This window comes from Sinocyclocheilus grahami, unplaced genomic scaffold (assembly GCF_001515645.1).
Source record: "Sinocyclocheilus grahami isolate Dianchi unplaced genomic scaffold, SAMN03320097.WGS_v1.1 scaffold27.1, whole genome shotgun sequence".
In the NCBI taxonomy this organism is placed as follows: domain Eukaryota; kingdom Metazoa; phylum Chordata; class Actinopteri; order Cypriniformes; family Cyprinidae; genus Sinocyclocheilus; species Sinocyclocheilus grahami.
The window spans coordinates 238250-303810 of NW_015505206.1; the positions used below are offsets into that span (position 1 = coordinate 238250).

Consider the following 65561-nt stretch of genomic DNA (forward strand, 5'->3'; position numbering starts at 1 on the left):
GGAGAGAGGGGGGGGGGGGGGGGGGGGGGGGGGGGGGAGGAGGTGTATACTAAGACAAAAAGAGAGATAACTATATAGGAAAAACAGAGAGCTGTCTGTTGTCTGCTGCTGCTGTAGTTCAGAGCTGTGGAAAAGTAGGACACATACACACATCCAAAAACTTCACTCTCAGCTGAACTTCAGAACTTACGCAGTTTCATTCTTGTTTGCACAAACATACACACACACACAAAAGCATAAAAACAGCTCTGCGCTGGCACATATCAGTGTCAACTTTCTGTCAGGAACTCTCCAGAAGCGACTCTCGCAAAGACCACGAAACACAGAGGTGAGAGGAAAGAGAGGGGAGGAATATGTGCTGTTGAGCGTCTGCTTCTGAAAGAGTTTAACAGTTCCGGTTTCAATTAAATTGCCATTCCACCTAATGATTCTGGTTCCTTAACAAATCCGTTGACAATTTCTGATAGTTCTTTTTACACTTTTTTTTTTCAACTGCTTACACACAAAATCTTTACTTGTCACACATTTTCTGAAACCTGACACTCAAACACCAGAACCACACACCAAATCTGCAAAACCACACACTAATTATCAGCCTTTGACTCAGTTTTCAATTTCAGTTTTCAAAAATTTTTGTGTAGAACTGTATTCACAACCACAAATGCTTACAGTAAAAAAAAAGTTTGGTTTCCATCTTGCTTTTGTGTTTGCCATGAATTTTTCAACATCTCTCTGCCAATTGCCTTCAGTCTTGTACAGAAATGTACATAGGAGCTCATGAAAGAAGAGCTTTAGGTTTTGAATAACTGTGTATATATATCCAAAAATATACAATTATGGCAAAAGTGTTTGCAACGTAAGACAAATGTTTGCTTTTGAGATGTGTTTGTGATATTTTGAATGCAGTGCTTCATTTTGCAAGAGATCTGAGGCATTTTGCATTTTTTTGTGTGCAATTCTAGGATTTGAGTGTAAAGTTTTGAGAAAAGAGGCAAAGTTTTGAAAATGTGTGCAAGCAGTTAGCGCAAGCAACTGTAAGCCCCCAATAACTATGTATACTACACAAAAATGCTATCAAAATAACGTTCAGTAAAATATTTTAATATTAATACAATAATTTTGCATAAAATATCATTGTATTCCAATTAAATTGTTATAAATGTGTATAACAATTAATATAATAATATTTTTAATGAAAATGTAATTTTATTGTAACTAAATTCTGTTCTGAATGTGTACAGTATTTAATATAACAATATTCATTACTTTCAGTGGTGAAGAAAATATATTAATGTGTCTAAATACTGTTCTGAATTTGTATATAGATTTAATATAATAGTATTATATTAGTATAATAGTATGAAATAGTATGATAATACTATCATTAATTACTCATCCTCATGTCATTTCAAACCCGTAAAACCTTTGTTCATCTTCAGAACACAAATCCAGATATTTTTGATGAAACCTGAGAGCTTTCTGACCCTCCATTGACAGCAACACAACTGACACCTTCAAGGCTCAGAAAGGTAGTAAGGAAGTCGATAAAATAGTCCATGTGGCATGTCCTTACAAACAACTTCCTTGCTACCTTTCTGGGCCTTGAAGGTGCCAGTTGCTGTCTACGCAGGGTCAGAAAGCTCTCGGATTTCATCAAAAATATCTTACTTTGTGATCCGAAGATGAATGAAGGTCTTACAGGTTTGGAACGACATGAGGGTGAGTAATTAATGACAGAATTTTCATTTTGGGGTGAACTATCCCTTTAAGTCTAAAGTACACATACACCGATAACTCATGAGGTGGAGAAGGATTCATTCAAAAGAATTGGCTCATAAGAGTAATTTGTTCATGAATCGGACTATAGTGGTCTTGCCATATGCTTGTTTTTGCATGCAACTAGTGAAGACAATGCTGTAGAAAGAGGTTGTCGAATTATTGTCTTTTTGTATTATTTTGTGGCACCCGGTATCCCATCACATGTAACGCAATCTCACCACCGAGCCGAAACATCACTTGCATCTAGCATTCAGTAGCATCAAAGCACACCCGCTAAATAACAGTGCAGGAAACACTCTCAAGAGTATTTTTGTACATTGCTCCATCAACATTGGCAGATGAATGCAAACATTCAAGAAACGTTAACATAACCAAACGTCACTAAATTTTTAAAAATGTAATAGATCTTAGCCCACTATAAAACCATTCTAAAACTAGGGTTAGAATGGCCTCCACTCTACCTGTGTTTAAATCTTGTCTAAAAACTCATCTTTTTACTTTGGCGTTTATTAATTGATTTCGTTATAGTCATGTTATGTGTATTTGACATTATGCTATTAATATTTTACTTATTGTATTTGTGCTATTGACAGTGTACAGCACTTTGGTCGGCTTTTAGCTGTTTTTAAATGTGCTTTAGAAATAAACTTGAACTTGAAAACCACAATGTCCATTAGTAATGTTAAATAAATGAAACCTAGTCCTTCTGAAAGAACTTCCGCAGTCTTACAAAAAATCCTCAGTCATTGTGAACTAACTAAACCACAAATGAACTACTTTGGAGCAATGAATGGCTGTGATTTCAGAACTAAATTAGTCACTATGAGACAGATTGCCTGATGGGACTCAGCACTGTATACAAACACTGGCCAGACTTTTTAATTGGCTTCTTTTTTGGTGAGTAACCAATCAGGACAAATTTAGAGTTGCCCTTGGCAAAAAACATCCACACGCGGAAAACCCTAGTCTAAATATCACTGAGGTCCAAAAGACATGCAGCCTAGTTTAAACATCGGACTACCTTCCTTGCCCTTTTTTTATCAATCTTTTCTTGATCCTTTTCTCCTTTCTTCTTTCCATAATCGTTAATTTCTCTATTTTCAATGACACTGCATCAATGAGTAAATGAATAAATAAATATGTGTGACAGCAACAAAAACAAGTGGCAGGACATTTGTTGATTGCTTGGTTTCTTATTGGATCTTATTGGTCCACATAGCTGTACTCTACCCTTCAAAAGTTTTCTTTTTTAAAAATGTATGCTTTTATTCAGCAAAGACTCATTAAATCGATCACAAGAGGCAGTGATCTCATAATAAGACATAATAATGTTACAAAATATTTCAATTTTAAATAAATGCTGCTCTTTTGAACTTTCTAGCCATCATGGAATCCTAAAATAAATGCATCATGGTTTCCACAGAAAAATTAAGCAGCACAACTGTTTTCAATAAACACTGTTTTTGCAATACAGTATTATGACAAAATAATGCAGCGTTGGTGAGCATACAAGACTTCTTTTTCAAAAACATTAAAACATCTTACCAACCCCAAACGTTTGAAAGGTAATGTATATTAAACATCATATAAATGCTGACTGGATGCAATTCCCTTTACACTCTTAAAAATAAAGGTGCTTCACGATGCCATAGAAGAACCTTTTGTCTAAATGGTTCCATAAAGAACCTTTAACATCTGAAGAACCTTTCTGTTTCACAAAAGGTTCTTTGTGGTGAAAAAAGGTTCTTCAGATTATAAAAAGGTAAGAAAGAGATGGTTCTTTAAAGAACCTTTGACTGAATGGTTCTTTGTGGAACCAAAAATGGTTCTTCTATGGCATCGCTTGAAGAACCTTTTGAAGCACCTTTATTTTTAAGAGTGTAGTGTGGATGGACAAATGACTGATATTGTGTAACTGTGAGAAAGAGAGAAAGAAACAACAACTTTGAATGTGCTGACCTCGGTATGACTTGGCGCAAAGGTCTTGATTGTCATAGACTCGCCACAGAGACTTTTGGGAGGGGGATCTTGCAGGCGGGGAGCCGGCGGCCGAGACATTGCCGGTGTTGAGGAGTAATTTAGGGGAGGGCAAGTAATTCTCAAGTATCTCCAAGAACTTGCTGCAGCTCCAGGTCCAGCGCACTCGCGGAGGCTCGTAGTCGCAGCGAAACACGCCCAGTGGTGACTTGTCGCCAAATGTGCTCACGTTGCCCGTGGTGATGCCCAGGCAGAGGGAGGAGCCAATGTTGAAGAGCCGCCCCCTGGTCACCCATTTCCACAGCTGGGTGTCACCCTTGCAGGAAGAAGAGAGGTAGAGCATGTGATCTCGTACCCCCAGGCAGCCCTGCGCTCCCTCGTGGAAAAACGCAAAAGTGTCCGATTCATCGGTACGTGCTGTTGCAGAAAGAGAGAGAGAGAGAGAGAGAGAGAGAGAGAGAGAGAGAGAAGTTATTTATCTGACACAGACATACTGTACAAGAGAAATCTGATAACCCTGAAATCATAAATATGGAAAATCATTAAGGTTTGATTCCAGCCTAAACATTTACAAAGGTTTTTAATGATTTTACACATCATTAAACCAAATGACTGATCATACAGAGACAATTTCCATCAAACTCTCAATGTCATGTGACCAAAACTGTTTTTGACTCAGCTATTTTCATAGTATATTATTACAGCAGTAGAATAAGCAAACCCCTTTTGATTCTCTTTCACCCACTCAAGCAGTTCTTATCCAACACAAGCAAAGCACAAATCCTGTTCAAACAATCCCACAAAACGCTTGTATGTGCTTTGACTTGCCTCCGCTGTAAAACAGTGATTTAATTACAGGTGAAAATTAAATCTGCAGTTTCATGTTATCATATTCTGTATGTGTGGCTTTCATAATGGCTGCTCTCTATGGTATGATATGGCCTGCAACTGGAACTTTTCATCTGTGTTTTTTTTTTTTTTTATCTCTGCATGCTTTGGTTTTGGAACACATCATATGTCTGACTGCAAATAGATAGTAATTTACAAAAACAAAAAAGAAAAGCCCAACAGAAACTGCCCTGAGAGAATGCAGACATTGGCAATATTCCTCTTTTGTGTGAGCACACACATTTATCCCGGTTTCATTATAACTGCACCCATCAGTGGCTTGTGGTGCAGGTCTTCTATGTCTTCTATATACATTATTAATTATAAAATTAATAATTTGTTTTAAGAATTCTCTTGTGCTCATCAAGGCTGCATTTTATTAGCAAAATACCAAAATACAGTAAAACAGTAATATTGTGAATTATTGTTACTATTTCTTTTATTGTTTCTATTTGAATATATTTTAAAATGTAATATATTCCTGTGACGCAAAGCTGAATTTTCAGCATAATTACTCCAGTCTTCAGTGTCACATGATCCTTCAGAAATCATTGATATGATGATTTGCTGCTCTTTTCATTATCAATGTTGAAAACGTGGAAACAGCTGTGCTCCTTAATATGTTCTCATGATTCATTGATGATTATAAAGTTCAAAAGAACTTAATTCCTTTGTAACATTATAAATGTCTCCAATTGCACTTTATCAATTTAATGCATCCTTGCTGAATAAATATATTAATGTCGCATCAAAATCGTATGTTTTATTACTATAAGATATAGCAATAAATAACTACTCAAGAATAATCATTTATAGTACATTTGATTTTAACATGACTGAAAGTGATGATATCTGAATGGATGAGTTATTTGTGTTTACATATTTCATCCATTTTTATTGGTTTAACCTGTTCAGATGATTTTTAGACCGTTTGCAAACATAATAGGCTGCATTAACCTGTTGTCAAGTTAATTACTGGTGCCAAACTTTATTTACTAGTGTCACTGAGTTTAATCTCATATTTCGCAATATTTCTTTTGTTTTTGTACTATCGATTATTTTCTTAGACACTTCCTTTCCTTTCCTTCTTAGAAAAAATACACTATAAAACTGCTACCAGATACTCACAGCACAGTAAGAATAAAAACATATATTGGTATTTGACTAGGTATATGTGGTTTAGTGAGAGAAGGACAGGGAAAAGAGATGGCTAGGAGGAGAATCAAGCAGAAGGCAGAAGAGCCAAACCCAGCAGCGTTCCCAAACACCAGTCTGGTTTCTTTTTATACTTCCATTCTGCTTTTCTCTCTCTTTATCTGTCTCTCTCATACACCCTCTCATTCCTGCAGGGGGGAATGCAAGGTTACAACCACAACGTCAGAGAGAAAGAAAATCTGAGCAAACGAAAGAGACAGAAAAGAGAGCCTGAAGAAAGACCCGAGAGAAACACAGCTGTGTTTCCAAACAGACCAGGGAAATGGGAAATGGGATCAATCCAAAAACACACAGGACCTTCTCTACTTTGAAAACAAAACAGAGACAGAAAGTTGACTGAGACCCTGGGAGACTTTCTGAACATCAATGCTCAAACATATATTTCCATAAGTAAGCATGCTGTCAAAAATGTTAAGAAGTTCTGTAACAATGTAAAATAAAGTAAATCAGTGTTATGTTAAGGTAAATATGCAGTGGCTCCGAAAAAGCATTTAAACAGTTTTTACCAGGATCTGGCAACAGAACATGGAAAATCCAAGATCAAGTTTTTAACTAGTGAGATGTAAAATAACAAGAGTTGAAAATGTGAACAAATGTAACTAGGACAATTCTTTCCATGAGGTCCTGATTCCACTTATTAATGACGCGCAATCCGTGACAAACTGGGATTAAAACAAGTCTTTCCATCTTCCTGCAGAACAGCAGAAGAATTTGAGGGCATCATGTGATCTGAATGAGTCATATAATTGGTGGAGGTAAGGCCCTGGGGAGACATATTTCAGGAGGAAGGATGGTACAGACATGCTTCTTCACACAAACATCAAAGAGTTTCTCTCCACTTCTGATAGATAAAGGGCAAAGCAAGCTCAGGCATTTCATGAGCATCATCTTAATACCTTCATTATAAACCAAGGCTTTACTTAAATGACTAATTGCGGGCGTTTCAGTAAAAACAAAAAGATGAATGACAAGTGTTTCAGTCTAATAATCTATGATCCACCTTCTGATGATGAGGTCAGTTTTTAATTTGATCAGGTCAGGAAGACATTTTCAGATTTTGATATATATATATATATATGCATGTTCAAATAAATATAGGTCAAATTAATTAATTGAAAAAACATTATTATTATTATAATTTGTTTAATAATAATAATAACAATCAAGACACTTACAACTACATATTCATAAAAGGAGAGCTATCATCATCATCATTGTGCCCGTGAGCAAGGTAAGCTACTTAAAACAAGGTTGCTGCAAGAGAATCCTTGCTTTGAATAAAAGCATCTGCTAAATGACGACTTACTTCCAGAACTTCTGCATAACATAAAACAGAACAGAAACCAATCCCATGACAACTGCCATAGGATGTCCGTAAATAATGCATTAAAGAGCATGCTGTGATAAATACAAAAAAAATAGACAGATTGTAATGTATAGTGTCTGCAGGTCAGCAGTGGTTGTGTGATTAAAGAGAAATGAATGGCTATGGGTGATTTGTCTGAAGTGATGTTAGAGCACTGAGAGAAAGAATACCAGCCATTAGAAACTTGCCGGACAGTTATTGAGTAGGCTGACAGCTTACAGGAAGGAACTTTTTTCAGCCTGTGGTTTTGGCACGAATGCTCTTGAACCACCTTCTTCCGGATGGTAGAGATGAGAACATCCCATGGCACGGATGAGGCTGCGCAGCTAAACAAATTGTTTTTGCGATCGCTGATTACATAATGCTGATGATGACATTGATATGACTAGTGTGGGCGAAATTTGTCTCTGCATCGGAGACTGTGGAATGTCTCCGATGAATTGTTTTCTTAAGGTTTAAAGTGGGCCTAGGCACTGTTAAAACAGGCCTGATTCAATACTTGCCGTCTGAAACAGTCACCACACAAACACCAACTCAGAGCTGTAGGCTAACACACACAGGAGAAATTGCTATGATAATGGTATCCCACCCCAGGCAATAACCAATTGTTGTTATCAATTAGCAATGTTCTGATTAGTGTTGTTTGACTTATATTGGTTTTTCTAGCAGCCTATGTGCAGAGTGGCTGATTTAATGCTAATATATACACTTATACAATACAATGCACCGATGCCAAATAAGATGTAGCTACACAAAATTGTGAGAATGCAGAGGACATTTATTTTACATGCTTATTTAACCAAAATGAATGACTGATTTATCAGGACATGGTTGAATTATCAGTCAGATTGTCTATTTTATAGACAAAACTTATTTTGATAAAACAACTATTTAAAACTTTTAAAAACCAAGGTTCTTTAATTGACATATGGTTCCATGAAGAACCTTCAACATCCACAGAACCTTTCTAGAGCACAAAAGCTTCTTTATGGTGGAAAAAAAGTTCTTTAGATTTTTCAAAGGTCCTTCCAAGAGCTGTTCACTGAAAGGCTTTTTAAAGAACCAAAATGGTTCTTCTATAGGATCACTGTAAAAACCCCCTTTTAGAACTTTTATTTTTAGGAGTGCACTTCTGTACGTTTTTCAAATCTACTATCGCCAACATATTACAAACTGGTCGATGGCTTTGGAATTTGGGGTGTAAATCCCCATGAAAAACACAAAGGATACCAGAAAATGGAAAAGGCAGAAGAAACAGGCGCTCAGTGGGGGGGGGACTCCACTCCATGAAAGGATGTGTGAGCTTAGTCATGTGGTGGTATGTGGTTTTCCTGAACCCTGATTACCAAAGCTAAACGTTTATTATTATGACAGATGCATTTTTGTTACTCCCTTCCCCTTTTTGGAGGAGGGTAATGAGTAAGAGATATGAGAGAGAGAGAGAGAGAGAGAGAGAGAGAGAGAGAGAGAGAGAGAGAGAGAGTGAGAAGGAGGGAGGAAAGTAAACTCTAACATTGTGTGTTACTCAGCTGAGGACAGAGCAGGCAAATCTGTCCTCAGTGACACCAGTGCAGCACCAACTGGTTCACACTGTTCATATAGTCTAGACAGCATGTCTTCACCGCAGCAATGTTTGCTACTGTATGCGAAGCAGCTAATTTTCCTACTCCTAGCAATACTGTAGCAAGCTGTTCTCTTCTGTCTATAAATTGGCATGTGACGGCTAAATAAGAATCCATATGGATCGATGTCCACATGTCTGATGTTAAGATCACAGCTGTAGCTCTTAGCACCTGTTCTTTAGCCTTCTCTTTCACCTCTGTAAACTTTGTCTCCACCATTGTCTTCAATGTTTGCCTTGATGGGTGAATGTATGTAGGATCTAAAAGGCTGACAAAATTTCTTAAACCAACATCCTCCACAATGATGAAAGGTTGTGAATCTTGGATAATCATGTTCACAAGAGCCTCATCAATCTTGTCCTCTTTGCTTCCCGCAACACACACACACATATATAGAGAGAGAGAGAGAGAGAGAGAGAGAGAGAGAGAGAGAGAGACTGAGTTAGGGGCAGGAAGGTAACAAGCCAGCTGGGAGACGGAGGAAAAAAAGGAGTGAGGGAGCAAAAAGAACGGTGCAGAGAGAGGTCAGGGTTTTGTATAGATGATCCTTTTATTCTGTAAACACAGAGATTGACCAACACACAGGAAATTCCGGCTGGTATTTGTTTCTCGGCTCCCGTTACTGAGTCCTTAACCTAGCCAGAGCTGTGACCTGAGATCCAACCCCAACTGAGACAGAAACAGATATAATATTGGGTCTGCTCCCAGTTTTTTACTGTGCTGGCGTGTTTGTGACACACAAAATTTTAAAAAGCATCATCAATTAAAAAAAAAAAAAGCTAGAGCTAGAGAAAAAGCTAAAAAGATGCAAAAATAAATAAATGATATTACAACAACAATAATAAATTCAAAATATTAAAACTTATCCCGGGTATCGGGTAGTCATTCAAACTAATTTCTCCAAATATTACTTAATCATATTTTATTTTAAAGTGTCAATGAGCCAAAAAGCACTTATATTAAATATATAATTAAAGCATTGAATGATCAGTAGAAAGGTGCTAAATTGTAATTGTATTGTATTTAATTTCTATGTTACCAAAATGTGCATGCCGATTAAAATATAAAAACGGCAAAATGTATAGAAAAAAAAAAGTTAATGACAAACTGGGTAACCAGATTCTAAATTGAGCATTACATTTTAAATATTAGGCCTACATAATAATACAACATTTTGATGATGAAAATAGCCTATCACATTTTTTGTCACTTAAATTATTTAATCAAAAAAGATTTACTACAAAATTGAAAACCGATTCAGTAGATCATGTTGTTGTGATTAAACAAAACGCTCAAGTCCTGAGGTGACACTGGCAACTACAGCATTTTGCGTCAGGTCTTTGGTGGCGTATTTTTAGCTTGCTCGACAACACTGCTCTGTTCTTCTAAACTTTTTTTCTTTTTAATAAGGCTGTGACAGTCCCTGACACAGAGGTGCAAAAACCTATCAGGTCTCTGCTGGACTGTGAAGTTGAGAGAAGCACTAAAAACTATACAAGACCACCGAGACGTAGACAGCCCTCAGCTGCGGCTCGTTATTGTGTAACCGGATATATTTAGGGCACATCTGCTTACGGGGTGAGAATCAAGCGCTTCAGAACACAGGTTAACAGAACAGTGAGAAACCTAGAACATGCTTCTGCAAACAAGCATAACGACTGGCCCTTTATAACGAAAAATGTCCCTTCGACCACTAAAGTTGCGCTATAAAACATAAAAGCTGTGCTGATGATGCTGCGTCTGTGAACGAGTTTCCTGAACGAATCTTTGAACGAAGCAGTCTCCTTACGTTCATACACCGACTAGTTCACAAACGCTCCCTTTTAAAGCAAGTACTTCTTATCTGTTCTGAATATATACAGTATGAGCAAATATCATTAGAGTGCGAACTATAAATAAGCATATCATTTGGACTTACTGAACTCAATGAAGGAGACCGAAGCAGCATTTAGGCTGAATGAACCAAGAAATGAACCAAGTGTCTTATTTCTATAGTTTGTTGGAAGAAAGTATGCAGCTGACACAGCTGGTAAAATGATGGAACATTTTCATATGGCTTTGCTTTGTTGCGCTTTTGTTTAAACACCATTTTTTTTACCCGAGTTTCGTCTTTTATACTTTAACCAGGTAAGTTAACAAAGCTTCCGGTCATTAAAACATCGTGTTTATAATGAATCATTCAAGTAAACCATTCAATGACTCAAAAATACCACGCAAAAGCTCGCCACCTATTGGCGTAACTAATGTGAGTTCTCTTAGTGAATCGATTCAAATGAACCGAGTCACTGGAACGAATCAATAGCCCCAGCACAGCACCAGCGCTCGCACTCCCCTCCCCCGGTCTCTCTTCCTCTTCTCACATCTGGTTCCACTCAGAGTTTGGACTTTCATGGCATTCCTCCACATCAGTGCAGCCGGAGCCAACTTAACACAACAGCACCCCAAATAAAACCAAGCCTCACATTATTAGTATTATTTTTAAATCGCATAACACGTCTATAAATCATGACAACAAAGCAGTCAGAAAAAGGCATAACGAAGAAAACGTGATAATGAAGCGTAAATGTTTCCTACCTGAGTGCACGGTGCTCCGCTCCAGGCTTAATAGTAGAAATAAATATAAAGTGCATCTGCAAGCGTTTATCCACGCGCGACTCCAACAGCCCTCCCGGTGCCCGCCACCGTGCTGATGCATGCCCGCGGAAAGGTGAAACCGAGAGAAAAAGACGATTTCCCTCTTTCCTGCAGAAAGAGAAGCAGGAACGGTGAAGAACAGACAGGCTTTGAGTGTCAGTGTCGCTGTGTGCGTGGACTGTGATGAGCTCAGAGTGAATGAGAGGGGCAGACCGCTCACTTTCACTGCACACGTCCCAGGAAAGTGAAGCAGAAGAAGGCGGAGAAATGAGTTTGAATGACTACCCGATACCCGGGATTAGTGTCCAGGACTGAGAATTTACCAGAAGTTCGCAACTCTTTGCTCTTGAGGGAAGAGAAGCACGACATTGCTCATTGTTTGTGTAGCCTATATTTCAGCACTAGTAAGCTATACTTGGGGAAAGAAACAGCTGTAGTCTCCTCTGACAAAATCAAGTAAATATTCTACCCTGCCTGTTTTCTGAAGTTGGCGCATGAAGTTAGACTAATAACACATAAAATGTTTTAAAGACCAATAGTTTTCATAAAATGCATATAAACATATGACACTCCACAAATACCTACAATCTATGCTAGGGCCTAAAACCCGAATGGTCAACAAATGGATAGAGGAAGGAAGTGTCAAACTAAATATTTATTTATTAAAAGGTTTTCAATTTATGTGGCCCCAAAGGTTAAAGTATTATTATAATTAATAATAATTATGAATGTTTTTAAATTAATTAATGGCATATATATATATTTTTTTTAAATAATTATATATATATAAATATATACACTGAACAAAATTATAAACGCAACACTTTTATTTTTGCCCCCATTTTTCATGAGCTGAACTCAAAGATCTAAGACTTTTTCTATGTACACAAAAGGCCTATTTCTCTCAAATATTGTTCACAAATCTGTCTAAATCTGTTAGTGAGCACTTCTCCTTTGCCGAGATAATCCATCCACCTCACAGGTGTGGCATATCAAGATGCTGATTAGACAGCATGATTATTGCACAGGTATGCCTTAGGCTGGCCACAATAAAAGGCCACTCTAAAATGTGCAGGTTTATCACACAGCACAATGCCACAGATGTCGCAAGTTTTGAGGAAGTGTGCAATTGGCATGCTGACTGCAGGAATTTCTACCAGAGCTGTTGCCTGTGAATTGAATGTTCATTTCTCTACCATAAGCCGTCTCCAAAGGCATTTCAGAGAATTTGTCAGTACATCCAACCGGCCTCACAACCGCAGACCACGTGTAACCACACCAGCCCAGGACCTCCACATCCAGCATCTTCACCTCCAAGATCGTCTGAGACCAGCCACCTGGACAGCTGCTGCAACAATCGATTTGCATAACCAAAGAATTTCTGCACAAACTGTCAGAAACCGTCTCAGGGAAGCTCATCTGCATGCTCGTCGTCCTCATCGGGGTCTCGACCTGACTGCAGTTCGTCGTCGTAACTGACTTGAAATGCTCACATTCGATGGCGTCTGGCACTTTGGAGAGGTGTTCTCCTCATGGATGAATCCCGGTTTTCACTGTCTCATGTTGCAGCATGATAATGCACGGCCCCATGCTGCAAGGATCTGTACACAATTCCTGGAAGCTGAAAACATCCCAGTTCTTGCATGGCCAGCATACTCACCGGACATGTCATCCATTGAGCATGTTTGGGATGCTCTGGATCGGCTTATATGACAGCGTGTTCCAGTTCCTGCCAATATCAAGCAACTTCTTACAGCCATTGAAGAGGAGTGGACCAACATTCCACAGGCCACAATCAACAACCTGATCAACTCTATGCGAAGGAGATGTGTTGCACTGCGTGAGGCAAATGGTGGTCACACCAGATACTGACTGGTTTTCGGACCCCCCCCGGACCCCCAATACAGTAAAACTGCACATTTTAGAGTGGCCTTTTATTGTGGCCAGCCTAAGGTACATAATGTTTTTTTCCCCAAAAGATTTGCTCCTCTGATGAATTAAAGTCATGCGACCATATTCATTCAGTCATTTGTCTTTGCTCCAAGTTCTCACAGTACCCTCAATATTTATTTAGGTATAAATATTTACACTATAGGTACTAATATGTATCTTAATTGTAGTAATATAATGCCCCAGTGACAGCTTTACTTACTGCCAGTAGAAACACAATTATGTTGGACAAACTTTGTGAGACAGCCTGAGATATACTTTAATTCAAGCTGTGGATGTTTTTAACACTCCTTGCACTGCTTGGCAATCCAGGACAGGTTCTGTAATGTAATCAGGCATGAGATCACTAGGCCAGAGTAAATAAGTGGGTGGAGTGGTCGGGTTGGAATAGTTAGACAGGCCTGGTTTGGTAAAGCAATCATCCACAGGTTCTAGCTGCTACATGTTTGTCCAAAACAATCTCCAAATGGTGAGTCACCGAGACTGGAAGTCTGCTTAAGATGTAAATGAGATTTCTTTTTTGTAACAGTTGTGTAAAACATAAATAAAATAAGAATAACAATTACATATACAGTATAATGCATATTATTAGTGTCTTTGCAGATTGTGGGTGGCTATTCAGTGACTGTTCAAATAGTCAGGTTCAAAATCATTATAATCCCTGTAATTGATTTTGACCATGAAGTCAAACAGCTGTTGAACATTTTTAAACGGTCCAAAAGCATTTGGCTCTTATAGGACAATGATTCATCCAGCATCCAACCAAACTATCCGTTTCTGATTGAATAGAAAATGATAGGGTTTCAGAGATTTCACAACCCATTCCCAAGCACTGCATACTAACAAATCCCCACTTTCTCAAACATGGAAATCACCAGACAGTAAGTCTAATGCCTTGCCTTTCCAGCATTACTCCAGCAGCTTTCACATTGAATTTGACTTCAACGCAGTCAATCTGCAAAGGTCATGCAGTGGGCGCAGTTGCTCATCTTGGCGTAGAACTGATAAATACTGCAAATCCAGCTTTGCTGAGGAGCTGGAAGGAAAACACAGACACAGATACCCTGAGGTGAGATGCAACCTTGATAAGTCTTGTATACGGGTGCATCCTGCCCAGGCGCCCACTGAACGAATGTGTGACAAATAACAGAAAAAACACTGCTCTACCCACATTCGAGAGCATTTAAAAACTGCAAGTGATTTATCAATAAGTCTGTTGTGACTTCGTCAGGTCTAATAATCAACTTGAAAGATCTGTTTAGTTCACATGCAAGTACTGGGACATGAAAACACTGCAGTTTTGCGTTGTTAGTTCTTTGATACAGACCAGATGCAAGTAAACAAAGCCCAAAATGCTTTATGTATGTTTAATAATGGACACGTTTAATGGGACACTGATTTAATAAATTTACTAAAATACACGACTATAATGGCTTATTTTGATAGAATGATCATTCTAACTCAAAAACAAAAATGTACCAATGCCAAATACCTCCTATTAAGTGTAATGAAAACATCTGATCCAGTGCAATGTTATTTCAGTATAATTTACATAGTAATATTTTGAATAAAAAAAAATTATAATTTAATTATGCTTTTGTCATTTAAATATATATACACATACATATACACACGTGTGCATATATATATATTTATATAAATATAATAGTTCTATTTAGCCTTGTTATTTTTTAATAATGATTCCATTTAATAATAATATAATCTAATAATTCTAGTATTTCAGCTTACTTAAATTCATAATTTCTAAATGTTAGGTTTCTCAGCTGTATTTTATTTTACAGTATTATTTATATACTACTATAGTATTTATTAATATTTTGAACTAGCTTTTTATATTTTAACGTTTTGTCCATTTTATTAGTAAATATTTCTATTTCACTTTATTTTTATAATTCAGTAAAAATGTCCAATTCAAATATTTTTAGACAGTATCTGTAAACATCAAGCCATATGCAAGACAAATAAAGCAGACGACACAATGTATTAATAACCAATAGTATTTAATGATCGCTCCAAGTTCTGCCCTGTACCCCTGAACTAGCTCTGTCCCCTCGAGAGAGTTCTTTCCCACAAACAGTAAAACAGGATCAGGCAATCAGCCGTATCACCAGACCTTAACATATATGACTGTGTGTAATTTTTGAACGCATTTGTGTCTGTGTGTTTCTATGTGAGGCACAAGACTTTTAATCAATCAATGAAAAATAAAATCTAACTTCATCTCATTTTTCAACGTTAGATTCTGTCCAAAGACACGATGAGAAACAAGAACATACTTGGGGGACGGGTGGGGGGGATCAGTTAGTGTCGCTAAATCTAAAAGAATATGCTTCCTAAAAACATATTTTCATAACAGCATAAAGCAAAAAGAACAAAAACAGAAAGAAAAAATTAAATAAGAACACTCAAGTCAAACAGCACCACATACTGGTAGAGCTCAGCTTTGGTCATAGAATAGGGGTGAAAGTGAACAGGACATAAAGACAAACACCTCCAGAGACAAACGTCAGGGCTAGACCTGTCCATTACATCTCTCACACAGTACAAACATCTGATTCCCAGCATAGAAGATCAGCTAACCTAGAGGTCCTGATGCCGATTTGGCCTCAGCAATTATTATGTGATCTGACAGCAGTTCAAAAAGGCGTTTAAACTAGGGTTAACTATTGTCGAAATGAACCCACTGACAGTATTGCTTCCAAAAGTTCATAGATCCGTTCCAGAGGCAAAAAACGATAGAGGAGAGAGAGAGAAGATGGGTCGGGACGGGCTTTGTGTTAGCAGGAAGTGTCTCCAGATCTTTAGGAATATTGTACACTTGAATGCACATTAGTATGAGCGGGCTTGTCCCATATAAGAAAAATCAAGCTGACCTCGTTATAACTGTGTGTTTATATGTGTGTGTGTGTGCGCATGTGTTTGTGTGTTGTGGGGTGCAGGGCATATACCAGTCTCTTCCACCGGTCTGAGCAGTTCGGTCCTTCTCACAGGTAACGCACCCTCTCGCTCTGGCTCGCTCGTGGGGTGCTTTTTAGTCCCCTCCCATCCAAAAAAGAAAATAAAACTAAACAAATCAAGCCTCCAGATGCCTGGGAGAGGAAGAAGGGTGGAGGGAGATGCGTTTTGTCTCCAACCCTCTCTTACCCTTTCCTCCTGCTCCCTTGCTCGGCAGGTAAGGGGTATGAGACCCCTTCCAGTGCACTGCAGAGAAGGGCGGGGCAAAATGCCAATGCCCCACACCGCCTGCTCCGGTCCAAACTCGCGAGGATGGGCTGGGCTCTCAATTTGAGGCGCTGCTGTTGGAGGAGCTGGAGGTGGAGGCGACGGCCGTGCTGGAGTTACCGGTGGTGGCCACTGACTTGCGTATGTGCGGGAGGAGGTAGGGATCACTGGCCAGCTGGTGAACATCGATGCGATCCTCCTTACGGTACACCAAACATCTGCGAATGAAGGCCTGAAGTGGACAAGAAACTAATTAGAAAGCGTTCAGTTTATGTTCCAGTAGAAAAGCATCAACAGCCATGTGTGGAAGTAGTTTAGGTGAAGGCAGGTTTGTGCGATTAATCTAAAAATCATACAGAACCTAGGTTTTATATTAAAGGAGGCAGACAATAAACATTATTGTTCCATGAGCAAATATTAGCCAATCTGACTCACTAAGTGAATAGTCATTATTATGACAAGACTCCTAGCAACACAAAACCACATTAATGACAGAATCCAATAACATTTCCTCTGCCACTAAAGTGAGCACAGCATTTAGTGTTGAAAAAGCTGCTTGGTAAAAGGTTAACATGGGACAAACAGCAACAGAACACAGGAAAACACAGAGTAAGACTTGCATTTTTTTTTTTTTACAATTAGCATAAACGCAATTACATTTGATATAATAATTGAAATAATTGACCGATAATTAAAATCAGCTGCAGCCCTAGTTATTACTCTGACATTTACTTTTCCTGAAAATGGTTTAAAGTCAAAAGCAAGCAGCATTTATGACTACCTTATAATAAAATAATAATAATAAATGAATTAAACATGAAACAACATGGTACTGGGAGGTTTTTATTAAACTATCCATGCAGAGATGCCCACACGTGCAAAAGTCTGGGGCTGGAAAGGGTTTTTTTTGTTGTTTTTTTGTTGTTGTTTTTTTTAAGTAGTCTCTTATGCACACCAAGGCTACAATAATATACACAAATACAGTAGAAACCGTAATACTGTGAAATATTATTATAATTTTAAATCACTGATTTCAAGTTCAATTTTATAAAAATATAATTTATTCCTGTGAGGGCAAAGCTGAATTTTTTCAGCAGTCATCTCTCCAGTCTTAAGTGTCACATGATCCTTTCACAAACCTTTCCAATATGCTGATTTGGCACTCAAGAAACATTTCTTATCATCAATGTCAAAAACAGTTGTGCTGTTTAACATTTTTGTGGAAACAGTGATACATTTTTTTTTCTGAATTATTTGGTGAAAAATAGAACAGCATTTATCTCAAATAGAAATTTTGTAACAAATGTCACAACTTTTGATCAATTTAATACATCCTCGGTAAATAAAAGCATTAATTTCTTATATATATATATATATATATATATATATATATATAACTAACCTCAAACATCTGCCTGGTAGTGTAACTAAAATGTTACTATTACAATGAATAAATGTCCATTAAAAAAAAAAAGGATTTACAATTTACACTGTAAAAAAAATGATCGTGATTTTAACAGTAAAAGACCGTAAAAATGCTACAGTAAAAACCTGTTAACTGTTAACAGTAGGTTTCCATACTGTATATGGTGAATAACTAATAACATTTAATGTAATTTTACAGTAAAATACTGTTTAAATTACAATTTTTGGAAGTGAAAAAGAAAGTCATTGTATAATTTACAGTGAAAAACCGTAAGCTGACACTCCCAGAATTCCCTGCAAGACACATCATATTTGATGTTTTTCATTGAAATAACTTCTGACTTTTTCTTATCAGTAGTGTACTGTTCATTAGGGGTTTATCTTACATCTAATGATAAATTAATATTTATTGCGTTATTTTAGTGCCATGCATGTTACCATGATGGTGTTTAGTGTTTGTGTGAATGACACTCTGCACCTTCGAGCTATAAAGTATTTCCCACCTCAGCTTGTGGAAAAGCTGCTGTCTAGCCATTTTGACGCCCTAGGCGAACACCCCCATCCCCCCCCCACCCACCACCACTCATAAAATAACATCATTTAACATTACACACAAAATAAAATAAAACTGATTATGTAAACACTCAAATCTTAAATAACAACATTGATACATTTCCAAAAAAATTTTTTTTAACTAACCTCAAACATCTGCCTGGTAGTGTAACTAAAATGTTACTATTACAATGAATAAATGTCCATTAAAAAAAAAAAGGATTTACAATTTACACTGTAAAAAAAATGATCGTGATTTTAACAGTAAAAGACCGTAAAAATGCTACAGTAAAAACCTGTTAACTGTTAACAGTAGGTTTCCATACTGTATATGGTGAATAACTAATAACATTTAATGTAATTTTACAGTAAAATACTGTTTAAATTACAATTTTTGGAAGTGAAAAAGAAAGTCATTGTATAATTTACAGTGAAAAACCGTAAGCTGACACTCCCAGAATTCCCTGCAAGACACATCATATTTGATGTTTTTCATTGAAATAACTTCTGACTTTTTCTTATCAGTAGTGTACTGTTCATTAGGGGTTTATCTTACATCTAATGATAAATTAATATTTATTGCGTTATTTTAGTGCCATGCATGTTACCATGATGGTGTTTAGTGTTTGTGTGAATGACACTCTGCACCTTCGAGCTATAAAGTATTTCCCACCTCAGCTTGTGGAAAAGCTGCTGTCTAGCCATTTTGACGCCCTAGGCGAACACCCCCATCCCCCCCCCACCCACCACCACTCATAAAATAACATCATTTAACATTACACACAAAATAAAATAAAACTGATTATGTAAACACTCAAATCTTAAATAACAACATTGATACATTTCCAAACAAATTTTGTATTTTCTTGTCACATTCAAATTGGTTGTCATAGTAATGACACTAATTTGTGGAGAGCATTGGGAGTTCCACAAATCTGAACACATTATTTGTAAATTGACTGTTAAGATAAAAAATGTGCACAATTTATTATCTGCAATACCATTATAGCCACTGGATGCCTGTATAGTGTTATGTAACAATCCCTAGTTGCTAAGAAATTGTCATCACACATAAATTAATTTTATTACATGTTTAGATATTATCAATGGCTACTTTTTGTCTTTATCTGTTTTTGTTCAATTGTTTTGTTGTTGTTGTGTCAGTTATTACATTATTATTTCAGTCAAACCTATAAACCCTTTGTTACCCCAAACTACATATAAAAGCTTTATCAGTGGCATAAAAGTAATCAGAATTCAGCTACTTATTCCTTTGTTACTCTTTGAAGCGTGAACTTCTCCTTTAAATAACATGGCATGCTACCCTCTATGCTCCCATTGGGCGCTGTTGGAAGCAAATTCATTGATTCAGCATTTTGACACTTCCGTAAGAATGCGATAAATTCGACAATGCGGTTTAATAAAGTATGTATTTATCTTGTGAATTAGTGAATTTTACTACACCAATATTTTTTAATTGGCTGTTAAAGTTTTATATGGGAATATTAAACGACACACTGAACCTTTAACAATGCATTGGCACAAAAACGCACACCTTTTGGAAAATTTCACAACATGATTTCTCGACTGCCACAAATACTGCCTAAAAAAAATATACTGATTTTGTGCACTTTTTACTGGACCAATATTTTAAATTGGCCTTTGAACTTAGCTTTATTGCATGGCAAAAAAAAAAGCACTGACAGAGCCCATTGACCTAATGGCATTGTTGAGCGCTCCAAATGCAAACTTTGCATGCAACAATCAGAGGCAGCAATTGACAGCGCTCTGATCAAATGGCATACAGGCATCATCAGATTTACAGTACTGTAGCCCGATAATGTAGGGGGATCCAGTGGAGGCGGCAATCTTTATCACAACCCTGCTAAAATGTAGCGCCAGTACATGTGCTCATTGGCGCCCCCTCCAGGTGGTGGTGCCCTAGGCGACCGCCTAGCATGCCTATGCCTAGAAACGGTACTGCTTTGGTTCATTACGTGACTTTCTCATAATCACCTGTTTTTGGTGGTAGTCAGTCTATTACAATGGTACAAAAAATATATTAGTACTTCAATAGGTTGTTATATTACCATCAGTTCATGAAAACCTTTTTTTATTGTGAATTTAAGTCAGTAAAACCTAAAATGTTGCAACCACTTTTTTTCTGAAGGTGAAGTTCTGGCAACCACAGCTGCCGGTATTTTACCGTCAATGTCACAGATTTTTTAAATAGTGTATAGTCAAATGTGGAAGAGAGAAAAAAAATGAACCCAAAATATTCTAGAGATTTACTCATGTGGCAATGTAAAAAGGAGTGATGGGAGCCCCGTAACCCGTTTGCGCTCTGGGATCTCACCATGAAAGAAAAACAGTGAACTGTCTGAAGAAGTACCTTAGCCTCAGGTGAGACTCCTGGTTTGGGAGGAAACTGCACCTCTGCATAAAAGTAATCAGAATTCAGCTACTTATTCCTTTGTTACTCTTTGAAGCGTGAACTTCTCCTTTAAATAACATGGCATGCTACCCTCTATGCTCCCATTGGGCGCTGTTGGAAGCAAATTCATTGATTCAGCATTTTGACACTTCCGTAAGAATGCGATAAATTCGACAATGCGGTTTAATAAAGTATGTATTTATCTTGTGAATTAGTGAATTTTACTACACCAATATTTTTTAATTGGCTGTTAAAGTTTTATATGGGAATATTAAACGACACACTGAACCTTTAACAATGCATTGGCACAAAAACGCACACCTTTTGGAAAATTTCACAACATGATTTCTCGACTGCCACAAATACTGCCTAAAAAAAAATATACTGATTTTGTGCACTTTTTACTGGACCAATATTTTAAATTGGCCTTTGAACTTAGCTTTATTGCATGGCAAAAAAAAAAGCACTGACAGAGCCCATTGACCTAATGGCATTGTTGAGCGCTCCAAATGCAAACTTTGCATGCAACAATCAGAGGCAGCAATTGACAGCGCTCTGATCAAATGGCATACAGGCATCATCAGATTTACAGTACTGTAGCCCGATAATGTAGGGGGATCCAGTGGAGGCGGCAATCTTTATCACAACCCTGCTAAAATGTAGCGCCAGTACATGTGCTCATTGGCGCCCCCTCCAGGTGGTGGTGCCCTAGGCGACCGCCTAGCATGCCTATGCCTAGAAACGGTACTGCTTTGGTTCATTACGTGACTTTCTCATAATCACCTGTTTTTGGTGGTAGTCAGTCTATTACAATGGTACAAAAAATATATTAGTACTTCAATAGGTTGTTATATTACCATCAGTTCATGAAAACCTTTTTTTATTGTGAATTTAAGTCAGTAAAACCTAAAATGTTGCAACCACTTTTTTTCTGAAGGTGAAGTTCTGGCAACCACAGCTGCCGGTATTTTACCGTCAATGTCACAGATTTTTTAAATAGTGTATAGTCAAATGTGGAAGAGAGAAAAAAAATGAACCCAAAATATTCTAGAGATTTACTCATGTGGCAATGTAAAAAGGAGTGATGGGAGCCCCGTAACCCGTTTGCGCTCTGGGATCTCACCATGAAAGAAAAACAGTGAACTGTCTGAAGAAGTACCTTAGCCTCAGGTGAGACTCCTGGTTTGGGAGGAAACTGCACCTCTGTGGCTTTGAGAATAGTGTTCTCCTGGAGGATGTCCTGCTGGGATTGATTATGACCGAACGGCTGTGTGGTGAAGAAAGAGTAAAAAGATGAGAAAAGAAAGCACTAAGATCTCAGCAGACAGTGACAACACAGCCAGTGTTAGAAAATGTACGCGTGCATGTGTGTATTTTACCTTCTTTCCATAGAGGCACTGGTAAAAGATGACCCCAACGGACCAAACATCCACTTTGTTGGAGATCTTAGGTGGCTCTTTTCCAACCACAAAGCATTCTGGGGGAAGATACCTGGAGCACAACAAGGCAAGGGTTTTGCATATCCAGACTTTCAGACCATAAATTACATAACACTTCTGTAAAACAAGAGTCAATTTTGTGTTGAAGGAGATTAGAGTTTATTTGATAAAATTCAAGAAATGTACAAATCCTGTAACGGTAACAGACCCCTCACCAGTATGTCCCCGCCCCCTGTGATGTCAGCTCCATGCCGTCCACCCCGTAGTTGTCGTCGTCCATGATCTTGGACAGCCCAAAGTCTGTGATTTTTATTTCTCCACATGCCGTGCCATTCACCAGCAGGATGTTGCCTAGACAAACACAAGAATCAGTGTTCAACAGTCTCGTCTTGCACCCCTTCTTCATTCAAACGGAGCCAATTCTCATGCTTGGCCCAGTACAGAAGAGTTGAGAGGTCTGTGCATGTCATACCTGGTTTGAGGTCGTAATGGATGATTGGCGGGCGGATCTCATTTAAGTACTTGAGGGCATTGACGACCTGCATTATGATGGATCGGGCCTCTTTCTCTGACATTAACTTGTGCTGCTTCAGATAGAAATCCAGATCGTTCCCCTCACAGTACTCCAGAACAGTGCAGAATCTAGAAACAATCCCACATAAAACATGCCCTCTTTCGTCCCTCCACTTTTAAGGAGTGAAGTAATGGGAAACAAAACTGCACCAAACAAATATGTTGATTGCAATACTTTCCAATTAAAAAGACTACAGGCTTGAAATAGGCTTCAAATTAGAGACAATCATTTGTAAATTGTTCACATTTCAATAAGAGCAAGTTTACTCACGAGTCGGTATCCAGGGAGAAGTAGTCATACAGTTTGACTATTCTAGGATGGTCCAGCTCTTTATGGATCCTATATTCTCGACAGGCATGCCTAGGAAACATTTCATGACCAACCATCTTCATTCAACAAACAGTCCAATAAATAGCACAGAATAAACTATGCATCGACAATCATGTAACTTTCCCCCTAGTTACTTTCAATCTATAGTCAAACCCAAAAATCAGAGGCCTCATGTATAAAAGGTGTGGAACAAATCAGGATTTATAACAGCAAAAACCGATGTGAAAATGCATGCCTACAAACTTTTTGCGCACATATATACCAGAAATTAATCCAACATTGTTTATTGAAATTTAAAGGTAAATTATATGCGCAAATAAGCAAGTTCTCCATCACAATTACATCATTTAGATGTTTTATAAACTGTTAATAGGAATATTTTGAAAACTGATGTACGTTTACAATAAGGATGATTCTAAGCTCATCTTTATGAATGAGGCCCCGATTTCCACAGGCTGGTTCAGGAAGGATAATGCATTCTGGGAAAACAAGCAAACTTGGCACCTAATGTTGAATTGAAACATGCATGTTCTTTAAGAAACAAGGCTGGAAAAGGTGTTTGTGCTCACTTGTGATAGTTCTCTTTCTTCTCATCTCTCCAGTTCTTATTAAGCTGGTGAATCTTCACAGCCACGTACCTCTGCTCCGTCAAATCAAAGGCCTGGAGAAACAGAAAAGATCAGAATTAAACTAACCACATGCCAGAATGGTTGACTAGTCGATTAGTGAAGACGACTTTCTATTTTCATTTTATTTCACTCCCGCCAGCTGTTTTTGAAACAAAGAATACGTCCCATGATTGTACAGGTCTTCCAGTCAACCCACAGGCTACTTGATTATTAAAATATCTCGATTTGTACATCCCTAAATGAAAACATACACTCTTTCCAATCACAGATCTGTTACCTTGTAGACCTCACTGAAGCCTCCTCTGCCCAGCAGATGCAAGAGCAAGTAACGGTCATTTAGCGTGGGATGATCTTTAAACCTGACAATCGGAGAGACAATCGCACAATCATTTAAATCTACCACAGATATTTTTAAATAAACTAAAATAAAAATCTCTAAAAATAAACTCTGTACTAAAACCAAAAAAGGCACAAGTGTGGCACAATAAACTTTGAAAGTGCATACTGGGAGTTATCTTCATTGTGGATTCTTTTGAGCTCTCGGATGTGAAGATTACGCACACGCTCCAACCGTTCCAGCTCCACTTGAATCTCTGCTTCCTCCTGCCACACACACAGACACACATAACACCAAAATATTAAGACCCGTTTCCATGACAACACAAATTTGACCACACGAATGTGACAATATGAATACCTTTTTCAGGTGTCCGAGTCTCAGTTTGAAGATTTCTTCTTGCTCATGGTATTCTGCTAAAGATAACCTGTGCGGACATAAACAAATTAGGACAAAATCCAATGAAGTTGAATTCCTAAACTACTCAAAGCCTGACTTGCCAGAAGAACTTACATCTCGTTCTCGGCGCCGTTGCTCTTGCTCTTGCGTTTGTTGGGTTCTAGGTTGGGAGGAGGGGTCTGACTGGCGTTGGGCGGTTTCTTCTTCATCAGCAGTTTCCTCTGCCTTTCTATGTCTTCTCTCTGCCCATTGACTCTCTCTTGTTGTCTATACAAAAGGACAAAGTCATTTTTATTTTATAACACGTTTCCTAATTTTCTTTCCGCATTGTTTCAAAGTACTGTCATTCAAAATGTTCTACACATTCTCTGTTTGTTTATTAAATACTTCAAAATATTTTCATATACCAATAAAGGCCTGTTCACACAAAGTTAAATGTCTGGTAAATTAAACATTTCAATTGGAATGAATGGCTGTTACTGTGTCAGTGCAGACTGACTAACATTCACATGCCCTAAATGCCACAGGGTTCCAATCTCTTTTCCATCACTGGCCAACTAATAAGATTCATGCTTTTGTTCATGCCCAGAGCTGCCACTGCTGTTACATAAAACTATGACTTGGTGGTCCTCCTAAAGAGAGTATTTTGCTAAGTGAAAGAAAATAGCAGAGGAAGAATCCGGAACAAGCTATCTTGTCTTTGTACTGCTGTTGGTGTTGTCTGATAAACACCACAGATAATACAAATATCTTAAAGACTGTTTGACCAAAAGAAAAAAAATTATAAATAAATTATAAATACACAATATAAAAATGCTACATACTATGAATAAGTTTAAAAACAAACATTTAAAATTGTTTATAATTTTACCTAACATTTCTATGACTATTTTTATTTGAACATTCAAGTATATTGCAATTAAATGTTTTTTGTTTGTTTTTTTTAATCTAGGAAAAAAAATGGGGAAATTTTTTTAGCTGACAGTAACATTGTGTCTACACTGGATGCAAGCGGTGCAACAAAATACAATAGAACCTATTATAATCAGTGATGTTGTAGTGTCTACACTGGATGCGGAGCGGCACGACACAACAAATCCCCGACAGCAAACTGATGCCTCGGTCTATTTTCGACATGCTGACAAAGTTCAGATGATTTTTAACGGTCGCTTTGTTGTGTCCAGTGTAGACAGACATTCTGTCGCGTCTGGTGTAGACACGGTGCAACCGTTTCTATGATTCTGATAAAAATCACACATTTCTGATTGTGAATGCAACCTTTATCCGTCTCCTGGAGGACTTGTCGGTGGACTAGACATACTTATTAGACATGTAGATTATGTAGAGTTAAATCCAGATAGTACTTAAGGTAGCCCTGAGGTAATTTGCTCATTCCAATTGACTGTTTGCCAGCAGCAGAGCAAGTGCTGGTAGGTTTTTAGGTTTGTCTCAAGTGTGTGCATTTTGGTTTAAGTGGAGTGCTTTCACCTTCCGGTGTAAACACCTGGTTTTAAAAGGACAGTGTTTACCAAGTTGTTTGTTAGAGCTTTAACGCCATGTCAGCTTCCCCTGCTATTCTCACAGTGAAGAACAAGTTAAAATACAACAAAAATGTACCTATGTTTTCCATAAAAACTGTAAAAGTGACAGAATAAATCTTGTGTATACCAAGTTCACGTTAGAAGGATCTGAAAGGTCTGAGCACATGTGTGCACCCAGCAAGATCCTGAAAGCAGCACATTCATTCATCATCAGAGCTGAACACAGTCTTGAATGAGTCTTTTATGGCTAGCTCTCCACAAGCACGTGTGTGGAGTGAAACTGAGTGAAACCATATTCTGTCAGCGCGCGTTAAGTGTGTGTGTGTGTGCATGCGACATTTGACTAGGCTCTGAAGTTTGAGAGTGTGGATGTGCAGCTCACGAACTTGACTAGATTCTGAAAGGCGTAGCCATCTGTCCACTGCTCGGTAAATGAGGCTCCGTGCCGTACGGTGGTGAAATGGCCCAGACGTAGCCGGTCCTGCATGCTCTTTTCTCTGCATGCAATCTTCTCCTGCTTGGACTGAAAACATACCCACAATTCAGCAATTATAGAAAACGATACAATGCACATGCAATACACTGTTCAAACTGGATAAAACTACACATCCATCATCATTATAAAAACATAAACGTACATACACACCACCACACATTTACCACTGCATATACTCTGAACATACATTTACCTTTTCAATTAGCAGTTTCTTACTCATGGTCACACATTTATTGAGTCGTTCTTTACATCGTTCCAGCATCTTCTGCTGCTCATCGATCTGTCTGCGCAGGTCACAGTTTACCTGCAGCACACAAAAACACCAACATAAACACTGTAACACACTGTTCTCAGCAGTAAAACATGTAAAACATTTGATAAGTGAAAGTCACAATGCTGGGCATCAAATAATAGGGGTCATTAATTTTTCTTATGTTTATGAACAAAGTCTCTTATGATAAAGTCTCTAGTCTTCAGTGTCACATGATCCTTCAGAAAGCATTCTAATATGTTGATTTGGTGAAACAGGTCTGATTATTATAAATACTGAAAACAGCTGTGCTGCTTAATATTTTTTTATGGAAACAGTGATACATTTTTTTTCAGGATGCTTTATTAAATAGAAAGTTCAAAAGAATTGTGTTTACTTGAACTTTTGATCAGAAGTGCAAATATCACAGGCTCCATTCTCAAAAAGGGTTTGCAAAATCTCAAGATTTTAACATTAATGGTGTGTCTGAACAAAGGCGTACCCTAAGCAGGTCGTCGATACGTCCTTCTTTCTTCTCCAGATCCGAGCTCTTACTGCTCTCCAGCGCTGCCAACTTCTCCATTGTTAACTCAGACTGAGGAGCAAATGAAAGTGGATGTCAAAGTGAGCATCTGAAAGTGTCTGCAAAGTTGCGAGACTGCGAGTGTGTTTTTTGTAGTGCGTTACCTGTGTGGCTCGGTGCTGAGTGTGTGTAGAAGCTGGCTTGTGGGAACAGGAGGAGTGGGAGTGGTCTGCGTTTACAGAGCTAATGGAGGAGGGGCTTTCTTGCTGCACCTGTCAAATCAAAACCAAAAACACATTTCCATCAACACAAAATGCAACCAAAAAGGTCACTGTTAATAAGAGCGCCACTTTGCACTTCTGCCGGTCCTCTGCACTGCTACTCTATAATCATGTTTTATTATAACAATGATTACTTCTACTGCAACAGTAAATTATCTCAAATATAATTATAACTCCTATGATTATAATGCTTGTACTGAACTGCTTATACACAGCTACAGCAATCACTTGTCATCTAAGCATCAGCAATATACAATGCACACTACATGCATCCCTCACCTCTGATCATCCTTATTATTTCATTTTTTTTATTTTTATTATCTTTAGTTTTCATTGCTGTGGAACATCATTCACAGTGCTGTTTTTACTGCCCAATTGCAAGTTGCACAGAACAAGTTGAACATTGCACTGTATATGTATATATATAGCGGAAATTACATAACATCGATCAAGAGATAGTTCACCCAAAAATGAAAATTCTGTCATCATTTACTCACCCCCATGAGACTTAATCTTTAAAACACAAACTTAAATATTCATGAAACCTGAGAATTTTCTGTCTCTACATGGAAAGTCCAGATAACCTTCACAAATGTGTTGTAAAACAAATCCATATGAAACGAGATATTCAATCCAAGTGAAATGATTGCTCTGATGAACAGATATAATTTAGTTTTTTTTAATTTACATCGAAACAATGATCGACACAGATCACTGTTAATTCATCACATCTGGTGAATACATGTGTGTGATGTATGAGAATCAATGAGAATTGTTCTAGCGCATGACGCACGTTCACTACATGTTTCTGCATTTACTTTATGTGATGCACTATGTACATGTGCTAACATGTGAATAAAATCTGTTCTTCATATAAAGCGATCATATCTCTTTTCAAGAGCTTGATTAAGCCACTTGTTACATGAATTAATTTAATGCCTTTATGACATTTCTGGATCTTCTAAGTTTTGGTTACTTGGACTTTCAATGGAGGGACAGAAACCTCAGGTTTCATTAAAAATATTTTAATTTGTGTATAGATGATTAACTTCGGTCTGACGAGTTTGGAACATGACGGTGAGTATATGACAATTCTCATATTTGGGTGAACTATCCCTTTAATAGTCATATCAACAAGAGGAGATTTGGCAGTAAGAAAGAGACTCACAGCAGCAGGAGGGTTTGAGAGAGAGTGCTGTGGAGAGGACCGTGCCACTGGAGGAATGCCACGAGCCGGACTGGTACCAGTACCACTACCCCCTGCAAACTACACACAAACAAATGACTAAGAAGTTAAATCAGAAAAAATGCACTTGAAAACAAAATTTAACCCTGAATGGGGATCAGATGGATTCTAATAACAGAATGAATGAACTACATGCACCTACCTCAAAATAATCACTAATTTTATGTCCTCTCCCTCCTCCTTTGCCTAGGGTAAAAAATAAAAGAAAAAAATCTGAGCCATAGTCATTATGAGAAACAACACTCTACAAGACGTACCATACACCTGCTGAGAACCAGTGCATTCAGCATCATTTACACCACAGTGTTACTCAAACTCACCCTGGTTGTCAAAAGGGTCTCCTTTCCTTTTACGTGTTCTCTGGTCATTAGATTTCTTCTCTGGGGTCTGAGTAGGAAGAGAGAGGGAGGGATAGAAAGAGAGAGAGAGAGAGAGAGTTTGTAAGCTGCCAGGCAAATGCAAGAATTCATGACATCACCTCATTCCACAACCCCATTCATTCCAGAAGTTTCCATTGAAATACGAGCTCATACAACCTGAAAGACTGGACAACAACATCCAAAGACTGCAGAGACACAAACAAACTCTGCATGTCTGCCCGTTTTAAATAAACTGCACCTGATTTAGTTTGCGATGTCTGGTAATGCTGTTTTTGAACAACATGGTTTATTGTTCTTCATATTCTTTTTTATTTCATCAGGTCTAAAAAATAAAAATAAAAGGACTTTTCATAATTGCCATTTACTCCAAGGACAATATCTATACTGTTTTAATAATCTAATTCTATGGGAACTAGGGTGGCCATATGTGCCATTTATATGGGACACGCCTTGGACAGGATTTTTATATTGCCCAAAACATCCAAAGTAGTTTGACCAATAACATGCAGGTATTGTACATAATCGACCAATCGTGGCGCATGAGAAGGTGAGATACAAAGCGATGCAAATATGCGCACGTATTTGTTTCTTCGCTCGACTTGAATCGTCGCTGCGCACCGATCATTGTATGACACCAAAGTACTGCAAGAGCGATTCGAAAGCATAAGGAGCCGTCTGCTCTGCACAGTGCAAACAGCCAAAACCTGGATATTTTAAGCAATATAGAAATTCTGGCAAGGACGTGTCCCGTAAAAATGGCCAGTATGGTCACCCTAATGAGAATAGTAAGTCCACATCACAGCTATAATGATAAAGACAGAGAAACAAGACTGTAAGAATATTTTGAGGATAAAATATATTGACAGCCAATCAGAATTCATCTAACTTAAGCCAGGCATACACCGTGCAATTTTGAATAGTCCTTTACGATTGTTGCTTATCAGACTGTACGAACATGATGATCATGTCACACTGTGGGATCACAGTTGTCATTAATGTCAGACTGTTTCACAGTCAAGACGCGTTAAAAACGGGTGCACGCAAGAAAACTTGTCCAGAGTTTTACATTATCAACCCATACACGTTCAGTGACTGTGAGCTGCATTACAGGTGGGGCTGAAATGTTGGCTATCATGAAAAGTATATTAATGGCGGCAAAAGTGGTGTATTTAAAAATAATAGTGTAAGCAGCACTACACACATCCATGAAAACATCGGCACAACCGGTGCTTATCATAGCAAAGGCAACATATCACATGAAGTTTATAGCAGTTAGAATAAATCTCTACCATTAATTCTGATCATGACTTGTCTTGAAAAATTAAGACAGTTTGATGTTCGCCATAGGAGAAGTCACTGCAAGACTGCAGCAAATCTTCTGACACTTCTAGAATTTTGTCGGAGGTCAAATCTGATCGCAACGGCCATTAATCGGCTGTCGGTGAACATGTCAAACCAGCGATCAAAGACTATAGATTTTAGCCTAGGAATTTTACATTTTGTCTCAGGCGACGAAATCGTGGCCAAAATCACACAGTGTGAGCTGGGCTTTAAAGAGCTGGAACAGATATCATAACTGCAGCACGCGATTAGTATGAACAGAATGTTATCATCTGCTGATGTGGACATTATTAAAGTTATTGTATTATAGATAGGGCCTATATTGTTCTTGGGAGTAAAGAAGCCTTTAGTCTTGCTTACTGACATTACATGCTACCACTCTAAAGTGGACAATAATCAATGTATTACTTTACGTTAAAAATACAGTAATCTATAAACAGGAAAAATGTAAATGCTGTGGTTCTTTCTGTTTGACCTTCATGCCGTACTGTCTGTTTGGCAGACCAATGGCAGACAGGGTCATTCTTCAGAAATTTCATCTGTTGACACTATCAGGCCAGAAATTACAAACGTAACCTTTGTCTGACTGAAACACAAGTAAACAATTACAGATGTGCATTTCACTGATTAACAGCATCCAGATGCCAAATATTAAAGAAAGGAGCAACTAAATCCAGAAGTGGAAAAAAACAACAAAAAAAAACAAGACTTTCCAACCAGACACCTTGGGTGATATCATTGGGTGAAATAAATAAAAATGGTGCCAACAAGTGCATCACCTACTCTAGACAGAAACAGAGATACTTTAGTGACTGAACAACCGTTTGAGCTTCAGATGTGTACTAACCTCCAGCTCTTTGTCACTGAGGGAGCCCACGCTACATAAGCTCTGGTTAGACGACTCGTTGTGTCCAGAACCCTGCAGAGAGGAAGACAACAGATAACAGGATTTGCATTTCCTGAAGGACAGATCAGTGCTAGTGGTCTTCAGTTCTGTGAAAATAAAACTGAGGTGCATAAAAGCCATTTTGTTGTTGTTATTACAGTTTTTTGTGTATGAAGCAGTAAACAGATAAATAATATGCAATAAACACATGCAATACATCTTGAACTATTCACTTGTGCATGTCATTCTAAATCATTTCTTTTTAATTTAGCTTTTTTAGTAAGTTTCGATATCCAATTAAATCGGTTAACTTTGGAAATAGATTTGGAAATAACCTTTTATCATTTAATTTTAGCCACTGCTTTTAGCAAATGGATTTTCACCTACAATCAGCACAAAAAAAAAAAAAAAAAAAATCACAGATTGCAACTTTCTCCAATCAATGTGATGTCTGTCAGTCTCTCCTTCCGATTTCAAACACTAATTCCTTCCTAATTCTCTCCTCTTTGTATGTTGACCTAGAGGTGAATTAATTATCTAAAACTGAAAAGGGTTTCATGGTCTGGGTGAAGAAATTAACAAAAAACACCAACAAATGTAGCTCTAGTTCTGAGAGAAAAGGTTACACATGTGCGCAGAACAGTTTTTGAATCATCATCTCAGTTTTATATGCATGTTATTAATGAGTCTTTGGTAACTCAAATACGCTTGTGTAAAGAAAGCCTTCCTGCTCTGAGCTAAACATGCAATGAGATTCAGAGAGAAAGAGTGACAGATGCTGGTCATTCTGGTCAGGTCAGGTTAAAACCCACAACAATCCAATAACACAGCGATAAACGCCCCCGTGCTGCTTACCTACTGAGAGTATAATTATCATTTTCACCTTGATTAAATGCCTAAAAGGAAAGCTGACAAATGTCATGTTTTTTAAGCAAATATTCAGTCTCCTCCACTGACCAGTTCATAAGTCGTTAAAAAAACACATGCGTATTTGTACAGTAAGAAGTAAAAAGTAGTATGTAAACAAAGATTATTTCAGGTCTACACCACCCATTTCAATCAATCGAAACTTCATCAATCTCAAATCACATTGATTGAGGTGTTTACATTAAGGCTTTTCAATCTGACTGAGCCATCAATCCGATTACTAACAGATTGTTTGGGTGCATTGAAATGTAGCTAATGACGCGTTACTACAATTACGTGTGTCTATTTCGTGCACACATTGTGGATAAGCTACAACAGGTAAACTTGTTAGCTGTGTGGATGCACTTTACAGTGACCAAAAATGGTGTACATTTTTGGATGAAATACCAAGTGGAGGCTTGTTGCCAAAGAACCGTTTTGCATTTTTTTGTAGTCATTAATTTACCGGCTGAGAAAAGTACACCCAATTCAATTGCCAACCTAATTATTCAACATAAATATAACTACTGAAATTGTATTTACGGTTTTGTTTTGTTTTTTTGATAAATGATAAAATTTAATTCTGTTTGCAATCTTTCCATGAAAAATGTATTTCGCTGCATCATTATATGGAACACTACCTTAACCCTGCAGCTAAATCTCCTCTTCTTTTTGTCCAAAAAGCTGTCCTTCTTAGACTAATTGTAATGACAAGCATGAGCTTTTGTGGAAAATGACAGAAACAACAGGTTGATTCAGACAACTGGGCAAAAGCAGGAGGAAAAAATTAACTTAACATGTAACTTAATGCATGAAAGCTGACAGGCCCAGGGCCTAGACAAACACACAAATGCGTGAAGATGACATACCAATGGATGAGGTCTAATGCGAGAATGTATGTGCAGGAATGACTGATTATCATAAACAAATAGAAATGGAGGCAGAAATATATCATTTTGGGACAAGACAGACCTTGGCAACTCCGACTCCTGTGAAACGGGCCTCCAGAAGCTCCTGCCTGCGAGGATCCAAGCTGTGCAATTCCTCCATCATGGCTGTGAGAGAGAGGAAAAGTGAGTGAGCATGACATTATGTAGCCATAGTGACGCTGACAGATTGATGGGACAGTAATGTGCGTGACATGTTGAGCCATGTGTCCCCAATATATGTTTTCCAGGGCATTCTGAGATTCATGACTCAGCCTCCCTACCACCAATTATTCAGTCATTAACTCACTCCCACCTGAAGCCATATCCTATAGATAACCTACGAGAAAAACACCATGATCATGCAAGACCTTCACAGATCAATTCATGTCAAACCACATGCAACACGTGATCTCCAGTGCATTTAACAAAGAAATATTGATTTCTAATCAATCAGCCTGGTTTTTGACCAGAAAACAACTGCAATCAGTGCAAAACCATACGCTATGGTTAACATGACCTGAGAAAGTGGCGGAGGAGAAAGAAAAAAAACATACATGCACAATGTTACCTGAACAACTCTATATACTTCCTAACTAACCAACCAACCAACCAACCAAACTATACAACGTTAGAGCAACCACCGATTTATGTTAGTTAAATCTCATCCGTTGCACGACCAACATGATTTAAACGCTTAATTCAATGGAATATGTAATCACTTATTCCAGCATATTGTATATTATTTCAGAATTACATGATCAACTGGCCTGGTTAATAAGTTATCATTCTGGCTCCATCATTAGATGTATGCGATTGACTAAAATAACGGATAACTTACAGAAAATCGGAAGAAACAACGTTTTAAAGGACGAAAGGTTCGCAAAGGATCAAAACAAACGAAACTGCGTCTAAATACCGTCTCAGTATCTCTTTACCCCTGGGTTTTGCTTCTATTGTCTGTCGTTTCTACACTGCCCTGCAAATTCTTCTGCTGGCCTCCTTAAACTGCCACATTTGTCTTTGTACCTGTTTTATCGCTGTCTTTTCTCCCTTTTGCCGTTTTATTTGATCTCTTTCCTCGACCGTTCTCCTCCTCTGGTCTCCCGTCTCGCCCTTCCCGTCTCAGCCCGACATCTCAACGCTAGGCTCCAGCCCAATCCCCGACCCTCGCCTGCGCTCGGTGCCTACTGTGTTGCTAGGGGACGCCAGCTCCGCGTCCAACCGTAGTCCGAGGACTGCGAGACCTCCGAGGCCTTGATCTCCCGAACCCGCCTTTCTCCGTTGGCCTTCTGCGATATCTATTTTCTACCAGATCTGAGGCATGTGGTAGCTCGCTGCAGATCCGCACCTAACGATTTCCTATCCAAAATGACGCGGTTCGCTTCGAAGTTAGTTAACTGCTGTCTTGTTTCGAGATATTTTGTTTCTCTTGTTTGTCTTCGCAGCTCTGGGTCAGCAGCACCGAACCGGGATCAAGTCCTGGAATGATAAATCGGCTCTTTAAATTCCGTTCCAACCTAAAATCTCCTTTTACAAAGATTAGTCGATGTAGATGAAAAAATTATTTTCCAAATCAGATTAGCGAAATCAGAATCGATTCGGTTCTCATTTTTTGCAATGTAAACAATAATCGGTCAATTAAATCTCATATTTTCTCGTGAGATTGTGCAAGACATTTCTACCTTTCAACCACGCCCATTTCCACTTGCAAACACTTATCAATGAAAGGAAGTCAATTCAATATTTTTTTCTGTGTTTTTATTATAGGGTTTAAAGCAGTGCACATGAAGCTTTATTCAATCAAATATTGCCAACTATACTGTGGATAAGCTTTTTGCCCAGCTTTTGCAGTCAAATATTATGAAATAAAGCCTATAAAACCTGAAAAGGAAAAAAGTGGACAGTGACTCAAATTGTCCTGAATTATTGTGATCGATTAGATGAAAGGATAAAAATGATTATTACTTCTATTTGTACCACATATCAAAGCATGCGCAAAATGTAAATAAAGGTACAATGAAAATGTATTTACTACAATCAAGCGCAAGTCCCTTTTAATAAAATAGTCTGATGACCAAAAAAAATGTGGAAGTTCACATTTGTTTTATTCATTTACAGTTATCCAGTTTGCAGTGATCCCTGATATTTTCAGCTTTTCCATATATGCTGAAATTAAGTTTTATTTAGTGATCCCAAAATGAACAATAATAATTCATTAAAGAGCCATATATTAGCTTTGTAGCTGATAAAGGAGAAAACAGGGGAGAAAACTGATAGTCTGAGAGAGGCTTTGTTTTAATACATCATGTAGTTTATTTATAAGTTTAAAAAAGTCCTTAAAAACATCACTCAGTGTGATACACAGAACGTTTCAAGTCCTCAGGTGCATCATGGGAACTCTTGTCCTCCATCAACATTCCCAAGTAGGCTGCATAAGATTGCGTCTCATACAGGTCAGGGTGTTCAGCATGTTCAATCACACGTGTCAGCACTGCAATCCTCCATTGTTGAAACCTGTCCATCATCTTTAAAACAACCAAATCACAATATTCTCATGGTTCAGCCCAGATGTTCTTGATCCCTCCAAATATGCAGTCTTGAGTCTAAGTGGGCGCCAGGACCTTGCGATACTTGCACTGGACCCAGACTCTGTACATTGTCAGCTGCTTTCCTCTGTTCACCTGTAAGCGCCGGTCCACCATGTTCTGCACCTTCTCCAAGCCGGCATTGCAGAACAGATCATGCAGCTCATCTAGAAGAAAATGACAAAATTCTGACAAAAAAACCCTGCAAATGTGTGGCATCCTTTTACTGTAGTATTATTTCATAATTACTTTTTCATGACATAATGCAACCAAAGTGTATTCATCAATTAGCGTTTTTATAACATAAGTGTACTGTACAATGCAAGTCTAAACGTGCATTTACCTTGTGTGAAAAAGTAGACACGTGTTCCATCCCCTCTAACGTAGAAATTTTCAGACAAGCACCTGCCTGATTAAGAAAAGAGCAAGCAATTAGGTTTTTGTTGTATTTAAGGTTGTTGCCATATCAGCTTCACAGGCTATTTCATGGCAGATAGAGATTAAACATTAAACAAACAATACAATAAATACAAACATTTTAATAAATTTAATGAATTTTTTTTTACTGATTATTAGGCTTTTTTCCACTGTACTTTAGGGCTGTCAAATGATTAACCATGAGTAATCGCATCCAAAATAAAAGTTTGTGCACACATAAAATATGTGTGTGTACTGTGTATATATGAACACACACATGCATGTATATACTTAAGAAAAATTGTATATTTATATAAAATATTTATATTTATATAGAATGTAAATTTAAATAAATAAAAATACATGTATATATATATATATATATATATAAACACACACATATTTATATATATATATATATATATATATACAACAAATATTACACATGTACGTATATACATAATATATATACTAGGGCTGCACGATAAATCGCATGCGATATTTAACGCGCATCTTATCAGTAAAGCCGGTTCTGTAATCAGCGGTAAATCTCCATCACCTGCGGGCTTTCACATTGAGCAGCATCAACTACACAGAGCCATTGTTCACTGACGAGCTGCGCAAAAAATCGCGACGAATATGAACGTGGTTTTGTGCAGCTCATCAGTGAACAACGGCTCTGTGTAGGGTCCAGCTGCTCCAATGCTGCTCAATGTTAAAGCCCGCAGGTGATGGAGATTTACCGCTGATTACAGAACTGGCTTTACTGATATCGTGCAGCCCTAATATATACATATTAAATATCCACAGTACACACACATATTTTATGTGCGCACAAACTTTTATTTTGGATTAGATTACTCACAATTAATCATTTAACAGCCCTAAAGTACATGTGATAATAATTGTTAAAGTTTCTCTGGGTCCATCTTACAAATGAACTCCTCCAAAGTTTGGCATGATAAAAATCATTGTATTATAAGATTAAAAATGCGATATTGACATTTTGGTCTGCAAAATATGTTAACAGACACTTTTACTTTGTGCGTTTTCAAGTGTTTCAAACACAATCCAGACATGACCTACAGATTTTCTTTTGAAAAATTATCTTGAAAGACAGACTTCTCACATGGATGTATCATCAAGCCTACCTTTTTTGAAACGAAGCTGTGCCATGTCATAGCGGCCATAGTCTCTCAATAACAACACTCCTCCAGGTTTCAGCAGTCGTGCTAATCTATTAATAGTGTTCTGCATCCTGAAAGAGACGGATTAAGAAGTTAATAGATTGTTAGTGGTCAAGTGATCAAGAGATCAGATGGATATGCAGACAGATTACTGTTATGTTTATTTTGTGAAAATGTACTATACATTACCCTACATTTATATGTTTACATTTTGAATAAATAGACATCAAATAGTTGCTCGAGTTAAAAAAAGAAGAAAGTTTGATATGAGAGACATGAAATTATCACAGCAGTGTAGGAAAATCTGTTCAAACTGCAACAATAAATATAACAATAAAGATTAAAATGAATAAAAAATTGAATTGAAATTGAAATTAAATTGAAAGTAAAATTTTTTCTAATTATTTGATAATAGGGAAGTCCACATTACAGCTATAATGATAACACAGAAGAACAATATTTTTGGAATCACTTTCAGAACATTTTTCTTTTCCAGTTTATGAACAATAAAAACACTTACAGCCAATCAGAATCCACCTGACTTTAAAGAGCTCAAGCATTTAAAGCGTTAGATGACAAAACTGCAGGTCATGCTTATAATAAACAGAACCTTATCATTTGCTGTGTGGATGCTAATATCTTTATCATTATAGTTATATTTATAGCTACGGTGTGTAAATGGGCCTTAATGGTCACTAAGCAAAAATAAAAAAGGAATGCTGTGACACGTGTCCTGAAGAAGGCTGTTTTGCCGAAACGCGTAGATCTACTTTTAACTAGTTGTAATGATTTAAGCCCAGTTCATTAAAGGTTTTTTATCTTACCACGTGAGTGCCTTGGAAGTATTTTGTCTACATAATTTAATGTTTTGATATATTAAACATAAAAAGTTGAATACTAATATTTGAAATTATTTAAATAATAAAAGATATTTTGAATGTGAAATTAAAACCGCCAGCAGGTGGCAGCAAGTCATTGTTAATAAGTGAGTCATTGCGATTGAACTGAATCATTTAAACGGTTGATTCATTCAGGAACGAAACACCGTCATTTGCTCATAGACCCAAAACAGTGCTGTGGCTGTGTTTGGAATTATTTTTGTTGTCGAAATCGTGCAAAAAAACCAAACTGAAATATGGTGTCTAAAAGGTCTCTTAATTAACTTTGTAAAAAGCTGTTGTAAAAAAAAAATCACATTTGTAATAATGGTAATTTTTGGAGAAAAACGACTTTCTTTGTGTGAAATTAACTAGCCTATATGAAGTGGTTTAAATATAATTTTCTGCCCCCATGTCTTAAATTCATGATCATTCTAAATGCATTTTAATAGACTTAATCATGCAACGCACTCTAAATGCATATCTAGTCTAGACTTAATGTAAGCGTGCACTCTGTAGGGGTCTTTTGAATGGTTTTTGCAAAATACTTAATGTCAAATCGCACATTCGTTAAAACAACAATTACGATATTATCGCAGACGATATATATATATATATTGCACACCCCTACGCCTACAACCAGTTTTGATCACTTTAAAACAGTGGTTTTCATCCTTTTTGACTCCAAAGCTTCCTTTTGTCCAAGACAATATTTAAATACCTTCCTATCCAAGCTGATATGCACTTCTGGTTAGTGTTCGGCTGATATTGTTTTTTTTGACTGCCGATGCCGATATCTTAGAGCAGGGTGCCCAATGGCCGATATAAATCATTTTTATTTATTTTAATTAATATTTTAAAAATTTGAAATAATTTGAAAATGTGTAGTGTTGTGTAACAATGCAGTTTGTGTGCATTGGGGGAATCATTTATTTTATTAAATAATGTCAAGGTGACACTCATTTTGCATTCAGTTCGCACGGACCGACCGTCACGCAGAGAACACACAATCATACAGGATACAAATGCACACTTCACAAGATCCCACAACTAGATTCAACGAAGTCTGCAAGGTTTGTGAAATTAAACGTTCATTAGACATTTAAAAATGTTTAAATTAATGCGTATTTGTTGAATGCTGATGGTAAATGATAAAGTATTATGTTTGCCTTTCTATTACTAATAATATAAAAGCAATCGTTACAATACTTTTTTGTATACATTAATTCCTTTGTTTAACATTCTATCTAAGTCATTTGACAGACTTCTATCCCTATTAGATAGAACTGTGCAGTCATAATAAAAGTCCCGCCTCAAACATCGACCAAACAGAAAAACTTATCGGCTGATGCCAATATTTGAAAAGTGTCATAATTCGGTCAACCATAGTGTCCATATTTCGGTCGACCTCTGCTTCTGGTGTTTGCGTTGTGATAAAAATACATTGAAAAATAAGTCAGTTTATCATTTTGACAGTTTTTTTTTACCATTTTAATTAAGATTATATTAGTATAACTAAATTGAATCATTTTAAGACCACTCCTTTTGGTTGAGAAGCACTCTTATAAAGGTTATGTGCTTGATTTTATTCGTCACTGCTTACCCACAGTGTCATTAACACTCACTTCTGAGGATGCAGGGCAGACAGCACAAATATGAGGACAATGACATCCAGACTCTGGTGTGGTATTGGATAGTCTGCAGACGTATCACTCATATCATGGACGAACGCATGGCAGCGTGATGGGTCATATTCAGGATTTGACTGCCAAAAAAATTTTTTTTATCGAAACATGCATAAAGATCAGCTACAAATGCAGATTTCTTAATTAAAAAAAGATAATGAAGCTTCCTGTAACTTACTTTGACAAGGTCAACAGCCGTGCTGGAAAAATCACAACAGTAAACAAAGAGTCCTGGGTCACTGTAAAGCAAAAATAAAATAAGTTATTTCACCTATGTGAGTGGCAAACACTGGGGACAGGTCTGGTTGGTTTATATCTGGACTCACTTGTTGGTTTTTAAGATGGGAAAGACTGTATTGCCTACTCCACAGCCCACCTAAAGACCCCCAAAAACACACACACACACACACACACGAGAGAGAATGAGCATATTCAGAGGCTGGGGATTGCTACTGACAAGGCTTTCATTTTCATCAAGGGTTTTCATAACAGAATAGTTGAACCAAAAATTAAAACCATCATCCTTTACCTACTCTTTTTCAATATAATTAAAGTGAATGGTGAGTACAGCTGCCACTGGTCACATTTCACTTTCATTGTATTTCACGTTCTTCAAAAAAGATCTCCTTTTGGGGTCGATGCCAGAATGAAAATGAGGGCAAGTAAATAATATGACAGGATTTTTGGGTGAACAATCTTTTTAAATGTTTCTACCGTATTTAAACAAAAAAAATCACCTCCAGGATGCGATAGGATGCAGTGGCTCCAGGAAATTCAGTCTCAGTGTGAGTCGAGGGAACATCTTCACCATTTAACAGATTCTCCTCAGCGTCTAGAGGAGGCTTTTGTTGAGGGGCCAGCTCAGGAAACTCTGTAAACAGCCAGTGGCGATCCTTGAAGAAGCGGTTCTCATGAATGGTGTAGAAATCGTTCCAGTACTCATTGGCCCTGTTGTCAAACTCCTCTGACGAAGATACAAACAAACATTTAGCACCCCCCCCAAAAAAGGTTACATTTAAACAGCATGCCTTTGTAAGCAAGTAGGCGATCTACTGAACTAAAACTGAACCAAAAATAAAGCTAAACAGAGAATATGTCAAAAGCACATACAATTAAAATAGAGAAAGTATAAAAATAAAAGGTAATTTAAAATAGTAATAGTACATAAATAATAATAAACTAACACTATATACAGAGTTTCATCAGTAACAACTATTTATAGCTTATTCTTTACTTTTTTAAATTACATTTTTATTACAAAGCAAATGTAGGCAGTTGATGGATGAACCTTGTTTTTCTGCTGGGAGAGGTTGACTGTTTTCCTGCACTTTTTTCTGTGCAGCCTCCTCCTGTTCAGTGGACCACTCCACATTATCCCTACAGGAGGTGTAACACAATCACAAACATAATTTAACAATTATATGTTGATTAACTACAGCAGCACACAGTTCTGTTATACATTACATACAGAAGCTATAGATAATCAATGATTTATGTCATTCTATATAGTCTAAACTCTGACACAAAAGTAAATACATAAGCATTTTAATTAAATCCCTCCATAATATATTATTTGAAATGCCACAAGCTTTTTGGAATTTTCCATTTCCATTCGTTTATGATCACTGGGCAACGATTAATCGCATCCAAAATAAAAGATTTTGTGTACATAATATATGTGCGAGTACGGTGTATATTTGTTATGTATGTATAAATACACACACATGCATGTATATATTTAAGAAAATATGTTATGCTTACATATTAAATATATTTATATATGAATATAAATATATACATGTAAATATTTTCAAAATATACACTGTTTGTGTCTTTATATATACATAATATACAGCACACACACATATATTACATAAACACAAACTTTTATTTGAATGCGATTAATCGTTGCCCAGCACAACTACTACTACTAATAACATATTTATTAGGTGAACATTTAGACATTTTATACATTAAACATAAATTCATAGCTAATTAAATATTTCATTGAACACACACAGAATAATGTATATTCCCGTAATTTCATTATTATTTTTATTCAATTAAAAAAAGAGCATATCAATCAAAATCAAACTCGTAATTTTAAGACAGCTTGTTATTTCCAGGTTGGTACCCTACAGTTATACTAACTACACACACGCATTTCCTCTGGTGTTAGGAGAAATACTCTTCTAAAAATGAAAGACAAACCTAATACATAGCTACTTGGTGAATTTAGCTTGGAAACACCTTATAAGGCTTTAAAATCCTATCGAAATGTCCAGACAAAGTGAGTGGCAAGCTGACAGCACGGTCAGAAAGCGTGAGTGTTAGCAGTCAGGAGTGAGTGAGCGAGACAGACAGAACACACCACGCGTTGTGCTGAAACACCTGCCGCGGGTCTGTGAGGAAGCGAGTGCCGAACTGCGGTCGTCTCTGGGCCTCGGCGGAACTCTCCGTGGGTTCAGCAGCAGTTTCTGGCATGTTTTCTACGGAGGAAAGTCCAGCAACAACTACAGGCGCCGCCATTCTTCTTCTTCTTGGTTTTAATGGCAGTTGGCATACAACTTCAAGGTGCATTACCGCCACCTGCTGGTTAGGAGTGTGGGCCAAGATCGCAAAACCCTTTTCCTAACACATTCTAAACACCTATATTCTTTTATCTAAACCAGTCATTTCCAGACATAACATTAAAAATAAATACATTCATCATAGGAGTTCCTTTGCAATATTTTGTCAAGTCAAACTTCATCTTAATTCTTTTCAAATTAAAAAACAATATTCTCCTCTCCTTTCACTATTTGGACATTTAAACTGTTGCCATGGCTTGATTTTTCCCTGTGGGTTAAGGGTTTGAAATGTTGCATAAATTACATTTGACTGAAATGCTTGTATTGAAACATTTTGCATTCTACCTATGATAAAACTGTGCTAGAGGTTAAGTTCCATGAAGGACAGCCACTGGTAGGAAGCTTTTTAGCTGCGTTTATGATAAATATGCATAAGTGACTGTAAAATATGTATATTAGGTATGGAAATTACATTTTGTGTTTTGATATTTGAGAATGCACTACTTTGGACACTTTCGGCATTACTTTAACCACCAACCAACCACACCTCAGCCCCCCGCCCCACCAACCTCTTTTTGGAAAACTAAAATATGGTCACCCTAGTATATAATATTGCATAACTTATCAAACTCACAAAATGTAAAATACAGAATCATATATGAACTAATATATTATTCTTATTTATTGACCTGGCCCAGATCGTGACTTCTATTATTTTATGTGGCCCAGGTCTGGCCCACACACTTTAAGCCAGATCTGGCTGAGACTCGGCTTGGTCCCCAGGCCAAATGTGGTCCAGAAATTGCTAAATGTAATTCAGCAGTGAAACAAATACAACCATTTAAAAAAGGCTTTAATTATAAAATTACCAAATACTTTAATATAAATATATTAATGAACAAATGCACTACAGTATAAACTAACATTTTAAACCACAACGTAAATTATTATATAAAAAAAATAAATAAAAAAAAAGTCATAATTCAGTCAGTTCTTATCCAATGGTGTCAGTGCAGTCAAGTCAATAATATTGCTGAATATTAGGTGTCTTCAATTTAGCAAGACAAAAGGCAAAAGTGGCAAGGAACACAAACAAGACCAGGCTCAGTCAGGAAACCAGTTCTCCTCTGGCCAAACGAATAAACGGGGTGTGATTATTCCGGACTGCATCACAAGTCAGATTGTGGATTGATAATCGGAATATTTCATCCAACTTCTTGAAGAAACATCATGCCAGCAGGTGAATCTGGTAAAAAGGGTCTGTGCAGAGGGCTTGTCTGGTTACATAGTCTGTGTAGATCTGTGCTGGGGCCATCAAGGAGGTCTTCACAGGGATCTGTTATCTAGTTGACATGGTCTCCGCTGACATTCAGGGATGTGTTGTGGTCGTTCCTGGGTGCAGGTCCACCGTCTGGTCTGGATACCGACTGGATCAGCTGATTAAAATAACCTAGGGATAAAGGTGAGACAGTATATAAGGGACTAATTTGAGCATTGATGTCATTCTTCTTACAAATTAACAAGTACATTAGATATTATGGGAAGTGTTACCAAGTGTTTCTGCTTACCCTAATTGGTGCAGCATAAAGATGCTTTAAGGGATTTGAATTATAGAAATGTGATGCTGTCATGTGTATGGAAGGTTAAAGAGATGGGACTTTTAAACTCAGAGTGAGTCTGCCTCCCGAAGTCCGCCCTTCTGATCTGCCAGCTGGAGCCACCTCTTCTTGTCACGGTTCGAAAGAGGCGAAGACTCAAGTGCAGGCAGATGGGGCGTCTTTATTTATAACTCCCAAAAATAAACAATAAACACAACTGAAACCACCCCAAAGGGGAAAAAGCCAGAGTAACATAAAAGCTCACCACAAGCCATAAACTGAGCACAGGGCAGCCACAATCCAAAGGCATTATCCGACACCTATGTGAGACGAACGAGCCCAAAACAGAAAACACAGGGAGCTTATAAGGGAGAGGCAATCAGGTAAACAGCTGGGACAAATAAATCAATAATAAGGTAATGAGAGAACAGGTGAGTGGAGGTAAAGGAGTCCGGGAGGATGGGAAATGGCGACCTGTGGTGGTGAGAGGGAGAAACACCAGACGCCAGACCCTGACACATAGTCCCCTTGACCTCCTTTTCAGCAGCATTAGCTTGAAAGTTTTTCCAAATTGCAGCCTTGAAATATATGTATAAATATATATTCATGCATCAGCTTAGAATTTCTGTAAAAAAATAAAAAAAAATGCCAGATTACATATGAAGAGTTCAGATGCAAAAGCCTAAGTGCCGTCTGAAATTTTCTTCTAAAATTAGCATTTTGTAAGAAATTATAGTCTGCCTCGACCCAGCTTCCACTCCAAATTGTGTATTAAACTATGCTCCTTTCTCTACAAAGAGCTTAATTATCATATAGGTAGTTCTTTCCGATCTTAATCATATGTAAATAGTAACATTACCTCCGGGGATAGCGTGGGAGAAGCAGCAGGTCGTCAAGATATGAGATTTTGGAGGGCTTTTAATATGTAATGCAACATCAGATCGTCCTGAAACTGGCTGAGGGACACCCTGGGGTACTGGACTATTAATCCGAATTGAAATTGTTCTGTGGAAACAGGGAGTTTCCTTTTTAGAGCTATTCAAAATCAAAGACAAAACTGGTCATATATGAGTTTTTGGATGGCTTTTATTTTGTTATGGGACATTTATTTTGTGAAAACAGGGAGTTTTCTTTTTATAACTATGTGCATTTACAGATAAATATGGTTATATACACGATCATTAAATGGTTTTATTTTGTTATTTCGCATCAGACAGTTATTTTTTTTTATTTGAAAATTCTACATTTAATTTTTATCAGACCGTTTTTTAAACATTTGTATTATTTTAAATGCATTCATTCATTCATTCATTGGAGAAACTGGCTCAATAAATGAATGCCAGAGACATAGCGCATGAGAGAGGGGAGAGAGAGAGAGTGAGAGCGAGCGAGAGACATAACGCATGAGAGGAGAGAGAGAGCGAGAGACATAACGCATTAGAGCCAAACAACCCAAATGTGGGACGAAACGGCGCGATATTCAAGGGTTCGCGCCGCGCTGCCCTGTCATAGGCGCGGCTCAATGGACCGAGCGGCGCGACCGACTCGACAGCGCAGAGAGGACGTGTTTACTATGGAAAGCCATATGGGTCATAATTCGCACCGGTTGAATACCGCGCCGTTTCGTCCCACATTTGGGTTGTTTGGCTTCCCATACGCATGAAAGGAGAGAGAGAGCGAGAGACATAACGCATGAGAGCTTGAACGCTTTTCCCTTGATCTGAGGTTTACTAGACCGTAACGTCTAGTATATGTGCGCACCACAAAACAACGTGGCGGCTAGAATGACCGTATTTTTCAAAGTGGAGGCTGGCCTGACCGCAGCTGTATAAAATGATTGAGCTTAGGATGTTCGGGGTTCAGTCTGACTCTGTTGAACCCAAGGTACTAGGCTACATGTACTTTGTCACTACTATTCTGTAATAAAAGGTATTCTTCAAGATCTTCGACGTCTTCACTTTTTCTTACGATTTTTATAAGGCTCCTATGTTTAGGTTCAGTATTTTTACTTTAATGGCAATGTATAGGTCCTTTTCTATGCCATTAAAGTGAAATAACTTAAGATAAATATAGGAGACTGATAAAAATGCTAATTTTAGAAGAAAATTTCAGACGGCACTTAGAGGCTTTTGCATCTGAACTCTTCATATATAAAGTGTTCAGATTAAACTTTTTTGTTTATGTTTGCTCATAATAATCCCCACCACAGTAAAATATGTTAAGTATGATTTTAATCACATCATATGGCATATATACGCTTCAAAATTTTTCATTCACTCTAAAAAACGTAACCTGCTCTAGTGCAGCAGACAGACTAGGCCTCCATTCAAGAACAAAATATTCACTTACATTTTACAGCTTTCTCTTACGTATCTACAGTGCTTTTCCGTGTCAGAGCTTTTGAAAATAAATATTATTATTAAATTCAGATTGCTGCTGCTTTGAAAAAAAAAATGTTTCTGAAAGTAATTTTCAGATGCAACGGGGGGAAAAACGGGATAAACACAAACATGAAACTTGTCAATAAAATAATCTGATATATAGCCTACAATTTAATAATATAGCCTAGTTTGATATATGAATAGGGTGTTCGTCAAAGGTTGCATGCGGTCGGAGATTCCCGTGTTTACAGCTCCGTAAAATAACCCACTGGAAGCTCTGTAGTTTTGCTGTATAGGCCTATAGATACAAATATTATTATTATTTAACAGCCTGGGAAGCCTTCCCAGGCAGTACCTTGCCTCACCGACTAAAATCAGGGCGCCCACTACGGACACGGCACCAGAGGTGAGGGGGCACAGTGACCGAGGTGGCCGGGCCGGGATGCACAAGTTACTTAACGGTAGAGAGAGAGAGAGAGAGCGAGAACGCGCGCGCAATTCTGTTGTGTGATCTTTGATGTTCACTCACTTCGCACGCGCATCATTTGGATTCAAACTAAACCGTAAAAATAAGACCATTTATAGGGGCATTCACTATAAACATCATTTTATTTTCAACCTTAGGCATACACGACTTTCTGGCGAAAGTGAATCTAGCAGCCTGTGTGAAATGCTCTAGGCTGTACTGTACTTGTCCCTCTCATTCTGCATCAGTGCAAATACGGGCAAGCGTTGCGTGCGTTTTGCTTGCTTGAGCATCTGCATTATATGAGTGGCTTTGGAAATCGCAACACGTTTCAGATGAAAAAAAACACGACTTCTATTTCTGAAAATATCACCTTTAGGAGATTTATAACGAGTGGTTCCCTGCATTATTACAGCAAAGCGCGTGATTACAGTACTGAGCCGCTGCAATGGAGCAGCTCTAATGCTATTAAATTAAAGATGATGTACCATAGAGCAAAAAAATGAACAGTGAAAGTGACAAAAACTTGTAAAATACATTGTAATGGGCATAACAGTCAAACCAAAAATTATTCAGAGACCAGATATAATTTATTTTTTTTACTAGTGGGTGCAGGACACTGTAGTTCATTTATGAAAGTGAGGATAGCAAAATAAAGTAAACTGTAACAAATTATACCCAAACAATCTTCATACAGTGGACTACCAGTAAAACTGATACAAATTTGGGACCAAAAATGATTCAGACCGAGTATGCGAAAAACACTGAAGTTCAGGTTTGCATGAAGCTGGTTGACAGCATGCCCAGGAGACTATATGCTGTCATTAAAGCTAAGGGTTGCCTGACTAAGTATTGATAGTTGTGTAAATACTGTCATACTAACAGCTGTCTGAATCATTTTTGGTTGATTGTAATCCATTACATACCTTTATATTAAAATGATCTATTACTATCAATCTGAATTTGCGAATATAGCGAATAAACTGTGATAATGTGAGAAATGTTGAAGGTGTCTGAATACATTTTGGTTTGACTGTATCTATTTGATAAATGAAGTTAACCAACTAACATTATACATACTCTTTTGGTTTCTGTACCCAATATTTAAAAAATTTACAAATGCAATACAAATATCGGTACTCTGTATCGGCAAGTATCAAAAATAAAAGTATCGGTATCAGGCGAGTACTGGAAAAAGTGGTATCGGTGCATCCCTAATATATATATATATTTTAGGACAGCACCAGAGAAGAACCTCTAGTGCAAGTGCTGCCATGGAAACAACAGTTCCAGAAGAGTTCAGTGGAACTCCAGAAGCAAGTGCATGTCTTGTATCTATGGCAGCAAAAATTTCAGAGGCTGCTGCAGTCTATATGCAAGAATGTGTCAAACTAAGCCTGCAAGCAATAAAAAGTGTTAACATTTTTTTGCTTTGCACTTCATGCTGACACTTCATGTATTACAAGGCGGTCATTTTTCATATGCCAAGTCGAAGAGCGTTCCAATTAGAACAATCTTTTCTTTAAAAATCTTTGCTCTATGGGCTTTGACACTTTATGCATTAATGAACCCACTTGTGATTGATAGAGACATGGAATGCAGTTGATATGATCATTATCTGTGCCTGACTGGAATATGGCAGTCCCCACTTCTCTTCAAACTTGGCATATTCACAGCAGTCATGAACAGTTTCCACATGAGTGAAAGCAGCCCCAGCAACAGGACAGCACCCGTAATAGAGAGAGCACCATGACATCAGGACCCTTAGGACAAAAAATAGACCAGAAATGACAGGTTGGGATGTATATAGCGGTTCATAAGACGGTTGTATATGACAATGAGGGATTATGAGCATAGTGTCTCTGAATAATATCTGACAACTTCATGTCACACCACCAGCTTCTCTCTCACCCATTTCCTTCCTCTCATCTGATTCGTTTACAGTGTAGGGAAAGGATTATCACTAAAAACATTTAGGGTATCTTTATTTACTTCCTCTTTATTATAAAGTTAATTTGTGTAATATGGAAGTGATGTTTTATGTTCTAAAACATGTCTGTTTTTGTTTTGTTTTGTTTTGTTTTGCTTTTTCTCAACTTTCTCAAATGCATAAAACTTCGATAGCCTAAAAAGTAAAGGCCTGTAGGATTGTTGCACCAAAAATAAAAAAATAAATACTTGCTCAGCAATTGATCCTCTGCAGTGAATTGGTGCCGTCAGAATGAGAGTCCAAACAGCTGATAAAAACTTCCCAATAATCCACAAGTAATCCACACCACTCCAGTCCATAATTAATGTTACAGTTAATGTCTTGTGCAACGAAAAGCTGCATTTTTGTAAGAAACAAATTCATCATTAAGGGATTTAATTTTCAACCATCGCTTCTGGTCAAAATTCGAATCCATAATACATAATAATGCTTCCTCCAGTGAAAATGTCCAGCTACAGTTGTGACTCTCACATCAAAATCCACAGACATTGTTTAGAACTGTTCTGGACTGTTTTCGCCTGTAAAAAGTGCTTTATTTGTGCATATCTCTTTCCTGATTCAGATGACACAACTTTTTCACTGGAGAAATCAATATTTGAGAGGACTCATATTTTATTTGTTGGGAGTATTTGTTTCTTATAAACACGCACCCGGTTGAAAAAACCAGCATATGGTGATTAGGTATGTTTTGAAGCATGGTAGCTGGTTTTAGCTGGTCATGTGCTGGTCCTAAGCAACTAGCTCCTGCTCAGGACCAGCTCATAACCAGCTTAGGACCAGCTTAAACCAGCTCATGACCAACTAAGGACCATCTTAAAAACCGTTGCCATCTGGTCGACGCTACAGAGCACTGAGCACCAGAACGACCAGGCACTGGAACAGTTTCTTCCCTCAGGCCATTAAACCAGCTAAAAAAGCTGGCACGCTTCAAAACATAGCTAACCAGCATATACTGTTTTTTTTTCAACAGGGCAGCCTTTTAACTTCACAAGACATTAACTGGTGGACTGGAGTCTTATGGATTATTATGTTTTTATGTGATGTTTTGAACTCTCATTCTGATGACACCCATTCACTGCAGAGGATTCATTGGTGTTTTGACATCCAGTTATGGCCAAACTCTCACAGATGAACAGCTGAGTGTAGGAACAGTTGTGGTTTCTCGAAGAAACCAGCTTCCCTGTAATTAAGAGCTGCTGGTTTGAGTTGCACAAGATGTAATTTGTGTCTTAGTTTTGAAATGCTTTTTCTCACCACCTGTTTGTACGAGTCACAGATAAAGTGTGTGCTATTGTTGCCTCACGCATGGTTACTCCCATTTAGAAGATCCTCTGTAAACTCCAAAGAGAGACTTTTTAATTATCAAAGAGTAGTTTAAAATTTACACATCATTTAGGCTTCAGGGTTGTTGGCTGTTACATCCATGAAGAGAGTGTAGATATTTTGTAACAGCACTGTCAAAATAGGCTAGAAACATATGTAACATCTAAGTTAGAGGTAAATGCTTAGAATTATATATAATTTGATCTATTTCCACGATTGCATTCCATTATGTGGCCAAGTCACTCCCCAGACAAGACATTTATGACTCAGCTTCTGTACTTCCTTCACACTGACCCAACACTAACCTTACACAAATCTAACTTCCTCCTGAAGCCTTCAGCATGTGTCAGAGCTGTGAATGATTTGCATTTGCTAGTCAGAGGCGGATGGGCTGAAGGTCTGACAGACACACACAGATAAGTGTATTGATACCAATATGTCTGAAGCAAATCTGATGTCCAACCACAGCAGTGTCTTACACAAGCATATTTCCTGTGAGTCACTTACAGGTGTGTTTGTTTGTGTTTATTACCTCCTGAAAGGACCAGGCACAGGTCAGATGGATCGACTGACAACCTTCACAGTCTCTCAGTCTTCTGGCAAGTGCAAATGTTTGACAGATAAACAAATTGGAATTAGAATCTGACACTATTTCTACAAAGAGAAATTATATCTGATGAGTCGCATGCATTCCAGAATTTCACATACCTGTTTTTTATGACTCAAAGAAATGGGATTTATTCGAAAATTGTCATTGGGAAAGGTAATATCTGATTTGTAGGAATTGATTTAGTGGTATGTCCCTCCACTTGTTCTTTTTTACGTTGTAGACAGAGAACAGGAAATAGCAAAACAGTCCCATTCTTTAAAAATGTTGTTGCAGATAAGGTTTTTGTTGTTGTTGTTTTTAACTGGCCACACCCCTTATGATCATATAAAAGTATTTCAACACAACACACAGTACACAGGTCACCAAGTTAGAGCTTTAATTACTTTAAAAAACTAGTCTGAATCAAACATAGAAATCGTTCTTTAAAGAAGACACTTTCACTCAGAAAATTACTGTAGAATTTTAAACATTAGATTTATGTCAAGGTTTCATTAGAGGTGACTTTCTCCACCAATTGTGCCAGCAAATGGAATAGCAATAATAATGACTGTTTTCAGAAGGGTTTCCCGGCATTGGCCATCCAAACAGACCATCACATCCCTGGCTTTGTTTGGGATGCTTAGCCAAACAGAGGAATGTTTTAATAGCCACAGTGAGTGATATGACATTTTTGTCTCTGTATATTAAGGAGCGGATACAAGAAAGAATTTTAACACTAGAAAAAGTTACACACATCACCTTAAATAAAATGATAACACAGAAAATGCAAGTTTAAAAATATTTTAAAATACAGCAAATGAATACCAGCAGTGAAAATGAATGTACCGTAAGAAGAGAACAATTTTAAAGTCGCACCAGTCCCACAACAGCATAACAGCATTGTCAAGTTTCATAATGAATAAAATAAACAACTTTACATGTAACATGTATAAAAGAACATTTACTGTTGTTGTTAAATAGTTCTATCATCAGGAAAATGAAAATGTAAAAATAACAGTGCTATAAGTGGGAAAATTTACTTATTAAAAATTAGTTATTAAAAATTGTAACTGAGGTCTCATTGAACATGTTTACACTGTAACTATAATTGTCACTCCTAAAAGTTTTGGGTTTAGATTTTTTATGTTTTTGAAATTCAGCAAGTCTCTTATGCTTATGCTTACCAAGGCTGCCTACCAAGGGGAAACATTTTATTTTGTCATTTTAATTTAAATAATTAAAAAAAATGTAAAAACACATACTGACTCCAAATATTTGAACAGTAGTTTGTTTTTGATTATCTAATATTATTTCTAAAAATATTTCGGTACATACTGCATTAGTCACCACCGTTCTAGATAGTCACATGCCTGGGTGAACCCAGCTGTGATTGGCTGAGTCGTGTGCTGTTGAGATGATCAGTAGTTGTGCTTGACAGAAGCAGAGGTGGTGTCATTCTTAACTGCCACGATATGCTACGTTTTGGAAGGTGCTGGTGGCTCCTTTGTAGAGCGGATTATTAGCCTAAAAGATGAGGGAGATTTTCATTAATGACCAGTGCTGCAAAGCTCATAAGTATTTGTAATGAAAAAATCAGCACATCTGTAATTCCCACTTTGACTACTTGGTGTCGAGATTGTGTTGAATGATGTTACAGTTTTTCTGTCACTAAACTGGTGCATTTCTCAGATCAGAAATGAAATTCTCAAAACTACTTGTTCAACCTCCACATCATCTAGTCACTTGTGCACATCATAAAAGCAGTTTCTGTTTCTTTTGAACAAGTCGCGATTGCTTTGGTACATTTGTCTGCGGTTTCCTATGTCATGTTGCTTAACATGTATTATATACAGTAATTCTCTGTGCAATAGTCTTACCCCTCAAAACATCAAGACGTTAGCTCATCGTATAAGTCATGAAATGCAAAATGGTTGATCTAGTTGTCATAAACTGTCAAACATATTTTCTACACATTCATAAATTTGCCATGAATTGTGCAGTTGAATCTTGGCTTTCACTAATGAAGAATGTAGATCAACCAATCATAAACCAGTTCCTTGAAATTCCTCATACAGTGCATAAAGTTCTGCCTAAGGGGTGTTTCCTGTGTTTGCCTTTCTAATTTTGTATTTTTGCCTTTGTGCCCATATTTCTTTTTCTTTTCTATATCACAACATTGTAATATGTGTTTTTTTTGTCAGACCTCTAGAAAAAGTATAACTGTGAATCCTATCCAGTCTCTTTCAATCAATATCCCACATACAGTAATGTGTAAATTTGTACTTTTGAAATGGATATGGTATACTGTTATACATATATATATATATATATGGTATATGCATACTGTTGCCATAGTTTACATCAGGTAATACTAACAGAGTGCACTGTTACCAGATCAACCAATCATAAACCAGTTCCTTGAAATTCCTCATACAGTGCATAAAGTTCTGCCTAAGGGGTGTTTCCTGTGTTTGCCTTTCTAATTTTGTATTTTTGCCTTTGTGCCCATATTTCTTTTTCTTTTCTATATCACAACATTGTAATATGTGTTTTTTTTGTCAGACCTCTAGAAAAAGTATAACTGTGAATCCTATCCAGTCTCTTTCAATCAATATCCCACATACAGTAATGTGTAAATTTGTACTTTTGAAATGGATATGGTATACTGTTATACATATATATATATATATATGGTATATGCATACTGTTGCCATAGTTTACATCAGGTAATACTAACAGAGTGCACTGTTACCGTATTGACAACATTGTCTTGTTTGTGAACAATGACACAAGGACTTTTCATTCTGATGGTACTGATCATTGACAAAAAGACTTACTTTTGAGAGATGAACTAAAGATTAGTAAATTACAGGTTTTTGCAGATAATCTATTTTGTGGTGCTGTTTGTACGAATTGTTTTGAGAAATGCACATACTTCTTTGCAAATATTAATGATTCGAGAAATGCACCAAAGAAATGAGAAAAACTGTATCTATCCTGAATGTTGATCAAAATCATTTCACATAGGACCTCTGTGATTCTATGAGTCATTTTGAGATTAAAGTGGTTAGACTGTGCATTTTGAACAGTTTGAGAGGAAGTAAGACTAATATAAAAAATGCTGATAACACTTAACAGGATGTGGTTGGTTTAGCACCTCACAAATAGTCTGGATGTGAATCTTACCGCTTCCCACTTAGCCCTGGCTTTCTCCTCCTCAAACTTGGCAAATTCACGATGGTCATGAATGGTGATCAGAAGCTTCCACACCAAGAGCGCACCCAGTCCCAGCAGCAGGATCGCACCGGCGACCGAAAGAACAACCACCAAGACATCAGGACCCTTAGGACACTCTGAACATAAATCAGCAATGACAAAAGATTCATTCTTAAAGAAAAGTTCATATTCTACATTCAGTTTCCATTTGAATGGATCTCTTCAGTATCTAGTAACTGTAACAGAAGTACAGCCAGTATCTACCCGTCTCTCACACAGACACAGAGCGTTTATCAGCATGAGCCATGTTTGACAGCTACATGTCACACGTTGTCTCTCTCTGCCTCACATCTCTCCTCTCACCTGGTCCTTTAACAAGATAGAGGAAGGATTTTCCACTGGCGTCTTCATAATACTGGAAGTTCTGAACGCAGTCGTCCTCATCCTTGTAGCTGCAGTTCACAGAGTTCTTCTCATGAAAGACTGGAGAGAACAGATGAAAATTAACTCAGCTAGAACAACAACTGATCAAAATATGCTGCATGAAGAACTATAGTCACATAGTGTATATTCATAAATAAATGAACCTTTGGTAAATAATGGATTCGATTTAAGATGTGTCTGTGGCCTGGAGATGTATTATTCTGCATTTAGAAGATGTACAGATTGTGTAGTTTAGAAATATACACTGCCATTCAAAAGTGTGGGGTTGGATTTATGTGTTATGCAAAGATTTATGTAAAAAAAAAAAAAAAACTTTAGTCACCAAGGATACATTAAATTAATAAATAGTAACAGTAAAGTCCTTTTTAATGTTACAAAAGATTATATTTCAAGTACATGCTGTTCTTTTAAACTTTCTACTCATCAAATAATCCTTTAAACATTTCATCACAACATGTTTTCAGCGATAATAAAAAATCAGGATCATGTGAAGATTCGGCTTTGCCACCACAGGAATAAATAAGTAAGAATAAATAAGTTTACAGCATTACTGTTTTTACTGTGTTTTTGATCAAATAAATGCAGCCTTGGTGAGCATAGGAGACATCTTTTAAAAACATAAAAAATTAGCACCCCAAAAGTTTAAATGGTACCGTATACCCTAAAAAGGCTTTATATAGGCTACTGCAGATGGGAGATATGTATTATGGATTGGTCGGTGGTAGAGATTACCCAGCTCATCCACCAGCACAATCTCATCTCTGCAGACGTGATTGCAGTTCTTTTCATACAGATCCCCTCTCTTATAATGTTTACACTCCACACACTCCCTGCAGAAACACACATAAATCCACTTTAAACAGTTAAGATGAAAAAGCACCTAAACATACTTATTCTCTCTCGCTGTAGATAGATAGATAGACAGACAAAATGTATAGATTGCAATGTACATAGCTTTGAATAAAAGCATCTGTAAATGTATCCCCCGCTTAAAAAATAAAGAACACTATTTAAATTTAGCAGGAGTATACTGGTACACAAACGATGTAGTTTCTAACTTTCTACACTGTAAAGTAATATATTTTTCAAAGCTGTAAATAAAGCAAGGATTATTGGAGTATGTCTTACAAGAAAATACAATTTCAGTCTTTCTACTTATAAATGTAATGTTGAAATCAATCTGTTATTTGTCATTCCTTTGTAATAAATTGTGAAATTTAACTGAGTTAAGTATAATTAACAAAGTACATACTTTTCATTGTCCTGTTTTAGTTTGCATAAAATAATTTTTTCTTAATTTAGACACTTTTTATTTAAATTGGATAAAAATGCTCTACTTTTCAGCACAATGTCAATCACAAAATCTTCAACAACACAAACTTTTTTAAATATCCAACATAACTAAACATAAAAGGTCTTTGCTTTTACTCAGAAATGCATAGAAATAACACTTAATTTCAGCATTTACTCGCCCATTTCAATCCTATGCAAAGCATGCTTGGACCTAAAATTCACACATGCAGTTTCATTGCAACAGAAAATGATTAGCGCAACAAAAACGATAGTCCCAACACAAACTAATTCCGTAAAATTTAAAGTTTTGCATATCTAAGTAGACTGAACACAATAAAATTGTGATAAAATATTCAGCAATTGTGTTGCTGTAGCTTATTTTAACTGAGTAAACTGAACAATAAACAAAAATAAATTTTTCTAGTATATGCACCAGGTGCTGACCATATCTCCAATTTTGAGTCCAGCGCAGGACTTGACGCCAGTAATGACCTCTCCACCCAGGCATGTTGCGTTGATGAACAGAGATAACTCATCCGGCACACCCAGCAGCTCCAGCTCAACCTTAGACCTTATCTTCTACAAAAACAAACGGCGCAGAGATCAAAGGTCATCCTCTGAATTCTCTCTTTATTTGAGTTTAAGCCCTACTGGATTGAAATGGTCAAATATCTCAAATTAAAAAAGCAAACACAGTCCTCCTAACCAACAAGTTCTCACAACTCAGAGGCTTTATTAATTCCTGGCAATGTGACTGACCGCATATGCATCCAGAATGAGTTGCACAACATTTCCAGAGTCTCTAGAGAGCGTTCCAACCACAGAGCCAGGAATCAGCTCGCTGTAGTTCTGTGAGAATACAGGAAACATGACAACACCCCATAAACATATACTGTATGAATGTCTTCATGTTACAGACAGAGACATATTGTAGATTTGTGTTTGACAAGAATATAGAAACTCACACGATATAGTTGCACCATAGAACTGGTTACAGCAAAGATGAGGTTGATGTTATTCTCAGATAATTTGTCCGTGATCATACCAAGTGAAGGATAGTCCTACAAATACACCTAAAAATCAATGTATTGCCAAATTAGCCATCTCTCTCTCTCTCTCACTCTCTCACTCTCTCTCTCTCTCTTGCTCTGTTTTTTAATGTTTTAAAAGAATGCTCACCAAGGCTGCATTTATGATTAAAATATACAGTAAAATAATATTTTGTGAAATATTATTGCAATTTTAATATATTTTAATATGTAAAATGTATTCCTGTGATGGTACATCTGTCATATGATCCTTCAGAAATAATTATAATATGTTAATTTGCTTCTCCAGAAACATTTCCTATTATTAGCAATGTTGAAAACAAAAGTGCTGCTTAAGAGAGAGAGATTTGCCCAATATATGTTTGGCTGACCAGTATAGTGGACTTGTCATATTCATTGTTGTGGTTGGGTAAGGTTAAGGATAGCTGGTATGTGTAAGTGTAAGGGATGGGTCAACAGTGTAGTTATACATGTAATTACAGATGTTTACACGCAGCACACACACGTTATTCTCATTTTTGAGTCATTAACTAAAAAACAATAACAAAAGGCAAACTTACCCGCAGCTATGGAAACTAGAAGTAAAACTGGCACCCATACATCTAGCAAATTCAGTCCCATTTTAATAGATCCAAACTACTGCAGGTCTCCTGCCTTAGCAGCTCTGTTTTCAGTCTGATTCTCTGATGTACAAACTGGGAGTGGAAACTGCCATTCCGAAACATGTAAGGACAGATGACCTAATGTGTTTTAGCATTTCACAAGCGCAATCTTCTTCAAGACGCAAGGAAATGTGTAACCACAGGCAAGTTAAGACTCAACAAATGAACACCGAATGACAGCTTGGGGCTTCTACATTTTATGTGCACATGCAGATAAAGGCGCAGTATGGTATTCAATAAGTTATTTTATTCAACGGCTTCCACTGTTTTCACACAAGTCACTGCCTTACAGAGAATCGTCCGAACAAATCATAATTTTTAGCAAAACAGCCTATTAAATGTTGGGCATTTACTATTATTTAGGCCATATAGTTTATTTTCCCCCATGTATTACATTTGTTTGTTTTATTTATTCAACCCTTTATTAAGCTTATATTATGTTAAAGCTGAACCAGGTGTTTGGTACCATCTAGTGGTCATATTAATGTTGTAGAAAAGCATTTCAAACATTCAACCTGCAATTTTCTGCATTTTACTCCTGCATGAGATGAAGATTTTACTGAAAATCAAGTCCTTGCATAATTTTAGCTCATAACTTGTCCAATAAAGCAGTAAATGGAGGCATTAAAATATATATATATATATATATATATATATATATATATATGGTAATGTACAGTATAATTAAATATGTAAAAGAGCTGTATACTGTGTTTAAAAATGAAGCCGCAATGCAAAATGACAAAAATATATGTAAGAGAGAAAATTGTCAAAAAATAAAGAAAGAATGATACAGATGTTTTCAATTTGTGCACTAATTCATGTGTGCATGCTCCTGAATTTTTTATTTGGCCAATTATTTTATATAAGCATCCAGCGCTGACACTGCAAAGCTGATTCACTGCTTGTACAATTTATTATTTTATGAAACAGGTTAGCTCTATGAATCTCCCTCTTTTCATCTCTCTCTTTCCATCTCTCTACTTATCTCCATTTTTACAGTCCATTAAAAGAAGTGTAAATGGAGGAAAGGATAAGAGGGCAGTAAAAATCACATCTCAGAGCTGAACATCACAGAAATCTGAGACCATACTCAGACCTCCTCTACAGAAATATAATGCTATATGCCTTTCTCACATTTCCCCTTCCTGTTTTCCATCCTTCACCTTTCCTTGTTAAACAGTTGTACATTGTAAAAAAAAAAATCCGTTAAATTTACAGTAAGAAACCGGCAGCTGTGGTTGCTGGAATTTTACCGTAAAAAATACGGTAGCAACATTTTAGGGTTTTACGGTTTTAACTTAAATTTACAGTTAAATAACATAATTTGATTACCTGATATAATGTTAAAATACCAACCAATTGAAGTACTGAAGTCTGTTTTGTACCTTTGTAATACACTGATAACCACCACATGCACATTTGGTGTAACACACAACCCTAATATACAAAACTGATAAGAAAAAACTAAGAAGAAACAGTTATTTCAACAAAAAAACAGCAAATTTGAAATGTAACGCAGGGAATTCTGGGAATGTCAATTTACGGTTATTTAAGGTATTTTTCCCTTCCAAAAACGGTATACTACCATAAAATTAATGTCCAATACATGTAATGTTCAGTACAGTTTTTCACCGTATATAGTAGGGAAATTTACTGTTAACCATTTAACAGGTTTTTACTGTAGCATTTTTACAGTCTTTTACCATTAAATTTGCTGTCATTTTTTACAGTGTAGATATTGCTTTGTGTAATGTTGTGTATCAGTCGTTATGTGGCCCTCATGATACCTGAATCTGTGTGTGTATATTAAGCCAAATGAATCAGAGAACAATTCAGACTAATCTTTAATATGCAAATGTGTTAAATGATCACTACACTAAAATGTTATTTTATTTATATAGTGGCTTTAGTTCGACTTGCTTACATCTCTTGTGAAAGGCATTAAGGAACTGCAAATCTGGCTTAGATGAGATGCTGTTGCATGCAGCATAATTATTATTATTTTAAATAAGTTATGATCAAAGAATATTTTTTCTCATCAAAGTCGAGTGAGTAAGCCTTATTATTTGTTTTAGAGAGTCAAAAGGAAAAATTAGGCACCACATAATTATTACTTTTTACTCTGTCTAAACATAGCCCTTCTCTGAACGTTGAAGTTGCATCCTCCACAACTCACTCAAGTGAAGGTCTTTTGTTGTAATTTAATGTATAAAATACCTATATTTTGTATGTATTTTGTAATGCAAACAGATTAATCAGTTATGCTATGCTTCTTTCCTGAAAAAGTACATTTTATGAAATTCTAAAAATATTCATTTTTTTCTGACTTCTTAAATTTAAACGTATTTTTCATGCTACGTTTCTTAAATAAGTTTTCGTAATGCCCATGTGTTCATAATTAAAAATGAAGAGCAAAAAAGATTTCCACAGATACAGTGCATCATCGAAAAACAAAAACTTACTGAAGATGATGCATGTAGATGCAAAGATGCAAGATACGCATTTAACCATAGTATATCATACCATAATATAGTCTATTATAGAGGCCTATGTATGCAGCCTTTTTATGGATTGTTTTAAAATTTGCCAGATTTGGCCAACTATTTTTGTTCTGAACGTCTGACCATTAAAGATAAATAAACAAATGCAATGCAATGTTTTAACAACTTTATTCAAAGCATGCTGCAGAATTTCAAGTTTTCAAGTCAATACAGTTTACAAAATACTCCATGCAGCATTGAGGTCTTTACGTAGAAAGTGCCTGACACACCGAGCACCGCGCATGCAGAGGGAGAGACGTCAGCCGGTGTGATCGGGGAAGGAGTCATTGAAAACGTGCAAGTGACCCACCAGATGAACATCTCCCCCCTCACGTGCTCTCGGCCACAAGTTAAACTTGAAGAAAAATACATTTTGACATCTTCAAATTCAAAACACCTGCTATTCAAGGTGCAAAAGTCACAGTTCACAAAACAACATGCTTTTACAAGTGATTGTCTAGTACAAACCAGGATGGTGGGTTTGAGGAAACCAGAATATCTCGAATAATAAGGCTTGATGCCCCCCCAACCACCACCACAAGGGAGTCAAAACAAAAGACTGGTAGGGTCTTAGTAAATCTAAAAAAAAAAAACTCATGCTAGCATATATAGGTTTCAACGGGGTTTTCAGTAATAATAAAAGTTATAACGTTTATTTTAACGTCGCTACATTTCGCTCGTAAAAGGAAGTCACAATGACAACACGTTGCCCACACGCTTTCCATTAAGACCAATTTTGTACGGGTCCGTCGAAAAAGCGTCTCATCTTTTTATCATTTTGTTATTAAATTTTTTTTAATGTATTTTAGATAACCAACTTTTAGAATAGTTGCACCAAAGTAGGCTACAATTTGCGTTTCGCAACCCCTCTCCCTCAACCCATACGAAAATTAAGCATGGTTTTACTACAAATAAAACCAAAAAAACATGGTTACTATAGTTAAAGGGATAGTTCACCTAAAAATGAAAATGCTGTCATCATGTACTCACCCTCATGTCGTTCCAAACCTGTATGAGTTGCTTTCTTATGTCGAACATAAAAGAAGATATTTTGAAGATTGCTGGTAATCAAACAGTTGGTGGTTGCCATTGACTTCCATAGTATTTTTTTTCCTACTATGGAAGTCAATCTTCCAGCAACCAGCAATCTTCAAAATATCTTCTTTTATGTTCGACATAAGAAAGCAACTCATACAGGTTTGGAACGACATGAGGGTGAGTACATGATGACAGAATTTTCATTTTTGGGTGAACTATCCCTTTAAACCATGTGTAAGCACAAAATGAACCAGTTTTGCTACACTAACCATAGTTTTACCATGGTATTTGTAGTAAACCTGTGGTTATATAAATGGTAATCAATACGCCAAAAAAAACATGGTTACTACACTTTTACTACAATAAAACCATAACACCTGCTATTCAAGGTGCAAAAGTCACAGTTCACAAAACAACATGCTTTTACAAGTGATTGTCTAGTACAAACCAGGATGGTGGGTTTGAGGAAACCAGAATATCTCGAATAATAAGGCTTGATGCCCCCCCAACCACCACCACAAGGGAGTCAAAACAAAAGACTGGTAGGGTCTTAGTAAATCTTTAAAAAAAAAACTCATGCTAGCATATATAGGTTTCAACGGGGTTTTCAGTAATGATACAAGTTAGAACGTTTATTTTAACGTCGCTACATTTCGCTCGTAAAAGGAAGTCACAATGACAACACGTTGCCCACACGCTTTCCATTAAGACCAATTTTGTACGGGTCCGTCGAAAAAGCGTCTTATCTTTTTATCATTTTGTTATTAAATTTTTTTTAATGTATTTTAGATAACCAACTTTTAGAATAGTTGCACCAAAGTAGGCTACAATTTGCGTTTCGCAACCCCTCTCCCTCAACCCATACGAAAATTAAGCATGGTTTTACTACAAATAAAACCAAAAAAACATGGTTACTATAGTTAAAGGGATAGTTCACCTAAAAATGAAAATGCTGTCATCATGTACTCACCCTCATGTCGTTCCAAACCTGTATGAGTTGCTTTCTTATGTCGAACATAAAAGAAGATATTTTGAAGATTGCTGGTAATCAAACAGTTGGTGGTTGCCATTGACTTCCATAGTATTTTTTTTCCTACTATGGAAGTCAATCTTCCAGCAACCAGCAATCTTCAAAATATCTTCTTTTATGTTCGACATAAGAAAGCAACTCATACAGGTTTGGAACGACATGAGGGTGAGTACATGATGACAGAATTTTCATTTTTGGGTGAACTATCCCTTTAAACCATGTGTAAGCACAACATAAACCAGTTTTGCTACACTAACCATAGTTTTACCATGGTATTTGTAGTAAACCTGTGGTTATATAAATGGTAATCAATACGCCAAAAAAAACATGGTTACTACACTTTTACTACAATAAAACCATGGTCGTATAAGTTGTAAGTTTTCATTTTTGGGTGAACTATCCCTTTAAACCATGTGTAAGCACAAAATGAACCAGTTTTGCTACACTAACCATAGTTTTACCATGGTATTTGTAGTAAACCTGTGGTTATATAAATGGTAATCAATACGTCAAAAAAAAAAACATGGTTACTACACTTTTACTACAACAAAACCATGGTCGTATAATTTGTAACGTAGCGTATAATTGTAACAAACATAATGCAATAAATAGATACTTTTATTTTTTTTTCTGAGGTAAAAACGTGTAAACACTTCACTGTAAAAAAATCACAAGCAAAAATGACCTCAAATACAAAAAGCTACGTAAACATGAATAAATACATTCTCATTTCGTAAACGTGCAGCTGTATAGGCCTATCTGTCATCTTTGCTTCAGTCCATCCACACCGCCTTTTCTTTTCAGAACACGAAGGGAGTGAAAATGTAAGTTGCATATCTCCGTGGCTCCCAGTCTGAGGACAACTGGGTGTCACTCGGTCCCGCAGCCCGGTTACTGGTGACACCCGCGGCTAGCTCAGTCCGATCATCACCGCGTATAAGTTGTAACGTAGCGTATAATTGTAACAAACATAATGCAATAAATAGATACTTTTATTTTTTTTTCTGAGGTAAAAACGTGTAAACACTTCACTGTAAAAAAATCACAAGCAAAAATGACCTCAAATACAAAAAGCTACGTAAACATGAATAAATACATTCTCATTTCGTAAACGTGCAGCTGTATAGGCCTATCTGTCATCTTTGCTTCAGTCCATCCACACCGCCTTTTCTTTTCAGAACACGAAGGGAGTGAAAATGTAAGTTGCATATCTCCGTGGCTCCCAGTCTGAGGACAACTGGGTGTCACTCGGTCCCGCAGCCCGGTTACTGGTGACACCGCGGCTAGCTCAGTCCGATCATCACCGCCTCCACGTCTTTGGATGGTCTCCGGTCCTTGACCAAGAAGTTGATCATACTTTCGGACTTGATCATGAGGTTGCAACCGAGAAAGAAGATCCCGAACATCACCGTGAGCGAAAGAACGCACAGCACCGCGATCTGCACCACGCGCGTAACGAACAGCTTGCGCTCGTCCTGAGCGAGAACTAAAGACCCGCCGCCGTCGTTTGCGGTCACCTCGCTCCCGTTCCCCGTGCAGCAATCAACTAGTGTCCCCATCAGTTCTTGACTGCGGTTGAGCAGAACGCCGTGCGTAAACACCGTGTGATTAAAAAACGTTCCGTTCATCCTGAGCGGAGACAGTCGAGCCTCTTGTGGCATCAACTCACTTTCTGCAACTGCCTGTTGAGTCAAGTTTCATGAGGAGCGAAACTAATAAAAGTATCTCCTAAACGCGGCTAGCTCAGTCCGATCATCACCGCCTCCACGTCTTTGGATGGTCTCCGGTCCTTGACCAGGAAGTTGATCATACTTTCGGACTTGATCATGAGGTTGCAACCGAGAAAGAAGATCCCGAACATCACCGTGAGCGAAAGAACGCACAGCACCGCGATCTGCACCACGCGCGTAACGAACAGCTTGCGCTCGTCCTGAGCGAGAACTAAAGACCCGCCGCCGTCGTTTGCGGTCACCTCGCTCCCGTTCCCCGTGCAGCAATCAACTAGTGTCCCCATCAGTTCTTGACTGCGGTTGAGCAGAACGCCGTGCGTAAACACCGTGTGATTAAAAAACGTTCCGTTCATCCTGAGCGGAGACAGTCGAGCCTCTTGTGGCATCAACTCACTTTCTGCAACTGCCTGTTGAGTCAAGTTTCATGAGGAGCGAAACTAATAAAAGTATCTCCTAAAATAAGTTGTGATGGTTCATACCATCAGTCTACACCGCTACTTGGATAAAAAAAAGTGCTTGATTCTGTTGCGCTCTCAGTCAATAAGAAGTGTTTACAAGCACGATCAGCGCTCAAGACACTTGCAAAGCAAATGCAGCTCAGCGGAGACCTGCGCGCAGGTTTCGTTTACGCGCCTGGTCCATGTGAAGAGAGGTGGGGGCCGGGAGAGAGAGAGCGCGCCATCAGCCTGCATGTCGCCAGGGAGACCGTTCTCTGTCAGCAGAGCTCGAGAGGATGTTCTCATCAATGGGATTTGATCCAGTGGTCAAAAATGTCAACCCAAATCACTAGAAGCCCACGCCTTGCGCTGGACGCGACTCTGTGATTTTTAGAGTGAAGTGATTTTGGAAGACTTTCAAACTCATCTTGACCTATTCAGATCCAGCGTTTTTTCCAGTGGACATCGCTTTTTGCAGCATTTCTGGAGTGAAAAAGTGCAAGTGCCAAAAATCTTTGGAACTGAAGCATGGCATACATTTGAACAGTAAATGAACAGTTTATTAAACCTTTAGACAAAACATTTTAAAGTCTGTTAAAAAAAAATATCATCCAGCATGAGTTTATCATACTTCAGAAGGAAAAAAAACTTTATTCAGAGGCCCAGACTAAGCAAACTTATGGAATTTGATGATATTTTTATAGATACAATTCTGATACTTATAACAGTATAGCAGACTACTTACATAAAATGCATGAAACTATCAGATTTCACTGTATATCTCCCAATAATGTCTTAAGATTATATTTAAATGATTACTTTTATTAATAAAGCACTGTAGTTTTTATTGTGTGTGCTGGGGGGGGGGGGGGGGGGAT

At 37.3% G+C, this 65561-nt stretch overlaps 6 protein-coding genes across 6 annotated transcripts in view; all 6 read right to left on the bottom strand.

Moving 5' to 3' along the window:
- Nucleotides 1–11682, bottom strand: part of LOC107568156 (C-type mannose receptor 2-like) — a 30136-nt gene extending 18454 nt beyond the window's left edge. Inside the window, exons 1-2 of the mRNA XM_016254066.1 lie at nucleotides 11422–11682; nucleotides 3739–4173 (exon numbers count right to left, since the gene is read on the bottom strand). Of these exons, the coding sequence (XP_016109552.1) occupies nucleotides 3739–4173; nucleotides 11422–11542 (556 nt within the window). The 5' untranslated portion in view covers nucleotides 11543–11682. The remainder of the gene's footprint in view (nucleotides 1–3738; nucleotides 4174–11421) is intronic.
- A 3753-nt stretch (nucleotides 11683–15435) lies between these two features.
- LOC107567040 (serine/threonine-protein kinase tousled-like 2) lies at nucleotides 15436–35205 on the bottom strand. Its single transcript, XM_016252634.1, has 21 exons — nucleotides 34599–35205; nucleotides 33616–33698; nucleotides 31699–31770; nucleotides 29451–29517; nucleotides 29273–29316; nucleotides 29053–29151; nucleotides 27768–27875; nucleotides 27583–27675; nucleotides 27024–27134; nucleotides 26721–26857; nucleotides 24908–25060; nucleotides 24755–24821; nucleotides 24563–24660; nucleotides 24335–24416; nucleotides 23998–24089; nucleotides 23369–23458; nucleotides 22997–23166; nucleotides 22740–22875; nucleotides 22465–22576; nucleotides 22245–22352; nucleotides 15436–16906 (listed from the first exon to the last, which is right to left on the bottom strand). The coding sequence occupies exons 2-21, from the start codon at nucleotides 33694–33696 to the stop codon at nucleotides 16733–16735; spliced, it is 2094 nt and encodes a 697-aa protein (XP_016108120.1). The 5' UTR covers nucleotides 33697–33698; nucleotides 34599–35205; the 3' UTR covers nucleotides 15436–16732.
- A 656-nt stretch (nucleotides 35206–35861) lies between these two features.
- Nucleotides 35862–42886, bottom strand: mettl2a (methyltransferase 2A, methylcytidine). Its single transcript, XM_016252644.1, has 9 exons — nucleotides 42696–42886; nucleotides 41613–41701; nucleotides 41062–41288; nucleotides 40651–40700; nucleotides 40503–40563; nucleotides 40265–40404; nucleotides 37726–37832; nucleotides 36501–36566; nucleotides 35862–36324 (listed from the first exon to the last, which is right to left on the bottom strand). Exons 1-9 carry the CDS (start codon nucleotides 42851–42853, stop codon nucleotides 36176–36178), a joined length of 1047 nt encoding a protein of 348 aa, XP_016108130.1. The 5' UTR covers nucleotides 42854–42886; the 3' UTR covers nucleotides 35862–36175.
- Nucleotides 42887–52500: 9614 nt separating this feature from the next.
- On the bottom strand, nucleotides 52501–59850 carry LOC107568162 (integrin beta-3-like). Its single transcript, XM_016254077.1, has 9 exons — nucleotides 59833–59850; nucleotides 57615–57668; nucleotides 57160–57255; nucleotides 56954–57043; nucleotides 56639–56773; nucleotides 55634–55781; nucleotides 54821–54940; nucleotides 54428–54594; nucleotides 52501–52765 (listed from the first exon to the last, which is right to left on the bottom strand). The coding sequence occupies exons 1-9, from the start codon at nucleotides 59848–59850 to the stop codon at nucleotides 52700–52702; spliced, it is 894 nt and encodes a 297-aa protein (XP_016109563.1). The 3' UTR covers nucleotides 52501–52699.
- A 3699-nt stretch (nucleotides 59851–63549) lies between these two features.
- On the bottom strand, nucleotides 63550–64229 carry LOC107568468 (reprimo-like protein). Its single transcript, XM_016254441.1, has one exon. The coding sequence runs from the start codon at nucleotides 64175–64177 to the stop codon at nucleotides 63800–63802; it is 378 nt and encodes a 125-aa protein (XP_016109927.1). The 5' UTR covers nucleotides 64178–64229; the 3' UTR covers nucleotides 63550–63799.
- Nucleotides 64230–64254: 25 nt separating this feature from the next.
- Nucleotides 64255–64798, bottom strand: LOC107568479 (reprimo-like protein). Its single transcript, XM_016254451.1, has one exon. The coding sequence runs from the start codon at nucleotides 64630–64632 to the stop codon at nucleotides 64255–64257; it is 378 nt and encodes a 125-aa protein (XP_016109937.1). The 5' UTR covers nucleotides 64633–64798.
- Nucleotides 64799–65561: the final 763 nt, after the last annotated feature.

What these genes read in the sequence shown, in the direction of transcription:
- LOC107567040 (XM_016252634.1), bottom strand. Translation starts at nt 33,696, where the DNA reads ATGATGGAGGAATTGCACAGCTTGGATCCTCGCAGGCAGGAGCTTCTG. An exon ending in AAATTAGTGATTATTTTGAG is followed by an intron (nt 29,152 to 29,272) that starts GTAGGTGCATGT and finishes GTTTGTGTGTAG; the next exon opens with TTTGCAGGGGGTAGTGGTAC. An exon ending in AACGGCGCCGAGAACGAGAT is followed by an intron (nt 24,822 to 24,907) that starts GTAAGTTCTTCT and finishes ATGTCCGCACAG; the next exon opens with GTTATCTTTAGCAGAATACC.
- mettl2a (XM_016252644.1), bottom strand. Translation starts at nt 42,853, where the DNA reads ATGGCGGCGCCTGTAGTTGTTGCTGGACTTTCCTCCGTAGAAAACATG. An exon ending in GTGTTTCAGCACAACGCGTG is followed by an intron (nt 41,702 to 42,695) that starts GTGTGTTCTGTC and finishes CACCTCCTGTAG; the next exon opens with GGATAATGTGGAGTGGTCCA. An exon ending in CGGCTGTTGACCTTGTCAAA is followed by an intron (nt 40,405 to 40,502) that starts GTAAGTTACAGG and finishes TTTTTTTGGCAG; the next exon opens with TCAAATCCTGAATATGACCC.
- LOC107568162 (XM_016254077.1), bottom strand. An exon ending in CTATGGTGCAACTATATCGT is followed by an intron (nt 57,044 to 57,159) that starts GTGAGTTTCTAT and finishes GTATTCTCACAG; the next exon opens with AACTACAGCGAGCTGATTCC. An exon ending in TGTGCTGGTGGATGAGCTGG is followed by an intron (nt 54,941 to 55,633) that starts GTAATCTCTACC and finishes TGTTCTCTCCAG; the next exon opens with TCTTTCATGAGAAGAACTCT.
- LOC107568468 (XM_016254441.1), bottom strand. Translation starts at nt 64,177, where the DNA reads ATGCCACAAGAGGCTCGACTGTCTCCGCTCAGGATGAACGGAACGTTT.
- LOC107568479 (XM_016254451.1), bottom strand. Translation starts at nt 64,632, where the DNA reads ATGCCACAAGAGGCTCGACTGTCTCCGCTCAGGATGAACGGAACGTTT.